General features: G+C 36.6%; 2 protein-coding genes and 1 long non-coding RNA gene across 3 annotated transcripts; all 3 read right to left on the reverse strand.

The window, feature by feature from the left end:
• Positions 1 to 28783: 28783 nt before the first annotated feature.
• On the reverse strand, positions 28784 to 29877 carry LOC114539716. Its single transcript, XR_003688913.1, has 3 exons — positions 29544 to 29877; positions 29182 to 29394; positions 28784 to 29098 (listed from the first exon to the last, which is right to left on the reverse strand). It is a non-coding gene; the product is annotated as an uncharacterized LOC114539716 (long non-coding RNA).
• Positions 29878 to 41898: 12021 nt separating this feature from the next.
• Positions 41899 to 43704, reverse strand: LOC114539712 (ATP-dependent DNA helicase PIF1-like). Its single transcript, XM_028560326.1, has 2 exons — positions 43416 to 43704; positions 41899 to 43196 (listed from the first exon to the last, which is right to left on the reverse strand). The coding sequence occupies exons 1-2, from the start codon at positions 43702 to 43704 to the stop codon at positions 41899 to 41901; spliced, it is 1587 nt and encodes a 528-aa protein (XP_028416127.1).
• Positions 43705 to 58913: 15209 nt separating this feature from the next.
• LOC114539713 (zinc finger MYM-type protein 1-like) lies at positions 58914 to 60614 on the reverse strand. Its single transcript, XM_028560327.1, has one exon. The coding sequence runs from the start codon at positions 60612 to 60614 to the stop codon at positions 58914 to 58916; it is 1701 nt and encodes a 566-aa protein (XP_028416128.1).
• Between the last annotated feature and the right edge of the window lie 2688 nt (positions 60615 to 63302).

A 63302-nucleotide genomic window follows, 5' to 3' on the forward strand; every position in this document is an offset into this window, starting at 1 on the left:
GGTAGGTTACAGTCCGTAATGTAAACAAATGCTTTGTTTTATTTTTTACATTTTGAACTATATTTTTTAAAATATCTGCAGTTACTGCCAGAATGTTTAACACTATTTTTGGTTTGCTATAGTTGTGAAAGTTTATGTTCAGCCGAAAGAGTCAAAATATGCGAAATTTTTAAATCATGTAGTCCTCCTTTGTTATGAGCACAAGCGATGCACAGAAGCAGCTGTAACCTCCTCGCTTTAAAATCCGAATTCATAAAAAGCTAAGGTCATAACTGATAACTGGAAAAGTATTCTAAAGGAAAACCTTATCAGTTATCACTTTAATAGGCCTTGAACTCAGGGTCGTATGTATCCATTAGGGACCAATAGGGGGGGGGGGTGAAATGTCAATATGAGTCTGAACCGTTTCCTAAGATCAAATTTTTCAACACAATCCCCGACCCCCTATGGCGGTATTATTATTAATGCACGCATTGCACAATGCACATGCAGGATTCCGGGTATAAATAATTAAAATTCAATTATTCAATCTGAGAAGTGAGAATCAAACAATCCAAACATGACAATGTGAACTGGAAAAACTGCAATATGTGATGTCTAAAGTCAAAAAGTTGATCACTTAAGTTACGAGTTATAAGTGACCTTTAGTTTGTGTAAAATAATACGACTTACCTTCAGTTTTATTACTCCGCCTGCGTATGCGCAGCGGAGTCTTAAAATGCCTTGGTCTTTTTTCCTTTTCGTCGTTTGGGCGACAGAAGTTAGCATTTCTACAGGTAACCCAAAACATTTTGACCGAGAAGCCCTGGGTTACACGGATGAATTATGTACATCAGTCGGCATTTAGGGAGGTTTAAGGCAATTTTTTTGCAATTGTGCAATGTTTATTTTCTTCGTGTCCTTGTGCCTCGTGTTAGAATCGACGTTCTTCCCTTGTGAAAAATTGAAGAATATGAATGTCAAATTGAAAGAACTTTCAGAACCATGTTCAACAACTACAAAGGTAAGTTGTTAAGATTTAGATTGTATTCGTATGCTGTGGCGGTAATTGCATATTAGTATACCCAAAATTTTCTGTTTTATAGTTGATTTTATAGTGATTCATGTTGATGTAGTGTTTTAATAATACAAACTAGGTATATACAAAGTACTGTTTGCTCTCAGAAATTATACATGCTACAAGTTTAGCGACCCTGCATGTTTTAGAATTCAATATTTCTATTTACTAGAGTCTATTTTAAAGCCTGTTTTATAAAATGCCTCAATTCGGCAATGAATTTTTATATGAAACATGTTTCTTTGCAATTGGTTTCACAGAATCAAAAATGGCCAAGTTGTGTCGTATTTCAGATTACACCCAGATATTCTTTTATCACAAATATAAGTGTATAAAAGATTACAAAGCCTGGTCGAATTGTAATCAGGACCCAACATTTGGACAGTCCAGTCTACTGTCTTCATCAGGGGTGATCTAAAGCTGGAATCGAAGCTTCTTAAATAACCAGGGGATGATGTCACCTGCCAATGAGATGCATATATTCCTTTGGCAAATAGGCACCGTCATCCTTATTCAGAGCATGATTACTCCTATTTATATGCCACGCTTCTAGGTAAAGTCTTTGACCATGTCGATTGTTAATGGTAATTTAGAGTTTTCCCTTGGCAGAGCACCTGTGTGACACCAAACACAAGATTGCATGGGAAAACTCTAAAGCAATTACCACTAACAATCGATACATGGTCAAAGACTTTGCCTAGAAGCGTGGCATATAAATACGAGTAATCATGCTCTGAATAGGGATGACAGTGCTTTTTTGCCAGAGGAATATATGCATCTTATTGGCAGGTGACATCATCCCTTGGGTATGATGTCAGATCACCCCTGATGAAGACAGTAGACTGGACTGTCAAAACGTTAGGTCCTGATTACAATTTGACCAGGCTTTGTGATCATTTATATAAACCAGAGTAGCGAGCGATAACAGGGTTAAAAGGGGTATTAAAACTGTTCCTATTACAGGATTGATTTGCCAAACTTATAAAACCCTATTTTTGTTCTAATTTCCAGGTTTTGGTGCTCATTTGCAGGAAGTTGCAAAAAAAAATTAATGTCCCTGAGTGTGAATTCCATGAATGCACATTTGAATACCAAGTCACATTTGAATGCCAACTTAACTTTGAATGCCAACTTACCTTTGAATGCCAACAATGAAGTTACAATGAATAAAGTTATATTAATTAATGAAGTTATATCAGTAAACAAAGTTAAGCAACTGAATGAAGTTACATCATTAAATAAAGTTACATCAATAAATAAAGATGCATTAATGAATAATTTCATATTAATGAATAAAAAATGTGTAACAAAAAATCCCAAAAGTATGACAGAGCAGACAGACAACAGTTTGACATCCAACAGTACAAAAAGCAAAATCACCTCATTTTGTGACCTTTTGTCACCTTCTGTAGTTTCCTCACCTGCAGGTGGAGTAACGCCTTGAGCAGGCATCTTGTTGTCTTCAGGCTGCAAAACCGTAGACACGCTCTATTGATCAACGATGAATGATAAAATAATTGCGGAAGTGACGTTAGTGGCGGAAATTCCTTGCTTACTTCGCCGAATCGTCGTAAAAATGCTAAAAATGCTGCACGGCAAAAAATAGCGATCATCGATCAATAAAAAAAAACGCATGACACTGTCACACTGAAGACAGTCCGAACTCTGGAGTCAAAGAGATGAAACGTCAAAAACGTAGTAGTCAACTAGTCATACGGTTTGATTACTTGATATTTACTGATATCAGTAATTTCAGCACTAAAACTTTAAACAAAAATTCGTTTCCGCCACTAGACTCCGCCAGCCCGCCAGTTCAGTTGTTGCTTGAAAATATCCGCCAAAAATCCCTGGCGGGACATTTCCAAAGACACTCTCCTGCCACATTTCTCCGGCAGGAGGGCCTACGAATGCAGACTGGAACGTGGAGGAGCGATTCGGGCTGTAAACAAAAGGGACAATCGCCACTTGATGAGATACTCCATTTCTTTAGATTTTTTCGAGTGGGAAGAGTGTTGTTTATATATTGAACAGTAAAATTGAAAATATTCTTCGGGAGTTTTGATTGGGATAAAGACCAGATTGTGTTAAATGTAGACAGAGAGAACTTACAAACACTTGTGAAAAAGGAACCTTGACATGTTAATCGAGTTTTAAGTTTATCTCCTTGAGCTGAAAGGAAACTCTTTAGCACTTCCCTTGTTGAATTGTAATTACTGTATTGGATGTTAGTATGAATATTCATTTTCTTCCACACTTCTTGTATGGGGTCGTTTGGGGAAGATTTTAAAGCATTGTGCATAACTGTTTGACATTGAATAAATTTGACGAAAGGAGTAAAATATTTAGACGAAACTGATTGCAATTGAGATAAACATTGCTAAGCGTCCCTGATATCGGTATTTCAAGCCATTTGCGAATGTAATTGGTTACGGGAGAATCGACGTTTTCAATTATCCAGGTTTTAGGTATATCTGAAACGGTGAAATGCCATGAAAGTTTTGATAAAACATAGCGACTGTAAAGAGTAAGCTTACATTTCGGATGGAGAGGTTTGAGATCGATATTGGTCATCAATTCGTCAAGGAGAGAGAGCAGTTTAGATTTATGTTTTTGATTGGGCATATTAAAGTAAAAAAAATCTTCCCAAATACTCAAACGATTCTCCCATTTTTATGATTGGTATAAGATGACTATTGATCAACAGCTTTGGCAGACACTGGACAGATTTTGTTAAAGCTTTGTTTATACCAAAGGTGCTGCATTTCGCTGCATGTCAGACCATTGACAATAATAATAATAATTGACAATAATAATAATAATAATTAAATAATAATAATAATAATAATGAAAACTTTAATAAATTTTTAGGGTATATACAATTGTAAATCTCACTTATATAAGGTAATTTACAATCGGCTACTTTAATCAATCAATAACTACAATTTAATACTAATACAAACAATACATCATCTATAAAAAATTATAAAATTTAGGTCAAAATGTTAAAAGTTCAGGATTGGACTATTCTTTATTTCGGCAACAAAATATTGTTGTTCGAATTGCAATCGTCGTCATTCATTTAATAAGGTATTCATGGTGGTCCCTTTAAAAGCCAATATCTTTAAGCATTTCTAAGAATGTCAAACATTCTTTTGAAAAGACACCAAGAGAGCTAATCGATAGATTAATAAATTTTACTGATTGGTAATGTTTGCGTTGTTCTCTAATTAATTCTAAGTATTTGCATTTTTTGCGCTTAACATTATCTTCAAGATTCAAAACCAACAGTTAGTTCAATATAGAGACATTCTTTAGAGGTTAATAGAAGCAAGTCAGGACAGTGGGAGTTTCCAGTGATGATTGATCGGCTCTTGTAATTTGGAAGATCGGCAAAGAGAGTCGCGCCGTTGATGGATTGTAAGTTGGCTGCGAGGAGGTTTAAGATGGAGTCATGTCTCCATGTGAACCGTGAATAATGGAAACTTTATTTTCTTTAATACATACTTACAATTGCAAATCTCACTGTTAATCTCACTTGACCATTCTTTATTTCTACAACAAAAAATGTAATACGAAGTTCGTATAGCGATAGATATAATTCTTTTTACACAATATTTTTGGCGTTTTTTATCCAGACCCAAATTGTTTAACATTTCAATGAAAGTAAGGTATTCTTTGTCAAACACACCCAGAGAGCTCATAGACAAATTTATAAACTTTATAGTTGAAAGGTCAGTCCCATTTAGTTTTCTCAACATATCATTGTATTTCTCTTTCTTGCGCTTAACATTATTTGAGAGGTTTGATTCATAACCAACTGTGAGTTCAATCACCTAGAGGTGTTTGTCAGAGGTGGAGAGAAGTAAATCTGGGCGGTATTGATCTTCTGTTATGATTGACAGGCTTTGAAAACCAGGGAGGTCAGCATATAACTCACCAACATTTATAGATTGAAACGTTTTTGCAAGAAAGTTCAGTATAGAGTCATGTCTCCATGTAAATCGTTCTAAATAATGTTGACAACCGGCGACAACGTGGACCAGTCTGCATTCTGTAACTTTTCCCCGCCAGATAATTCCGCCAGCAATTTGAAAGAATTAAAAAGTCCGCCAGTCTTTAAAATCACATTGTTACTTAAGTTTTTTGAAACGGAGTTGGCACACCCACCAGTACTTAATGCAGCGCATGCGCTCGTGAAAATCATTCTGTCATGCGGCCGGCATAACGAGTTTGGACCATTTTAGAAAAAGGCCACTCTGGCAGTTTTCCATTACGTTTGTTTGCCGCAGGCGAAGCGTGAATTGTTTTTCAAAGCCTGCTACAGCAACTATGGAAAACAGCCTTTGGCTTTGCACTTGATGACTTACTAGTTCACGCGCGAAATACCTGGGTGTGTAACGAAAATAAAATAAAAATACCGTAGTCTGTAGGTGACAAATTGTGTAATAATTTATCAAACACAAGAAAATGTAATCGCAAAACATACAACTTTCGTATCTTTCTAGAAATTGTTACATGAGTTGACACTGAGTAGTGCGGATTGCCTCCATCAAAATGAAAGCAAAGTGAAAGTTACACCAGAAATGGTAGTCTTGCATGGGATTTCTCTATTCTGTCAAGCACTTTACTATATCGATATTGATTTCCGTCAGCCAACACTGGTAATACAGGCTTCTTGAGATCCTTGTCTTTGCAACCTTGAATGTAGAGTTCAGAGACTTCTTTGACCATGGTCTCACTCTGTAGTACATTTGGCCAACTCCAATCAAGTTTGCCCTTAAAGACAAGGTTTCGTTTGTTTGCCCTCCAGCTTGTTGCTGGGACTTTACTACAGAGTAGTATGACTCTACCACAGCTTTTGGTCCCCCTTTGGCAAGAGCGATGTCAATAACTAGGCACAACTCTTTACCCAACAGGTTGAAAACATCTTCATCAGCATATATCGATTTAACCACAGCGGATTCATCGAGCTGTACGTGATACTTCTTTTCACTGCCAGAAAAGGTCATGGAAAACTGGACATCAAGCAGCTAACTTGAATTGGGAAGCAAAGTTAATGTCTGCAAAGTTCTAGCAGAGGTTGGCAATTCAAGAGCTAGCAACACAGGTTTCTTTTTAACGACTGAGAACCATTTGACCATCAAATCCTTCTTTTCCCAAACGATTTGCTTTAGGGTCTGCTTTAGTTTCCTATGAAGCACGTGACTTAGATCTGGTTCCAGTTCTAAAATTCCATCTTGAATGGCGGACTGAATGTGATCCTGACGACAAACGTATTCAAGAAATCGTTTGAATCCATCTCTGCCAAATTCTTCCAGCTTCACCTCATTTAGAACTGGCTTGCCGCTCTGGCGACTTCTGCAAAGAAGTGTAATAATTGTTTCAAAATCGAGGCAGAGCAAAGTTGTGCACATATCAGCAACACATGCGTTGTATCGTGCATCAAGCGAGTTGGTCATATTTTCAACAAATACCTTGAAATCTTCCTCCCAGTCGCAAATATCTCTCACAAGCCAAGTGTCAACATTTTCATCACGGGAAATGATTTTCCATCCATCTACTAATGGCTGATCTTTGAACATTGATTTAGTCGTGATATCCTTCATGTGCTTTGTAAGATTCTTCAGTGTACTTGGAGGCATCTTGATGTCTTTATCTTTTAAATTCTCCAAAAAGGACTTGAGTTTGGGCCACCAGGTGCAAATCTTCCAGCACGGTTGTGCAAGACTTTGAACTCAAACCATAAGGTCCAAAATCTTGTGGCACAGTTTCCCTGTGTCATTTTCAACTTGACACCTTTGGATTGGGCAATTGCAATTGCACTGCTGAGCATTTTTCCTCTATTAAACATTGCATGAATGTTTTTTGACCTGTTGACAACATTTCGTAAAAAACTACCCGACTGGCCAATTTTGTCATCTCTGATATCAAGAATGGCAAGGTTTAGCCAGTGGGATGGGTCCCAGATCACAACGGAGAACTTTGGATCTATCTTTACATTCAGTTCTTTGTGAAGGGTCTTTCCAAACTCCTTTGCCTGGTATTGCCCATCACAAGACGTTCCTTGCCATGATGATCGTAAATCAAACTCCATGTTGTCACCAAATGCATTTTTAATACTCAAAATAACTTGTTTGGCAAGCTCATCAGCATTTGCTCCAGAGACCGTCCCTGCTGTTGCCCATCTTCTACGAATACACTTTTGGAGAGTCTACAGGAATGGGAAACTCTTTCGCCATTCACAATTGGAAAATCATAATGGCTTGATTTGTAATATGTTGCGGTGTGCTCTTGTCAGCTGTTATAAAAAAGTGAGGAGGGAAACCAGTAGACTGGAGTGGTTCAGCCAAAAACGAGGCAGACCGTCTATCAACCCATACCGGCATTGCAGCCAAAATTTCGTTGAAGTGATTTCGTGAGTGGCCAAAGTCACCAAGATCACTCCCTGTCGAAACGTGTGCAGCAAAATGCTGTGCAGCGGACTTAGATTTCAGAACTGCAAGGGCAATTCTAATCAAGTTGTTCACAACTTTCTGACCTCTTGCTTCTCTCTTCCTCATCGCCGTCTCGTGCTGCAAGGCCTCAAAATGAAGCTGAGAATGATCTCCAGCACAGATCAAGTGCTGTCTGATATCCCGTTTTGAATGATACCAGAACTGATTTCTACCATTGACAAGAAATGTAGACTTTTCCTGAGATAGAACAAGGCCAGAAGACAATGATCCAGCATATTTTCCAATGCCCTTAAGAGCGACTTTGACTGGGCAATTCGACGTTTTGCCAGATGAACGATGCTGCAAAAGACGGTAGCAGGTTTCACACCTGAGAATAGATGGGGTCATTGTGGCTGCATGACCTGCATCACCAGGGTAGAAGCATATTGATGGAATTTCATGTGTTAAATCAGCTATGTTGTTTATTTTTTTCCAGTCGATATTATCAACATGTTCAGAATCAATAGACTTCAAAGGAGTCAGTAACGGTGTTGAAGAAGCCTCCTTGGACGGTTTGAGTTTCAAAGATTTTATACTGTTTACCAGACCATCAATCTTTGTATTCAAATTGTCAAATTCCTTTTTAAAGATATTTCCAGGGACACCTTCCTTGACAAATTCAATGGATGACTGACTTGTTGAATTTTCCTGACAGTCAAAAGAATTTGGAAGATCATCTTGCTGATTTGTGGTGTGAGGATGAACAGCATTTTGATTGATATTTGACTTTTGACCTTCCTAAGTTAAAAAAAAGCAAGAAAGGTAATCAGTTAGTACATGACTAGACAGAACATGTGGATTGTATACTTGCCAAAGTTTTATATAGTTCAACAAATATTAAATTGTTTGATGTATATAGTAGACACACACTCATATATGTGAATACACACCAAAACATCCATGCAAATACATAAACATGCATCGACATTCTGAACAATGTGAAAACATTATCAATATTCCACAAATACAATAGTTTACCTGTTCATGAGGAACTGTACTCGCAGTAGTATGGCCAGACACTGTGGTAAAAAGTCTTTGTGAAGGGGTCTTCTGGACTACTTTTCTTTTGAGAATAGCTGCCTCGCCTTTACTTTCCTGTGCTTCTATATACTTTTTCTTTGCATCACTTAGATCTTTCCCAAAGCATTCAAAATTGTAAATTTCAATTTCACCCATGGTTAGTCCAGGGTGTCGCCTTTTTAAGTGTCTTTCTTTGGTATGATTATCACGTCTTGACATTACATACACAGTGGGCTCTACTTTATCTTTAAAACATGTGATACAGATGCAACGAGTTTCGCTAAGGGCTTTTGAATCCTGTTTCTTGGAAATTTTACGTTTTGGCTCAGTATTAACAGAAGGGTACCTAATGCAACAGGTAGTTGTTTTTTTCACTGGTGGTTCATCGTCAGTAGACTTAGTACAATTATTACATATGACTTTGGAGCCATACCCTTCCTCCAAACCATTACTGGTGGAACATGTTGAAATTGCATGGGTTACCTTCTTACATAACATACAATGATGAGCACTAGTACTTGGTTCCTTACACACAACAAAATAAATCCGATTCCATCTACAAAAAACAATTTCTAATTTTTGCAAAAAAACCTATGTATGTTGGCATTTCAGACAGTAGGTGATCAATATTTAAAAATAATAAAATTTTGTATCTTAAAACTATGCACTATTGCTGATAAAGTAATCCCACAATACTACCATACCCAACACTTAAGTCACCATGTAACTCTAACATGAAGTACTGTTAGTCATTAAAGGTAGGTTACAGTCCGTAATGTAAACAAATGCTTTGTTTTATTTTTACATTTTGAACTATATTTTTTAAAATATCTGCAGTTACTGCCAGAATGTTTAACACTATTTTTGGTTGCTATAGTTGTGAAAGTTTATGTTCAGCCGAAAGAGTCAAAATATGCGAAATTTTTAAATCATGTAGTCCTCCTTTGTTATGAGCACAAGCGATGCACAGAAGCAGCTGTAACCTCCTCGCTTTAAAATCCGAATTCATAAAAAGCTAAGGTCATAACTGATAACTGGAAAAGTATTCTAAAGGAAAACCTTATCAGTTATCACTTTAATAGGCCTTGAACTCAGGGTCGTATGTATCCATTAGGGACCAATAGGGGGGGGGGTGAAATGTCAATATGAGTCTGAACCGTTTCCTAAGATCAAATTTTTCAACACAATCCCCGACCCCCTATGGCGGTATTATTATTAATGCACGCATTGCACAATGCACATGCAGGATTCCGGGTATAAATAATTAAAATTCAATTATTCAATCTGAGAAGTGAGAATCAAACAATCCAAACATGACAATGTGAACTGGAAAAACTGCAATATGTGATGTCTAAAGTCAAAAAGTTGATCACTTAAGTTACGAGTTATAAGTGACCTTTAGTTTGTGTAAAATAATACGACTTACCTTCAGTTTTATTACTCCGCCTGCGTATGCGCAGCGGAGTCTTAAAATGCCTTGGTCTTTTTTCCTTTTCGTCGTTTGGGCGACAGAAGTTAGCATTTCTACAGGTAACCCAAAACATTTTGACCGAGAAGCCCTGGGTTACACGGATGAATTATGTACATCAGTCGGCATTTAGGGAGGTTTAAGGCAATTTTTTTGCAATTGTGCAATGTTTATTTTCTTCGTGTCCTTGTGCCTCGTGTTAGAATCGACGTTCTTCCCTTGTGAAAAATTGAAGAATATGAATGTCAAATTGAAAGAACTTTCAGAACCATGTTCAACAACTACAAGGTAAGTTGTTAAGATTTAGATTGTATTCGTATGCTGTGGCGGTAATTGCATATTAGTATACCCAAAATTTTCTGTTTTATAGTTGATTTTATAGTGATTCATGTTGATGTAGTGTTTTAATAATACAAACTAGGTATATACAAAGTACTGTTTGCTCTCAGAAATTATACATGCTACAAGTTTAGCGACCCTGCATGTTTTAGAATTCAATATTTCTATTTACTAGAGTCTATTTTAAAGCCTGTTTTATAAAATGCCTCAATTCGGCAATGAATTTTTATATGAAACATGTTTCTTTGCAATTGGTTTCACAGAATCAAAAATGGCCAAGTTGTGTCGTATTTCAGATTACACCAGATATTCTTTTATCACAAATATAAGTGTATAAAAGATTACAAAGCCTGGTCGAATTGTAATCAGGACCCAACATTTGGACAGTCCAGTCTACTGTCTTCATCAGGGGTGATCTAAAGCTGGAATCGAAGCTTCTTAAATAACCAGGGGATGATGTCACCTGCCAATGAGATGCATATATTCCTTTGGCAAATAGCCCGTCATCCTTATTCAGAGCATGATTACTCATTTATATGCCACGCTTCTAGGTAAAGTCTTTGACCATATCGATTGTTAGTGGTAATTTAGAGTTTTCCCTTGGCAGAGCACCTGTGTGACACAAAACAAGATTGCATGGGAAAACTCTAAAGCAATTACCACTAACAATCGATACATGGTCAAGACTTTGCCTAGAAGCGTGGCATATAAATACGAGTAATCATGCTCTGAATAGGGATGACAGTGCTTTGCCAGAGGAATATATGCATCTTATTGGCAGGTGACATCATCCCTTGGGTATGATGTCAGATCACCCCTGATGAAGACAGTAGACTGGACTGTCAAACGTTAGGTCCTGATTACAATTTGACCAGGCTTTGTGATCATTTATATAAACCAGAGTAGCGAGCGATAACAGGGTTAAAAGGGGTATTAAAACTGTTCCTATTACAGGATTGATTTGCCAAACTTATAAAACCCTATTTTTGTTCTAATTTCCAGGTTTTGGTGCTCATTTGCAGGAAGTTGCAAAAAAAAATTAATGTCCCTGAGTGTGAATTCCATGAATGCACATTTGAATACCAAGTCACATTTGAATGCCAACTTAACTTTGAATGCCAACTTACCTTTGAATGCCAACAATGAAGTTACAATGAATAAAGTTATATTAATTAATGAAGTTATATCAGTAAACAAAGTTAAGCAACTGAATGAAGTTACATCATTAAATAAAGTTACATCAATAAATAAAGATGCATTAATGAATAATTTCATATTAATGAATAAAAAATGTGTAACAAAAAATCCCAAAAGTATGACAGAGCAGACAGACAACAGTTTGACATCCAACAGTACAAAAAGCAAAATCACCTCATTTTGTGACCTTTTGTCACCTTCTGTAGTTTCCTCACCTGCAGGTGGAGTAACGCCTTGAGCAGGCATCTTGTTGTCTTCAGGCTGCAAAACCGTAGACACGCTCTATTGATCAACGATGAATGATAAAATAATTGCGGAAGTGACGTTAGTGGCGGAAATTCCTTGCTTACTTCGCCGAATCGTCGTAAAAATGCTAAAAATGCTGCACGGCAAAAAATAGCGATCATCGATCAATAAAAAAAAACGCATGACACTGTCACACTGAAGACAGTCCGAACTCTGGAGTCAAAGAGATGAAACGTCAAAAACGTAGTAGTCAACTAGTCATACGGTTTGATTACTTGATATTTACTGATATCAGTAATTTCAGCACTAAAACTTTAAACAAAAATTCGTTTCCGCCTAGACTCCGCCAGCCCGCCAGTTCAGTTGTTGCTTGAAAATATCCGCCAAAAATCCCTGGCGGGACATTTCCAAAGACACTCTCCTGCCACATTTCTCCGGCAGGAGGGCCTACGAATGCAGACTGGAACGTGGAGGAGCGATTCGGGCTGTAAACAAAAGGGACAATCGCCACTTGATGAGATACTCCATTTCTTTAGATTTTTTCGAGTGGGAAGAGTGTTGTTTATATATTGAACAGTAAAATTGAAAATATTCTTCGGGAGTTTTGATTGGATAAAGACCAGATTGTGTTAAATGTAGACAGAGAGAACTTACAAACACTTGTGAAAAAGGAACCTTGACATGTTAATCGAGTTTTAAGTTTATCTCCTTGAGCTGAAAGGAAACTCTTTAGCACTTCCCTTGTTGAATTGTAATTACTGTATTGGATGTTAGTATGAATATTCATTTTCTTCCACACTTCTTGTATGGGGTCGTTTGGGGAAGATTTTAAAGCATTGTGCATAACTGTTTGACATTGAATAAATTTGACGAAAGGAGTAAAATATTTAGACGAAACTGATTGCAATTGAGATAAACATTGCTAAGCGTCCCTGATATCGGTATTTCAAGCCATTTGCGAATGTAATTGGTTACGGGAGAATCGACGTTTTCAATTATCCAGGTTTTAGGTATATCTGAAACGGTGAAATGCCATGAAAGTTTGATAAAACATAGCGACTGTAAAGGTAAGCTTACATTTCGGATGGAGAGGTTTGAGATCGATATTGGTCATCAATTCGTCAAGGAGAGAGAGCAGTTTAGATTTATGTTTTTGATTGGGCATATTAAAGTAAAAAAAATCTTCCCAAATACTCAAACGATTCTCCCATTTTTATGATTGGTATAAGATGACTATTGATCAACAGCTTTGGCAGACACTGGACAGATTTTGTTAAAGCTTTGTTTATACCAAAGGTGCTGCATTTCGCTGCATGTCAGACCATTGACAATAATAATAATAATTGACAATAATAATAATAATAATTAAATATAATAAAATATAATAATGAAAACTTTAATAAATTTTTAGGGTATATACAATTGTAAATCTCACTTATATAAGGTAATTTACAATCGGCTACTTTAATCAATCAATAACTACAATTTAATACTAATACAAACAATACATCATCTATAAAAAATTATAAAATTTAGGTCAAAATGTTAAAAGTTCAGGATTGGACTATTCTTTATTTCGGCAACAAAATATTGTTGTTCGAATTGCAATCGTCGTCATTCATTTAATAAGGTATTCATGGTGGTCCCTTTAAAAGCCAATATCTTTAAGCATTTCTAAGAATGTCAAACATTCTTTTGAAAAGACACCAAGAGAGCTAATCGATAGATTAATAAATTTTACTGATTGGTAATGTTTGCGTTGTTCTCTAATTAATTCTAAGTATTTGCATTTTTTGCGCTTAACATTATCTTCAAGATTCAAAACCAACAGTTAGTTCAATATAGAGACATTCTTTAGAGGTTAATAGAAGCAAGTCAGGACAGTGGGAGTTTCCAGTGATGATTGATCGGCTCTTGTAATTTGGAAGATCGGCAAAGAGAGTCGCGCCGTTGATGGATTGTAAGTTGGCTGCGAGGAGGTTTAAGATGGAGTCATGTCTCCATGTGAACCGTGAATAATGGAAACTTTATTTTCTTTAATACATACTTACAATTGCAAATCTCACTGTTAAAGGTAATTTACAATTGGCTACTTGATATATAAAAAATTTGATATATAAGAATTTGGTTATACATTATGCATTATAACACCTTACATTTACACAAGTACACAGTATAACAAGCAGATTAAAATTTTAGTAAATCTGGGTTTGTCCAATCCTTGTTTCTACAACAAAAAACGTAATATGTTGACCTTATTGCGATAATGATAACAATAACAACAATAATAACAATAATAACAATAATAACAATAATAACAATAATAACAATAATAACAATAATAACAATAATAACAATAATGAAAACTTTATTTGACTTTTGTTTTTACATAATACAATTGCAAATCTCACTTTATCAAGGTAATTTACAATCGGCTACTTGAACCACAACTAATATCCTAATATTTAACAAAAACAAGAATTTATATCAATATTGACTATATATGTATATATATTACTTTATACAGATAGATTTAGAAGTTCAGATATTTTAAAAAGTTAGTAAGTTTGGATTTTCCCATTCTTTATTTCTGCGGCAGAAAATGTAGTAAGAGGCACAAATAGCTATGCTGGACATTTTTCTTACACAGTGCATTTGGTGATTTTCAGTAATACCGATGTCTTTCAACATATCTAAAACTGAGGAACATTCTTCCCCAAATACACCTAGCGAGCTCATAGAAAGATTTACAAATTTCACTTTTTTGAACTTTTCATTTAGCTGATAAATTAATTGTTCATATTTAGATTTCTTTCTCTTAGCGTTATTCCTTAGGTTGGACTCATACCCGACGGTGAGCTCGACCACATATAGGGAACCATTTGAGCAAGATAATAACAAATCTGGACGATATGTATCACCAGTAATAATGGTAGGACTTTTGAAATTTGGTATATCAGCGTAAAGGGTACAATCATTGATATATTGTATGGTAAAGTTGTAAATATTCTTTGGAAGCTTGGATTGAGCGATAGACCACACCTTGTTTAGCTGTAATAATGATAACTTTGTTACACTGGAGAAAAAGGATCCTTGAATATGAAGCTGGTCTCGGAGTTTAACTTCATGTCCTAAGCGGAAATCTTTAATCACTTCTTTCGAACTGTTATAGGTGTCATATTGAATATTAGTTAATTTCTTCATTAGGAGAGAGTTTTAAGGCTTTCCGAATAACAGTTTGGCATTGAATGAATTTTACAGATGGAGGATAGATACCTTGGCCGAATTTATTAGAAGTTATGAAAACCGAACTAAGTGTTCCCGAGATTGGAATCTCTAGCCATTTACGGATGTATTGATTGACTACGGAATCAATATTTTCGATGACCCATGTTTTCGAGAGTGTAGCGACGGTGAAATGCCATGACAGTTTTGATAGGACATAACGACTATATACACGAAGTTTATTCTTTGGATGGAGTGGTTTTGAGTCAATTTCAGACATTAACTCACTGATAAGGGTAATAAGTTCATACTTGTGGTTCTCATTCGACATGTTGAAGTCAAAGTAACGTCCTAGATAATTAAATGCTTCACCGCTCTTAATTGTTGGTATCATATTATTATGAATGAAGAGTTTGGGCAAGTATTGCACTGATTTTGTGATTGCTTTCTTAATGCCAAAGGTACTACACTTGTCAACACGGATAATCATATTAGCCCATTGGCACCAAATAGCAAAACGATTCAACAGATGTTGGTTTTCAGTTTCTTGGCCAGTAATTACGGCTGCGTCATCAGCAAACTGGAACCAGTGGATAGGATTTAACAATTTAAAGGAGAAGCCAAATTGACGGTACTTTTCAACTTTGATATGTTGAATGAAGGTGTTAAAGCACATGTTGAAAAGGAGAGGGCTCAGGCAGTCACCTTGCAGGATGCCACGGCCAACGGGGATGAATGGAGTGCAGTATTCCGAGGTGGTTATTGAGGTTTGGAAGTCGTATATAAACTATTTATAATTAATTTAATGTGATCGGGAATATGATGATAGTCAAGGACTGATTGAATTAAGTTATGATGGACTTCGCGGAACGCATTTTTTAGATAAAGTAAGGTGATGACAACAGAGCGTTGTCTGATCCGAGCTTTATTGATGATATCAGCCATTTGCGCTGTATGTTCTAGAGTTTCCAGAAAGGTTGGGGGTAAAACCTTTTTGAATCTTGTGTTCGATGAAGTTATTTGATGCTAGGAAGGAGTACACTACATTTCTTAGACAGGACGTGAAGACTTTTAATGGTATAGACTGAAGCGTAATTGGTCGGAAGTTTGAAGGATCAGCGGTGTTGCCTTTCTTATGAATTAAAATTGTACATGCTCGCTTCCATTCAGTTGGGACAGTACCAGAGTGCCAAATTTCATGAATAATTTCGGTAAGGTAACTTCTGAGAAACGAACATCGCTTGAAACAAATAATGGAAAGTTGGTCAAGGGGACAAGGGGAGCCAGATGATTTCATTTTCCGTATAACATTAGTAACTTGTTGGTATGTCGGGGGATTAAGGTTAAATTGAACTTCGGGGTCACATAACTTTGGAATCCAGCTGGGAATAGTGAACAGTTGATTAGGATTAATTTTAGCCAGAGATTTAGAAAAATAAGTGAGGCAATCATTCACGTTGAAGGAAGGTAATATTGAATCCTTCTTATTTATGATATTTTTAATATAGCCCCAAAAGTTCCGGGTGATATACTTGTCGTGATTGAGCGTCTGATTGCAAGAGGCTAGCCCATCGTCGTTGTTGTTGATATTGCGAAGTTTGTTACGCAATATTCGAGAGACGTGTCTAATTTCACTAAGGTTACCTTCGTTACGTTTTAAATTCTGCAACGCTTTCTTTAAATCCTTAACTGTACATTCTTTATATTTAGCAACGATATTTTTATCTGGAATAGACTCATTATGACCAAAATTATCTGCGAAGTAGTTGTAAATAACATCGTTTAATAACTTTATTTTTGAATTTGCATCTGGAGAGCTGATTGGATGATTTATCTGCAGCGCACATTTGAAAAAATCATTAGCCGTTAGCCATTCAGATTCATTTTTAGGTAAAATAATGCCTTTTTTGAGTTCAGGGAGTCGATCATCATAAGTCATATGGTTATCAGCTTGGCAATTTTCAGATTCAGGAGTATTTGTAGTATCATCTGTCCTTATTTGTTCTTCCAGATCAGTAGCAATAATAACAATAATAACAATAATAACAATAATAACAATAATAACAATAATAACAATAATAACAATAATAACAATAATAACAATAATAACAATAATAACAATAATAACAATAATAACAATAATAACAATAATAACAATAATAACAATAATAACAATAATAACATAATAACAATAATAACAATAATAACAATAATAACAATAATAACAATAATAACAATAATAACAATAATAACAATAATAACAATAATAACAATAATAATAATAATAATAATAATAATAATAATAATAATAAATAAATAATAATAATAATAATAATAATGACAATAGTAGTGATAATAATAATAATAATAATGGTAGTGATAATAATAATAATGGAAAATTTATTGATTTTCTTTATAGTATATATACACAATTGTAAATCTCACTAATACTTTTTAGGTAACTTACAATCGGCTACTTGAATCTACTTATATATCAATACTATGTATATATTGAACGAAAAATTAGGATCAAAATTCGATTATACATTTATATAAGCTATTTATAATACATTATTAAACATTAATACACTAAAAGTTCAGGATTTTCCCACTCTTTATTTCTACGGCAAAATATATAATATGTAGTTTGAATCGCAATCGTCGCCATACGTTTCACACAGTAATCCTGTTGTTTCTGGTCTACGCCAAGTTTATCGAGCATTTTAAAAAGGGATCTACTTTCGTCAGCAAAAATACCTAAACAACTCATGGATATATTTACAAATACTACATCTCTATAAATTCTTGTTTGCTCTTTTACAAGTTCAGAATACTTTTGTTTTTTGCAATTGCTGTTGTTTCAAAGGTTAGATTCATAACCGACGGTCAATTCTGCAATATATAATGTGTTGTCTGAAGTAACGAGGAGAATGTCAGGACGATATTGGTCCCCAGTGATTATTGATGGACACTTGTATCCAGGAATATCAACGTACAGGCTGGTATTTTTAACACAATGAAGGGTTTTAGCTAGGAAATTTAAAATTGAGTCATGGCGCCAAGTGAATCTGTCAAGGTAAAACTTGCAACCAGCAACAACGTGTAGCAGGGTTTTGGGTGACAAACAGTTGGAACAACTAGAGATGGAAGATACATTCCACCTTTTAAGATTTTGACCAGTTGGAAGTGAGTTATTGATATATCTGATACTAAAATTGAAGATATTTTTTGGAAGATTTGACTGAGCCACTGACCATAATTCTGTTAGGTGTGATAAGGCGAATTTATCAACACAACTAAAGAAAAGTCCTTGAGTTAGTAGCTTGTTTTGCAGCTTGTCCTCTTGGTTTGTGCGGAAATTTCGGAGAACTTCTTTTGTACAGGTATAAGCGTCATATTGGATATTTTTATTGGTACTCGTGGTTTTCCAAAGTTAATTTATTCCTGTGTTTGGGGAATTTTTTAAGGCGTTTCTCATAACCATTTGGCATTGAACAAATTTAATAGAAATGGGACAAATATCGAGGCCAAATTTATTTCTAGACATGAAAACTGTACTGAGTGTTCCTGAGATTGGTATTTCAACCCATCGACGTATGTAATTGTTAACGATGGAATCAATGTTTTCTTCAACCTATGTTTGAGATATGTTGGACACTGTAAAATGCCAAGATACTTTTGAAAGGACATAGTGACTGTAGAGTATTAGTTTATTTTTTGGATGAAGTGGCTTAGAGTCAATAACTGACATTAGATCTTCGATTAGTGAGGTTAGTTCGAGCTTATGTTCTTTCTCTGACATATGGAAATTAAAATATCGTCCCAAATATTTGAAAGAGTTGCCGGATTTGACTGTGGGAATCAGTTTATTAGTTATAATCAGCTTAGGAAGGTATTGGATAGATTTTGTCAGGGATTTCTTGATGCCAAAGGTACTGCACTTCTCAACACAAATAAACATGTCAGACCATTGGCACCATACAGAGAAGCGATTAAGGAGCTGTTGATTTTCTGATTCTTGAGTAGTAACAACTGCAGCATCGTCTGCAAATTGCAACCAGTGAACAGGGTTAAGTAATTGAAACGAGAATCCAAATTGTTGGTATTTTTCTGCTTTAATGTGCTGGATAAAAGTGTTAAAGGACATATTGAATAGTAGTGGGCTAAGGCAATCACCTTGCAACACACCTCTACCCACTGAGATAAATGGGGTTTGAAAATTTGATGTGATAATTGAGGTTTTAAAATCCGTGTATAGGCTATTAATTATCAATTTAATGTGTTCCGGTATGTGATGATAATCGAGAACAGATGTTATTAAGTTGTGATGAACTTTGCCAAAAGCATTTTTGAGGTCAAGTAATGTTATGATGAGTGAACGTTGTTTGATTCTCGCCTTGTTGATGATGTTGGCCATTTGTGCAGTATGTTGAAGAGTTCCAGATAAGTTGGGAGTAAAACTTTTTTGTATACGTTGTTCTATATAGTTATTAGCGTTGAGAAAACAATACATGGAATTTCGGAGGTATGAGGTAAACACTTTTAAAGGAATACTTTGAAGTGTAATTGGTCGGAAATTAGACGGCTTGTTGGTATCACCTTTCTTGTGAATTAATACTGTACAAGCTTTCTCCCATTCAGATGGGATAGAACCAGATGACCATACGGCACGAATTAGATCAGTAAGGTATGATCGGAGGAAAGAGCAGCGTTTAAAACAAATGATGGAGATTTGGTCTAAAGGACAAGGAGAACCAGAGGCTTTCATTTTACATATGATGTTTGTAATTTGCTGATAGGTCGGAGGCTGAAAGTCAAATTGTATTTCAGGATCAGATAAAGACGGTATCCAACTTGGAATGGTGAAAATTTTGCTTGGATTAAGTGCAGCTAAGGTTTTAGTAAAATATTCAAAACACTGGTTATGATTAAAAGATAGTAGTACCAAGTCACTTCTGTTCAGAACATTTTTTACATAACCCCAGAATTTTCTTTGAATATATTTATCGTGGTTAATATTATTAGATGTGTCACATACGTCTAGACATGCATCGGTTGTTAAGCTGTCGTTTGCTAGGGGATTTGAGTTTTTCCCGCAATATACTTGATGCACAACATACTTGATTTCTTTTGTGTGATTCTTGGCTAATTTAAGTTCCTTTAGAGATTTTTTCAATTCTTTTACGCTGCAGCTTTTGTACTTGTTGACAAACGATGTATCAGGTATATGATTGTTATAACCACAGTTTTCAGCAAAATAGCCATAAACTGTATTGTTAAATCGTTGTATACTAGCATTTAAATCCTGCGTTGTGATTGGTTGTAAGGTAAATTTAAAATATTTGTTGGCCGTTGCCCATTCAAAATCTCTTTTTGGAAGCTGTATACCTTTCTTTAAACTTGAAATTTCATTATTTTTTACAGATATGATATTATTCGCACCATTCTCATTCACCTCGTTAACAACTTCGACATTTGAATCATTTTGCTCTGCCAGATCATGTTGTAATTCTGCATCTAGATCATGAATCAGTCTACAACTCTGTTGATACATCTTTAAACCGCGTTCTCCTTTGCAAATCTTACCACAGCAACATTTCAAACCGCATTTTTTTGGACTTACCAGCTTCGGAGGATTTCATACAGGAGATTGCTGGCCTAGTACACTTGTACTCTCGGCGTGCCTTTCATTCTCTCTATGTATTTGTTGTTTGCAACACCAAGAGTGCTGACCCAAAGATTCAAAATCGTTCTCACAGAATTGGCAAACCACAAAAGCCAAAAGCATAAGCAAAAAACTTGAGCGAAACATTATTCCAAATATTAATACTGCTCATAAACATTGAATATAAAAGATTCAAGTAAGATATTTCAATAAAACATGGGACTATCCGGAATATCCGCATCTTGAGTATAGCGTGAAAGAAGATAAAGCTGCTTGTTTCGTTTGCTGTCTTTTCCCATCTGGAGTTGGAAGAGAAAAATCCTCTCTTGCTTGGGTTAATGGCGTTAAAGGATGGGACAAAATGAAAAGCATCAGAAAGGAAAAAAAAGGAAAATTGGAAGAGCACTTTTCCAGCCAGGCACATAAAGCTCCATTAAGTGATCTTGCCCAGTTTGCACACAGCATGAAGCATGTCGATGTAATGCTCAATAAGCAATTGAGGGCGACCAAAATTCAAGAGGAAGAATGCAACCTATGAAACAAGGAAATAATAAAGATGTTATTTGACATTGCTAAAATGCTAGGAAGACAACAACTAGCATTCAGAGGCACCAATGATGATGTTGATGGAAATTTTCGCCAAACAACAAATTTGGTGGCCTGTCATAATAGTCATTTGAATAATTGGTTGTCAGATGAAAAGATGAAGCCATATTTCCTGAAGTATTTATCTGCCACCTCTCAAAATGAATTCATCAACATCTCCGCTGAAGACGTCAAAGCCCGAATCGTCAATGAAATTGAGTCTGCAGAAATGTATTCAATTATGGCTGACACTTCTCTCGACACAAAAAATACTGACAGGCTTGTCGTGGCAGTGCAGTATGTCAATGAAGAAAATGAGGCAAAAGAATGTATTTCGGAAATGAAGGAAACGACTGATAAGACTGGTGAGGGACAAGCGAAAGAAGTCTTGCGATCTCTCCACTCAAGAATCGGAAGCAAAGATGGATTGGTTTTCCAGTCCTACGATTATACTGCGTCTATGTCGGAAAAGTTCAAAAGAGCTCAAAAATGAAGCTATCAAAGATGTTTTGTTGACCTTGTCAAAGATGGAAGACATTGAACCGTCAGCGCAGGCTAGGGTCGCTTCTCTTCACGGTGAAGTATGAAGTTTGATTTCATATTTGCATTGATGTTCATGTGTTTGATCATGAACATGACCAAAGTCCTTACCATAGAGATGCAGAAGGAAGAACTTAACATTTTAGATGCTCTCGCCTCAATCAACCGAACGGTTTCTTCCTTAGAAATGATAAGAAGCAACGAGTTAGAAATGAATAACCAAGTCAAAGCAAGTGTTTCATTTGCCGAGTCGTTTGATTGTGATCCTGAAGAGGACTTTCGCTGATTTCACTGATTTGTTTCAGCTGGCCTAATGGATTCTGTACAAAATAGTTTTGCTATTTTTAAAACAATTGTTGGAATGCATCGTTAGTATTTGGTAAAATTGTTTTCCTGTTGGAACAGGATGCTGTGTATGTCATGTGAGAACCTCTTCGACATCCATAACTTTGACGGTGATATTATAGCAAATAGTTATTATGCATAAATGTGTTATAGTACAATACTAGTGTAGCAAACTGTATATAATTATGAATTGTAAAAGTAATTTTTGTCGGGCAAATTTTAATTTTCTCAGGCAAATATTGCTGACACCCCCCAAATGCTGATACCCAAGTTACGCCTTTGATGAGGTGCAAGGTCGATCAAAAAAAATAATTTACAAAACATAATTCACAAATCAAGGCTGGTTACTTCAGATCGATATGTTAATTTCCTATTGTATTAAATCTGTGAGATAACATACCTTGGTAGATTATGAGTGAGAATTTTTGAGTTGATTAAGCAAATACAACTTGTTGAATGGACCACCGATAGGAGCACAGGAATTTTTTTGGCTTGCACTTCACAGAAAATCACACCTCTTATACGGCTTGCCCTATTTCATGTCAACCAAATTCCTATAACTCGACTATGGTGCGATTTGATAACCTGTATTCCACCATTACAAAATACCGAGTTAGACCTCTTAGTCTTTACCCATAAGGGATAAAAGTAAAAATAAGACAAGTCCTTCGTGCTGGCGTTCTTGTTTCGTCGCACACATATTTTCGAGACGTTTCTTTCAACATGATCAAAACATGAACAAAACCCCTAAATCTTTCAATACTTTGAGGTACGAAAGACAGACTACTTTTCTTTTTGTATAAATAAATTTCAAACAAAAACATTGTCAGATTTTTCTACAATCCGGATATGAAAATGCTATATTTTGTGTTTTTTACTTCCTTTCATGCTTTGTCCGCGCTTGGAACAGAAGCCTGAAACTAATGTAAAAATCAACCAATCAGACAAATGTTGCCTTTGTCCCTGACACCACTCTTGATGACATATTGTATTATGATCATATGAGAAAAAATCTTAACCGTTGTCTGGTCATCATTCAATTGAAAAATTAAATTTTGGGAGAAATTATCATAAAAATGATTATATTAACTACTTTGTGATAGTTCTAGACCTCTTGGCAAATTACACTGTAGCACATAATGTCTAAAGTTATTTCATAACCTCAAACTGTCTTACAGTTTCAGATCTCCAGTAAATGAAGATATTAATAAGCTCATTTTGCATGACCTGAAAGGTTTGCAAAAGCACGGTAATCACCAAGATCGCCTTATAGAAAGTGAGTGAAATGTAACCTCAACTTTCCCGACATATGGATCAAATGACAATTACCAACTACACTATTGTTGCACCTAAACTTTCCTATTTAAATGTCAAATTATATTACTTTAAGATGCAATATGTGAATCTACTGTTTTCATATTTAAACAGTTGTAATATGTACTATACATAATATATATCCATACGTCTATAGAGGCCATGAAAGCACATTTCAACACCAAACAGCACGAGCAAACAGCAATCAACAATAGCGAACACAAGAAAATAAACAAAGAGAACAAAAGATTTTTAAATCCCTTTCCTTAATAACTTGATAACACCCTATATAGGCAGTTGGTGGGAAATACAGTACATGGTGTATACAAAAAAAGTACCCTTTATTAAAATGAACCTTTAAATACCTTAATTATATCATGCACTGATAAATAGCATAGTAATTAGGTTAAGACATTCATAATGATCAATCGTGACAACGATTTCTCTGGAACCTTTAAGCTAAACAGCGAAACAAAAATAAATAAACATAAATAACATCAATGTGCTACCAAGGATAATATTAAATGCCTTACTTAGGAGGCCTTTTGAGTTTCAAAGTTCAAACAAAAGCACATGCTTGCTACAACTTCATGGTGTGACATGATGGCGCCAACTAATAGACTATAGGAAACATTGAGAATACTTATCTAATTTTGATCCATTACTACTTCATTTCCTTGTACTTTTGTTTTGTTGAAGCTCATATATACTGCATCCTTTTATAAATAACGATTGAACACGCTTGTGCGAAAATTTTTCCCCTGCCAGCTCTTTTTTTAGCCCCCATTGATGGCTCGCCCCCAGTGAAGATCCCTTTTGTTTTGCATCAGATTATAAACAAAAGAATCAATCATATTTTTCTCAACAAATTTTGCTCTGCCGGGATGGTTCGTCAGTACTTTTCACCGAAAAATGCAGGAATTCTCTGTGGGATTTTTACGTATCTCTTCAATTTAAACTGTTAACTCATGGAAGTCTGGCCATTTTAGTCCTAGTTTACCGTTTCCCAATGTTATGATTCAAATATTTATATGATTGTATGGCGGTCATGATGGTCATGGCAGTTTGTTGAGAAGAATATTTTACTTCGTTTTCAACTGACATGGTGTTCAATCAAAGCTTCTTTTAGAGAAAAACCTCGCGATCCTTAATTAACATAACAGTGGTGCAAGTAATATATAATATATATATAATATATATATAATATATATATAATATATATATAATAATATATATATAATATATAAATTATATAATATAATATTATTTATAATATATATATAATAATATTATAATATAATAAATATATATATAATATATATATAATATATATAATTATATATAATATATATACATATATACATATATACATATATAAATATATACATATATACATATATACATATATACATATATACATATATACATATATACATATATACATATATACATATATACAAATATACATATATACATATATATATATATATATATATATATATATATATATATATATATATATATATAATATATATATATATATATATATATATATATATATATATATATATATATATATATATATATATATATATATATATACTATACAGGGTGTATCAAAAAAAATGTCCCAAATGTAAAATTTCCGTTTTTCAGGATATTTTGCAGAATTTGGCAAATTTTTGTGTTCCTAGAGATAGATAAGACTTTTCTGGTATACCTAGGCCAAGTTTGGTTTTTCATTAACAAAATTATGTTACCGGGGGGGTGGTTCCTTTCCACTGATATTGAGAGGGCTTGCGCGCGAAATTGTGAAGCTGAAATTGAGATATTATTTAGCTGTCTAAAAGTAGGAAAGCTTTTTAATAAACTGTCAAAGTTTCAGGAAAAATAATGCATACTGGGAGCAACGCGCGACCCCTAAAGGTGACAAATATTTCATTGCGCGCAGTGGATTAAATGCATCGTTGATTTTAGCGTGACCGATCTAATGTAAGGCTGGACAAATGAATAAATTAAAGCGAGAAATTGAACACAAAAACAAAGCAATTTATTCGTGATGTTAATCCTCAGCATGTCCACCATTTCATTCTAAGCAAAAACAGTGAACAGCGAACCATTTGTCTGTCCATTCGCCTAGATTTGCCGGTGGTAGCGTACGTGATTTGCAAGAAGGAATTTCAAACGAAATGGATAATTTGAGGCAGGACAATTGTAGTTCGCCGTTCAGTGTTTACCATGCTCAGACGAGCCGCAGTTTGCTTAGAAAGAAATGGTGGAAATGTTGAGGATTAACATCAAGAATAAGAATCTTGTTATTAAATCGCTTTGTATTTTTGTTCAACTTCTCGCTTTAATTTATTCATTTGCACAGCCTTGCATGAGATCGGTCACGCAAAAATCAACAATGCATTTAATCCACTGCGCGCAATGAAATATTTGTCACCTTTAGGGGTCGCGCGTTGCTCCCAGTATGCATTATTTTTTCTGAAACTTTGGCAGTTTATTAAAAAGCTTTCCTACTTTTAGACAGCTAAATAATATCTCAATTTGAGCTTCACATTTTCGCACGCAAGCCCTCTCAATATCAGTGGAAAGGAACCACCCCCCTGGTAGCATAATTTTGTTAATGAAAAACCAAACTTGGCCTAGGTATACCAGATAAGTCTTAACTATCTCTAGGAACACAAAAATTTGCCAAATTCTGCAAAATATCCTGAAAAATGAAAATTTTACATTTGGGACATTTTTTTTTATACACCCTGTATATTTGTCCTCCTGTGAAAGCTGATAAAGACTAGCAAAGAAGCACAAGCCAAGCTGGAAAAAGAATGTAAAAAGTGATTGCACAAAGGAAAAAAGCCCAAGCTGCTATTGACAAACACGTTGCAAAGTTTGAACCTGAAAGGGCTTGCAAAAACAAAGAGCTTGCAAAAACAAAGAGCGAGCGCAACGGGAGGCTAAACTTTGAGAAAAAGAAATTAAACAAGAGGCTACAAAAACCCAGAAACTTAGATAAAGAACAGCATAGTCTTACAAAGTTGGAGAAGGATCTACAACTATTGAAAAAAAGACAAAAGAATAATTAACGAAATTCACACACTTCACAAAAGAATAATAATTAAAAACCCAAAAAAGTTGAGAACCGAGTCTTGGTATCACAGCATCAAGGCTCTTGAGGAGAGATTTTAATGGGAGAAAGACATCCAGGTAGAAGGGGAGGGACAAAGACTGAGTCCAACTCTGGTGTCGAATGCAATAAGAAAAAATATTGTAAAATGTTGTATAAACGGTCATGGATTTAAAGACCCAAAAGTGTTCCCAGAAGCCACCACCCAAAACGTGTTTGATCTTATTACAAACACAGACAACTTTGGGAAAAAAGTCTGCACAGTTCTTGGATGCAAAATGGTAAGACCAAACCCATCGACAGGAGAGATGGAGTACTCGCTGGTCGCTTTCAACAGTAGAGCTCATAGTTTTAACTCCGAAGATGACTTTGAAAAATATGATGTAATTAAGGCAAAAATGTTAGAGTCCAGAACTTGGGTAGTGGTTGGAGACTTGACGCTGTGGAGAGTTTAGAAATTTTCATTACAAAATTCACACCTGCCTAAGATAATTAAGGTTAAAAAAGCTGTCATCAATATACAGAATGAAGATGCCTGCAGTTTCAAGTGGGCAATCACAAGGGCCTTAAACCCAGTTGACACACATCATGATTGGATAGACAAGCGACTTGTGAAACACTCTGAAGACTTAGATTGGTCGGGAAAAACATTTCAACACTTTGTTTGGTGATTACTTTCATTTATTAAGACCAGAGTAGCGATAATTACGATGGATTGTATACCTATTTGCTGTGAACTCCTCAAGAGCTACATCGTGCATCATGAGAGTTTAAAGCTCTATGAGAGTTTGGGATTAAAGATTACTAAAATCCACAGATGTATTAAAGTTTACAGAAAGACCCTAGTTGAAAGATTATATCCAGTTGAACAGACACAGAAATAACTGACAAAACAACATCCAGAGTTAAAATGATTCATAGACAATTCAATGTGGTGAATATTAGTATCAATATTTAAATAACTTGCACATTTTACCCAGGTCTGAGGCTTGAGACTTTGAAATATATTATCAATTTATTGTTAGACAGTTCAACATTAACTTTACTTAGTAGTCTTCAAAGTTCAAAATATTTCGGTACTTTCCAAAGTCACATATTAAGTTGTTTTAGAATTATCGATCGACAATTAACTTGCTGGGAAAATCTTTTGGAAGAGATTTTTAACGCGAATTGTGAAACACAATGTTTGGCAAAAATATTGCAAAAAATGACATAACTGACAATGACTTGCACAGTTACCCGAGTTTGTCGCCGCAATGGCTGCGTACCAAAGCCGGTAAGGTTCACTTTTTGTTTTGCGCTATTGCATTACGTATTCTATAAAACATATGGTGACAATTAGCGATAAAGATGCTTTCACTACCCTGTAAGCGTATAGAACTTAATTATGGCCTGTGCCGTGTCATCTAACAACAAGTGGGAAAAATAGATGCGAAGTATCCATTGTTCAAGTCACTACTGCATTCATGATTACAGTGTGACCACTGGCACTGGACACCGTCAATCTGATATGTGAACGCTTGAACAAAAATTAATAAATCAGCATATTGAATTGGTTGATACAGTACAAAGAAATTATCTTGTATAAAGTAGCTGAGTAAAATTATCTATTTTTGACAACTGCACTGTTGGATTGCTTCTGACAACAAGGCTATGTAAGGCGCCTTACGGCATGTGGTTATGCTACTTGTGTCTATGTCCATGCTTGCAGATATGTCCTGAAGTAGCTTGATACTTAGCTTGTTGAGTTTGTTGCAGAACATTCTGCAAAGATTGTACTGGTGATAGTCAGTGGATGCTGTATTCCAATATCCTGGACAAAGAGATCCCTCGTCGTGCTGTAGTTTTTCTCCTCCTCAATTGCCGCCTCGTCATCACTATCTGGCTCATAACCATGTCACAGTTTTGCCGCCTGTCTTGAGAAATAGCCCGGATCTGAGTTTCAGTTAGCCTCTCCGGCCTGAAACATTCTTGTTCCGTCTTTCTTATTGGCGTATCGCATTTCTTTGGCAACAGAAGTGGGATCTACTTTGTGGCCGGTTTCTTGACCAATTGAAAATTTTGCATCCAAGTAGGATCGTTGAGATTCGTTAAAACGCTTCAATTTGCGTGCTTTTGAGTGCCCAGCCTTTCGCCAAAGAATCTCTTGATGGTTTGTGATAAGGACAGATAACTGGTCAAGCCGGTCCAAGACGTCTAGTCTAGCCTCATCTTGTGTGATGCTTCGAAGTTGGTGCGCTTTCCATGACTTCCCATCTTGTGTCGCTTTCTGGCAGATGTATTGAAGATCCACTAACTCATCTTCCGCGATGGCAACGTTATCGTTATTGAAGACATCTCCAATATCGACCAACACTTTGTCGAGGGCTTCACACTGTGGACAGGCGTCATTGTGTGTATGGTCACAAGTGCTACTGAAATGTTCGTCTTTTGCTTCACTCAGTGCAAATGTGCTGCATTCACAAATACCTCTCTAAAAAGAAGAAAATAATTCAGCAACCAGAAAAAACTCATAACTACGCGTCCGTTTGATTCGGATCGCATGTCCTTACTTACTCGATCCTACCGGAATAAGCACATCAGTAAGGTTTAGTAACTTCTCTGATTGTTCCTTTGTTATTGGCCGTTCGGCTTTGGCGCTCCTGTGTTCTGCCCAGCTTGCGGGACAGGCACAACTTCTGCGGTTGCTCCGCCAGCAAATTCCATGGCTATCGCGATGCCGAGGACAAATGGAAATGTTGCTATGATTTTCTTCAGGACCAAAGAGACCTACAAGAACATATGACATATGCATACTGGTTATCTTTCTCAACTAGGAAAATGACAATTCAAATAACAAGCGTTGTATATGAAAATACAATCGAGTATTCTGTAAGGCTATTAAAAGGCAATAAGTGGTTGGTATAATCGACACATACCTGCACGTGCGAGTAATAAACTGGCCTCGGAAGTGATTGATGGATCTCCAAGTTTCAAAAATCTCAAATAATTCCGTATATCTTTACTATACAGTCAGCAATTGTGAGACATTGCCTTGTATGTGGACTGTGCGGACTCTCGCCGCAAGACAAACATACATGGCGTAGCCGCATTCCATGGCGTTTCTGTGCGCACATTGAAAGTTGAAACGCTGATATAGAGCTTAAAAATGCCCACTTTACAAAAGAAACGTGATTGTATGTAGCCTATACTAATTGAACCTCGAGTGATATAAAGAAACTACCCGTGTAAAAAGAACAATGTGACCATGCATGTGTGCGGAAATAGCATGTTTTGACACTGACGAAATATATATAGGCGTAACCTGTCAAAAATTGAGGTTCACATCTATCAAACATGTTACATGTATGTTTCAAATTGCAAACATACAACTCTAAAACGCAATCAAATATGAAAAAATCGCACGCCTATTTGGTAGCTGGCAAACAGCAGTATTGATGCAGTGCGGCATACTGACATTTTCTGTTAGCTGTTAGCTGTCAACTGTCTTCGCATCAACGTGACTGAGATTGCTGTGAAATTATTTTCAATCTGATTTCAATCATATTAAAAGTAAAAAAGTCAGTGCTTTGGTGCGTAGTTTGCAGCGATCAGCTCGGGAAACTGTGCAAGTGATTATAGACATTAGTCATTATACAGTTAGCCTGCAACGCAGACTATATATTGGGGTATATATAGTCTGCTAATCAGCGGCACAAAGCTTGTATGGTCACGTGGGTTTCCCGAGAAATTGTGGGACTTATTTTGATTGGTTAGCTTATAATTATGCAAAATAATCAAAATTTCAGAATATTTATTATTTTCACAAACAACATGGCGTCCTTCATCGAACCGTCTTTGCTTGAAGAAGAGCACTTTTCGGAAGCTATTCGGATTGTATGCTGTTTTTTTCAAGTGGAAAGTCTTCATCGAGAGCAATTCGAGGTACTCAAAGCCTTCTTACTTGGTAAGAATATCTTCTTTAGTGCTGGCACAGGCTACGGGAAGTCTCTAGTCTTCCAAGCGGTTCCTCTCCTCGCTGACCTTCTCGAAGAACAAGTCGTTGGAACCAGCATTGTCATCGTAATATGTCGGCCGCAATGTCGAGAGAACGCTTTCCTTTTACAAGATTTATATCTGACTTCTTTTCCAGCACAGAGAAACACAGCACGCACATCAGCGCGGCCATGTTGTCGCAAATAATTATGCAATTTGCGCGCAAATCATATACATAATCATAATTATAATACCGGAAATAATTCGAACATTCACGTGACCATACAAGCTTTGTGCCGCTGATTAGCAGACTATATATACCCCAATATATAGTCTGCGTTGCAGGCTATTATACAGTATATTGTTTACAATATTTTGCCAAACACTGTGTTTTACAAATCGCACAACAAGTCTCTTCCTAAAGATTTTCCCAGCAAACGAATGGTTGATCGGTAACTAATGACCACATTGAATTGTCTATGAATTATTTTAACTCTGGATGTCGTTTTGTCTGTTATTTCCACCGAGAAAATAAATGTTTAGCTAAATATAGTGTGTTTAACCGCTCTCAGCGGCTCTGTGTCATAGGTCATCTTAGCGCTCAAGTGGTCGTATTTCACCCCGTTTCAACGGCGCAAATTTAGAGTTCCCAAAAAACTTTCGGCGTCATTCTAGAGGCCATGAGTTACTCTTTTTGGAAAATAGAACAACTTTCCAAAAAAACATGTATCATGCTGGATTTGTCGCGCTCGAAAATTGCTTAGATCAGGTGTCACGAAATGTCCGACAGGAAGATTAAATTTCAAAAACCTGTCAAAAATTCTACTTTAATTCGATTGCTTTGAAAATCAGCAGAAAGCGGAAGTATTTCCCAACCTTTAATCTGATATATTTGGTTTGGCGAATAATGCTGTGTTTCCCCGTCACATTGCGCTGAAGCGCAGCCCTATTTTCCTACCTATTTTCTTGGTCTGAGAGCCTCTCCGCAAAGACGAGCTTCCCCCAGCCTCAATACTCGTTCAATCGATCTTAAAATGATTTTTCGTTAATAAGCGACCCATAATGGTTATTCTGAAAAAAATTCAGAATTTTTGATTTTTTTATTTTGCATGACTTCGGTTGATATTTACGCGGAGCCGCTCTTAAATTCTTTGCATTTGCAATTGCCTGTATCATAATGTGGTCGGCTCATGTGCCTAGCCTTGACATATTTTGTAAATAATGTAACCATGATTGCTCAGTATTTGACTCTATGAGATGTTCTGGATTGCATGAGCTCTTATTTGCGCATGACGACTTTCGTCGTCGTAAAGCTGATGGGTTACCATCACCAACAATGTTTACAGGTTTTTGTCCCATTCAAACTAGTCTTGTAGTCAATACTGATAAAATTAACATATTTATGAGACCTGGATTTAACTTTGCATCACCACACACAAAATATAAAGTCCTGTCAACGGTGTACCCTTTTAAAAGAGAACAGCGATGATTCCTTTCTAATTGCTTATGTTCATAAGCTTTCTCCTGTTAAACGTAACAAGAAAAATACCGTGGACCATTCTACACTTGTGCTGCAAACAAAGGACAAAAGAGTTGATGCATAATTGTATTCCTCTGCAAAATTAGATTCCTTTTACGACCATTGCTGCCTATTCAGCTCTTATGTCAATTTTTTAAAAATTTGAACGAGCGGATGACACATCTCGCTTCATCTCGCATCTTTTTTACGCATCTCCCGTCCTCTTAACGTTCACATCCTCAATCTAAGTCTGTCTATTAACTCTGTGGAAAATAAACTACATACAGTGTTAGATACGTACTTGGTCTACATCATTTTTAAATACAGTTTGTGTGGAAGAATTGTTGTGTATTTTTTAATTATCTTCTTGGTGGTGTGCCGTTATTTTCATATAAACTTTTTTAATTTGGTGTTTGTGTTCGTGGGTTTGTTGGTTGTCACGTGCGCAAGCAGCTAACCGTTACGTATCTCATCATCATCGTCTCTTTGTCACATGCGCAATCAAGAAATCAAGAATCCAACGTCAACCTAATTAGAACACTCACTTGGATCAAGAACTATTCTAAAATGCCAATTAGAAACAGAATGAGATGGCATTTTGCGCTGGTTTGTTTCCTTCATCTATTCACTCTGGCTTATTGTCTTACTCGTCAGGAATGCTGTATTTCATGTTCACTGAACTTTGAACTATTGCATGTGGACATCAGCATCTCTTTGCCAGTTAAAATCCGCACGTTTGCACCAAGAAAAAAGATGGTAAAACTACATTCACTACCGCTGAAAGCAAAACTATTGTTTGGTCTCTGGATATATGTTGTTACCTTTACATCTCAGCATTGGTTATTGGCCTGTCAGGTGATATGGAAAATAATCCTGGACCCGATGTCCCATATGGTCAGACATACATCAAACACAATCGTTCAATGAAATCATCAATGAAATGTGGTCTTATGAACGTTAGATCTGTGTGTAATAAACTGGACAGCTTTTACCAACTCGTGTTCTCCAAAAACTTTTATGTTTTTGCGATAACGGAAACATGGCTTGGTCCACACATTCGGGACAGTGAACTTCCGTCATATCTCTCGTACACGTGCTACCGTAATGATAGGCATGCGGGCGAAGAGCCGGTGGGGTTCTTCTAATGGTTAAAAATAGCCTCATATTGTGTTGTCGTTTGGATCTTGAAGTTGAACTTGAAATGGTAGTGGTTGAAATTGAGCTGGCAGATGCGCCAAATGTTCTTCTTGCGACATTTCACAGACCTCCGGAATGTTCATTAAATTTCGTCAGTGGGTTTTCATCCTTTCTGCAGAAAGTGGACATTCTACATTCCAACAAGAAGATCGTAATTCTTGGTGATTTTAACTTTCCAACTATCAACTGGTCGTCGCCTTGTTTTACATCGCCAACGAGTGACGAATCTTTATTTTGATATTTTAAACCTTGATATTTTACCTCCTTATGAGACGCAGTTCTGTACAGATCATTCCTTGTTGGTGTTTGACTTCACTGTGAAACCACAACTTCTTGCAAAAACATCTCGCAAGGTGTACAGCTACAAGAACGCTGACTTCTTGGCTCTTAGGGACACACTGCGGAACACAATTTGCGGAACGTTGGTATGACCTGTTTACGTCAGCGGTCGATCGGCACATTCTGAAAAGAAAAATCTGTGGTGGTAGTCCTCCGTGGATTGATGGTGAAGTCATGCATCTACTCCGCCAAAAGAAGACAGCCAGAAGGAAGGCCTTATCTCGTGGTAAGGACAGCTCATGTTGGGAAAAGTTTTGTCATCTTCGCCGTTTGCTTAAGTCAACCATCAGGAAGAAACACAGTATCTACATCCAGTCTCTACAAACTTCTCTTAAAGATAACCCAAAGCGTTTTTGGTCCTATTTAAAATCCCACACAAGATCTGGCTCTATTCCGAACATTGTGAAACTCAATGAACATTACTACCGCAACACGAAAGAGAAATCAAAGGCATTCAATGATTATTTCTTCTCTTCATTCACCTTCACAAATTCTGATGAACTGTTTCTTCCTGATGTTGATGTAGGTCCCGATTCTTCTTCTACTGGACTAGTACTGGATACGATTGTTCTCACCAGCGAGGAAGTTGCCACCATACTCCACAAGCTTGACACCAACAAAGCTCATGGTCCTGATGGTATTCCTGCCAGATTACTCAAGGAGTGTGCTGATGAAATTACTCCCTCGCTGTGTTCTCTTTTCAACTTGTCTCTTCAAACTGGGTACTTACCTTTGCAATGGAAACTTGCCCACGTTGTTCCCGTGCATAAGAAAGGTAGCAAAGAGATAATCTCCAACTATCGTCCTATATCTCTCTTGTGTATTGTCTCCAAAGTGCTGGAACATTGTGTTTTCTCGAGGCTGATCGCTCACTTGGCTCCACAACTGCACAATGCTCAGCATGGCTTCCTCAGTGGTCGGTCAACAGTTACTCAACTGCTGTGCTTTCTTCACGAACTTGGTTGTGCTCTTGATATAAAGGTCTGCAGACTGACGTTATTTATCTTGATTTCAGCAGAGCCTTTGATAGCGTTAATCATGTTCTCGTCCATAAACTAAAATCGTACGGTGTTGACGGAAGTGTTCTCAGTTGGTTCTCAAGCTATCTATCCAATCGAATACAGAGAACCGTTGTGGATGGACATATTTCCTCTCCTCTTCCCGTACCTTCTGGCGTACCACAAGGTTCCATCTTGGGTCCGTTATTGTTCATGATCTTCGTAAACGATCTTCCTTCTGCCGCCGTTGACGACGCTTCTCTCTACCTCTACGCTGACGATACGAAGTGCTCAAAAACTATTTGTGACACCTTGGATGCCAAATCTCTTCAAGCAGCACTTGATATTCTGTTTCAATGGAGTCAAAAGTGGCATTTGAGATTTCACCAACAGAAATGTGAATCACTCACCATCTCCAGAAAGAGAACCCCGGTGTGCTTTGGGTATAAGGTAGGTAGCCTTTAGCCATATATAACATCCACCACGAGCAAAAAAGACCTCGGTGGCCTGGTGACATCCGACCTCAAATGGAGTCAGCATACATCAGCTGCACTGGGTAAATCGTGCAGGATGCTTGGCCTGTTGAAGCGGCACACAAAATCATTTATTGGGCAGTCTAAGCAATTGCTTTACCTGACTCTTGTGCGTCCCCATATTGACTACGCGAGCGAAGTTTGGTCTGGACAGAGCATCAGCCAAATGAAGGACATTGAGGGAGTACAGCGGCGGGGTACATCTTATATTCTTGGCACACCCAGGTTCTCAGTTCCATATCAAGAACGTTGATCTTGCACAAATCTGCTTCCTCTCTCGTACTGGCATGAAATCAAGGACTTACTCTTTATACATGGATGTGTTTATGGAAAATATGACTTTGATTTACCAAACTATCTGCCAACACTACCACCTAACAACCTCAGAAACTCATGCTCTTCAAATCTGCAAGTTCCAAAATCTCGGACTAAATGCTTTCAAACCAGCTACTTTGTCCACGCTTCAAGACTCTGGAAAACTTTACCTACACTTTACCTTTTAAAGCAATCCTTAAAACTACGTACTCTTCCGCTCTTCAAGATATCTACGACATTGACATCAATTCAACCTGGTGATCGATATGTCTATGTTGCAACACCATCAGAAACCTCTTCCAACCGTCACTTGACTCATCTTGCTGTTAGATGATTAGAATTAGTTCATGTCCGTCTGTCTGTCTTTCCGTCCGTCCGTCTGTCTTTCTGTCTGTTTTCATTTTTAAATAGCGGTGGGTTGCCTTAGCTAGGGTGTTATAGCCCTGTTGTTACCTGCCTATGTATGTGTCATGGTTATTCATGTACATGAAGTTTTGAAATAAATAAATAAATAAATAAATCAAGCAGATGATACACAAGGAGAATCAAGAAGTCGTGAAGATAGTGAAGGAACAAGTATGATGACAGATCAACCCCAGGACGGCCTCATTCCCTGTGGTGAGCCCACAGACAAGCAGGAGGAGGAGGAGCCCGAGGAGAAGCGGGAGGGAGAGCCAGAGGAGGAACCAAATCTCAGGGATAACGCCGAGAGTGAGCCCGAGGATGCTCAAGTTCACGAAGCTGAGCCACAGAGAGAAATTGGTGCACCATATATCAAAATGGCGGTGACTATCGTTAAATGCACCCTCAATTAACTATGTAAGTCAATGAATATATTTGATAAATCTGTTTCCGTTTCGATTGTTACGCGTTTTAATCGTTCTTTCGTTATCTCTTAAAATTTAGGTATCTTAACCAAGAGGGAATATATTACAAATTCTTCACGAAATGAGGAAGACGCACTTAAAGGCAATGAATCGTGACCAATGCCCCAATTGGAGATGAACAAACTGCTTCGGCAAATTTTGGTAACGCCTGGGGGGATAGTCAGCTTTTCTCTTCTATCATAGAAAGAGTTATTCAGGAGAAATGTTCATGGACATTCGGGAAAACCTTGTGCAACATTTAGTTCGAAATATCTTGCCAAATGTCCCCCTTGGAGTGGTTTAACAGAAGGCTACAGCAAACAGAATAATGGTAATTACTACTTATTAATATTAGACTTATGCCCAACTTTTAAGTTTATTATTGAGTGGTGTCCGGCACGTGATTTATCCTTCCTTCAGGGCGCTTGCCGTTTAGATGTGGTGGTCTGCTAAAGGCATCTTTCAGATGTTCCGATCGTCGTGATATCCATCGTTGTTGCTTCAAATGTTTTAGTTTGTAGCTTGATCCTCCCCCACGAACTTGGACGATCTCCCAAGGACCAGTAAAACCTTTCTCGAGTGGCGGTTTATGGGCGTATACGTACTGGCCCACTTTGTATGGGATATAAGGTTTGCTTTGTTTTTTAGCAGACTGTTGATTACGCTTTGCCTTTTCTGCAATTATCCGTTGCCGAATTGTAGTTTGTTGTTCATGTTTAGCTGACATGTCTGGTGGAGCGCCGGATCCGGCGAAATCAACTAGATCAGATGGGTTTCGGGCGTCATCACCAAATGCAGCTTTAAAGGGTGTTAACTTAGTAACTGTGTGAACTGCGTTATTCATGTGGAATAATGCTAATGGCAGTCGATCGTCCCAATCTGTGCCATGTTCGATTAGCGTTGCTTGAAGTTTTGCTTTCAGGGTTTGGTTTGCTCTTTCAGTTGCCCCATTAGCCTGTGGGTGATACGCTGCAGTCTTTGAGTGATGAACGTTGTATCGATTAAGCAGTGCCTGTACAGGATGCTTGGCTCTGTCACATGGTCGATGGGCTGTGCTTACAAATTCTTTACCTCTGTGGGATACTATAGTTCGAGTTTTAAGACCGAAAAGTAACAGTATGCGTTCAAGTGCCCTGGCTACCATCTTTGCTTCTTTGTTCGGCAGTGGCTCGGCTTGTGTGAACTTTGAAAAGTGGCAGTGAGCAACTAGGGCAAACCGATTTCCACGAGAAGATGTGTCAAAGGGGCCTATCAGGTCGATGCCGAGTTTTTCAAAGGGGGCTGCTGGAGTGTCACTTACTTGGACAGGAGGAACGCGGGGATGTAGATTTGGTTTTGTTGTAGCACAAGTTTCGCAGGATCGTACATAGTCGGTGACGTCTTTGCTTAGGTTGGGCCACCAGTACAGGCGTTGAATATTTTCTGCCGTGGAAACTTTGATGAACTTCCTATAATAGCCGAAAAGTCCGTAGATGCACTTTGCTTCCTTCTTGGACGTTGGTGGGCATATGTCTTGAATGGCTTGCCGATTCTTTGCGTTTGGTTTGATCAAACCATTCCCCACAACATGACCCAAAAAGTCAACTTCCGGTTTACCTAATTGTACTTTAGATGTCTTAACTCTTAACCCAGCACTTTCCAAACGGGTGAGGACTGACTCAAATTCCACCCAGTGTTCTTTCCAAGTTTGTGTACCAATTAAAATATCGTCCAAGTAGCAAACTACACAATCCCATTGTAATTCACGCAATACCATGTCCATGAGCCTTTGAAAAACGGCAGGGGCCGTCTTAGCACCAAAGGGCATTACTGTCCATGTGAGTTGGCCTTGGTCAGTCGAAAATGCAAGTTTTTCAGCAGCAGATGATGAACTTGGGATTTGCCAGTAGCCGGCAATCAAGTCGAGGGTTGAAAAAATTTTAGCATCACATAAATTTTCAAGACAATCATTCATGTTTGGAAGGGGATAAGGGTCAGATGTTTTCACACTATTCAGTCCCCGGTAGTCAACACAAAGACGCCAAGTCCCGTCACGTTTTTGCACCATAAGAATTGGGGCGGACCATGGACTGGAAATTGGTTTCATTCGTCCAGATTCTAAACCAGCCTGCAGTTGCTATTTCACTTCATCTCTCAAGAAGTATGGTGTTCGCCGCCAGGGCGTGGCCACTGGAGCAGAGTCTCCAGTATGTATGTCGAATGTAGTAAGATTTGTTAAGCCAAGTTCTGAGGAGTCTAAGGCAAACACATTCTGGAACTGTGAGATGAGATCTTTTGCTTTGGGTTGCTCAGATTTGGGAAGGTCATTCACTCCCATTAAGGATGCGATTTGTGCTAGTCGCTTGGAAGTAGGCTTGAGTGGTTTTTGATGAACATTTAACTTAGCAACCTTTGGCATTGTGTCCTCTGAGGGAGGTTTGACTTCTTCGGCTCGGACAATAACTGAGTTAGCTTTAATTGTCACCTCAACATCATTGGGGTTTAACAGTAATATGGGAAGTTCATCATCATTAGTGGTCATATGATAAAGTGAAGAACCGATGCAGAGTTGGGGTTCAGTATTGGTAACGCTTCTATTGACTAGGAAGGTGGCTGATCTTGGTACTCTCTAATTGATTTGGGTTGCTATTTGTCTCTCTGATCGAGGGGGAACGGTGATATCTTCGAGGGGGAACGGTGACATTGTTTTGCGGATGATCCTAGCTGTAAATAGAACTCCATTGTTACATACGATTTTCTGTACTCTTCATCAGTAGCATAAGCACGGGTAGCAGCTGTGTTGAGGCGATCGAGAAAATCCACATATCGCTCTCCCGGAAAACGACGAATTGCTTTCAGTTCGGCCATGTTTTTCTCCTTTTTCTCCCACGTTGGCGTTTTGTCGTCCAATTTCCTTGTTAAGAATTTCAACAGGCTGTCTGCTGTTTCACACTCAGCGATATCATTGGGCCATAACTTAAGTATTGACCTGTCAATGCTTGCCAAAATCAGTCAACGCTGTGTAACCGCGCGCGCCAATTCTCCCCCAGTTCACTTAATTGCGCACGTCCACAGCTAATTAGACTATTGTCAACCACATCGTTTGCCTAGCCAGAGAAGCACATATAGCAGCTACAAATCAAGGAATACTTTTAAATAGTTAATTTCAATCTCTCCAATTGCACACATCAATTTTGTGTCCAATCTGTTCTCTGGCAGTATAAGCGACAAAGAGATTGTAAGACAAAGTGGCTTTTTGAAAGCATTGGAACCTGGTGATGCTATTATGGCTGACAAGGGATTCCATGTGCAAGATCTATTTGCTCTTTGTGAGACAAAATTGATTGCCCCACCAATAATGAGAAAGGGTGTAGTATCTTCAACAGCCTCCACAATGACCAGAAGAATTGCAGCATCTAGGATTCATGTTGAGAGAGTAATCAGAAAATTGAAATGCTTTGGTATTTTAAGAGGTGTCATGCCATTGACAAAACCTTATGCAAGTCCAATTGTCAAATTGTGTTCAGCTATTGTAAATTTACAACAAAGTGCTATTAAAATTTAGTAATTTTATTCTTCATACTTCATGTGTATTTCATTTTATACTTTTTCAACAATAAAAGAGACTCCAAATGCTTTTTTAACATAGTGCGCTTATCTTCAGCTTCTTCTGGCTCAAACCATCTATGCTGAAGAGAGCAATAGCTTTCTCGCTCAGATTCGTACTCATCCAACTCCCTAATTCAAGGTAATTTTGTTATTGCGAACTTATATTCAGTATATTACAGTTGCAAAAAGTTGCAATATACCTGCAGAAAATACTTTAAGAAAAGTGATATGTAAATGCCACAGTTGTTGCTGTTTAGTGGTTGCTGTGGTACCTGTAAAAATTAGTATGATGCTTTAATATTGATATATTATGTAATTCATCAAAATTACCTCAAACAAAATTGTTCATAACTTGATAGTATAAGAGACTTATTAAGATTTAAATCTTAGTATGCTTTAGTAGAATGCTTTAGTAATAAATAGGATTTAAACAACAGTGTATTGAATGCTAAAACTGATACCTTCAATGCTTTGCAAGAAAGATTCAAATACTTTTGCTTCACACGAAATTTTCTTGAAATGTGTTCCAGGAAGCTTAAAAAAGAATATATACAATTTCCAAAGTTGGCAAATACTTTATTAATTAATAGAAATTCACATGTACATATTTTAAAGGCATGAACTATGCATTATATATGATATGAAGTAACAAACCTAATGATGTTTGTGGACTCAGTATTTCTCAAGTTATCATCCCATGTTAATGTGTCCATGACCAATAGATGCCAAGGCGTAATCACAACTAATAGCCAATGCTTGCTAGGAAAGTTTGATGTACTCATTAAAAATTAAATTATAAATTACATTATAAAATTTAAATTCATTAAATGATACATTACCTTCTATTAATAGGAATAACTAGGTAATCATCAGTGATCAGTCTTGGTGGAAAAAACATCTCTCCTTTTATATTTTGTTCCAATCTAGAAAATTACACAAGAATGTTGCATATATACGTTATGTCAGAATTAATATGTATATACATTTAAATTTGGTCAATGCTCAACAATGCTCGACATTGGCATTACTAACCGTGACAATTGACTATTTCCTTCTTGTTCCCCACATAGAACAGTGTAGAAAAAAGTGCTCATTATTTCAAATTGGCAGCTTAAATCCCTGATGAACAAAATGCTATGTAAGAATTCTATTAAAATCATAATGAAATGGCTCAAGACATAAATTTACTTATTCTAATAAAACCGATGTGGGTTTCTTGGGGGTTTCAAAGTTTCAATGCTAGCTTCACAGACATCAACACCATTACATCGAATTCACTATTATGCTTATCAGTTTCATCATCATTGTTATGTTGGAGGTTGATGGGATTAGTTTGTGGAACAATATTCGTTGCAGGGGCACCATCATTATATGTTGTATTCTCAACATCCATTTCTTCTAAAAAATGTTTAATATAATAAATTTCAATCACTCTAAAAAGGACCATAGAAAAGACAATGATAATCTATTGTAGATTATTTATTCAAATACAAAGTATGGTACCTGTTTGTGGGTGAACATTTGGGAGTTGTTGTTTCACTAAACATGGTAAAACATGGTTTACCCAAAACTTCTCCAGCTTTAGAAGCACATGTTTTGTATAATTTGCATTATATGGCACTCGAAATTAACATGTATTTTTGCATAATTTATGCAAATATATGCATAAATTATGCAAGAGGCATGCGATGAAATTGAAATTGGTATCGTTCGAAAGCGGAAGCTCTCCTCTCTCGAATGACGCCATTTTCGTGGCGGTATGTATTTTCGTTCGTGAGATACTTGAGTACGATTGAACGCACTTGAAATTGTTGAAATTTGATCGGACGGCAATGAGTGTCCTTTCTAACATCTTCAATGTGTTTATGTAGAGATCTTGTATTGAGGTAACAAACTTTTAAATCGGATTGATCCAACATATAAAGTGGTTTGAAACAAAGATTTCATTTATTTTCAGTTCTTAAGATTTCCATTTCCTTAACAACTCTTTCATCGACGGATATCTTGTCTTCACATAGGTTAGTGATGTATAATCCTTCTATTGCTGTTACTCGACTTAAAGCAACGTAATGAATGTGAGGAATAGCCCTGTTACTGTTTAGGTTTACAACAATTTGTGTTTGGGTATCACCTTGTGATCTATGAACAGTCTTTGCTGATGCTGGTCGCAGTGGAAACTGTTTTCTAACAACTTGAGCAGATTTTGTTCTACCAACGGAAAATTGGGTTGTGACAGGTTTAATTGGTGTCCATGTGTTTTGAATTCCTCTAACATAGAGCGTTCTATTTTCTTGACGAGTTTTTCTACCAACATCTTCATAATCAAATTGGACCCAGATAAGACCCGAAGGCTTATTCTCGTCAGTAAGTTGTATTAACTTAATAATATTACTAGCCCCATTTGTAAGACCATCATCAGTGCGCACATTTGTTGCAACTTCAGTACGTTGGCCAACAGCAAGTTTTAGTTTAGACTTTCTTAAGGGAACATAAGGTATTTGCCTCATTATTTTTTCTTTAAGTTTAAGTGACGCTGCTCCAATAACGCTATCTTGAGCTTTAATTGTATATCTATTATCCGTAAATGATTCATATACTTGATTGTTATATTTGTCTACTAAAGCGTTTTGAATAAACAAGCGTGGAGCTTCTCGAGGACAATTCGATTCCTGAACACATCTTTCCTTTAATTTTTTAAGATCACTAGTTGTATGTTTACCTTCTCGTAACCTGTTTAAGATTTCAGCAAACATTTTACTTTCTCTTTCTCGCATTATTTCATCAAGTTCAAACATTTTAAAATATTTTTTCCATAAATTAGGAGTAAGTACACTATAATAATTTAAAGACTGGAGATCAGTGAAAATGTAACTATCCATGACAGGTTTAAGTTGAAATAAGTCACCGATTGTAATGATGCTAACACCACCAAAGTCGTCTTTGCTTCCTTTTAAATCCTTTAAACGATTATTTAACTGAACAGTAAACATGCTGTTTCCAACCATTGATATTTCATCAAGTAAGATCAACTTTAATGCACCAAGCTCACATCGTAAAGTGTTCAACCTACCAGAGTCTAATGGTTTATATATTTTAAGTGACTGGCTTGCTGGAATTGATAAGGCACTATGGATTGTGTTTCCTTTAATTAGGTAAGCTGCTTTTCCTGTTGGAGCAAGCAATAATACGTGAACACGACGAAAGTCTTCGCCAGCTTGTTTATATTGTGCTTTAAAGCAGCCTGATAAATTGACTTAATCAAGTGAGATTTACCAACCCCTCCGCTTCCACTTAAAAAGGCATAAAATGGATTAGATGTCTTCATTAAATGTAGAATATGATAAAAAAATTCCCTTTGTTTCTTGTTTAGCATTTGAACCAAACGTCGGTAGTCATCATCTTCCATTTCATTTAAAATGAGTGGTTCATTATTAGGTAACCTTTTACCTTGATGGGATACCCAAGTCTTCAGAGACATCATATCTTTCATTGAAATCAGGATGGGTATCTATATTACCTTCGTTCTGATCTTGACGTTCAGTGTCTTGTGTAACTGGTGCTATCGTGTCATACGCATCATCATCACATTCTTGTAGGTGATGTTGAATTTCACTTAAGTCTTCAATACAAACTGCGTATTGTTGCATTTGTTCACCGATCTTATCACGACGAGCTTCGTAATGTTCTTCAAAGGAAGAGTAACCTCCAATTAAATCAACTTGTTCATTTCTCCATGGAGTGAAAAGCATGATCAACTCGCGATAATGTTTTTCTGGTTGAGATTCTTCGTTAAACCAAACACTGCGGATAATTCGCGCATGTGATCTTTTTTTTTATCGCCTTTTTAGATGAATCACAAGTTTCGCTGTTTTCAACACCTAGGTCATCATCATTATTTCCATCTTCATCTTCCAAAGGGAGGTTGTCAATATCTGATTTATTAGCAGAATTTTTATACTTTGTCTGACCAGATGAATCGTACCAAGCTGCCCAGTCAGCTAATGTAATATTTTTTAAACTGTCTGGTCGTTCTACATATCGTTTCAGAAGTCCACCAGAGTGAAATTCTTCACACTCATCTGACATTTTCTCAATCTCACAGAGAGGTTTCAATAGTTCAACACGATCATTTGGAGGAGATGTGTTAATGAATACAACATTTCGAGAAGACTTTCTCATCGGTAGTTGGAGAATGATATACACTGCTTCTTGTGCACTTATTTCAACTGAGTTTAAAAACTTGTTACCAATGTCACGAACCTGCTGTTTGATGATGGAATTACCTTCCCTGGCTTCAGCACAAGCGTTACGTAACAAGTCACTCATTCCTTTTTGAGCTTTAGAAATATAAGAAACAATGTACATAGCACAGGCATATACATCCAACACAAATTGAATATCCATGTTAGCTCTCCATGCTTTAAGGCAAGCAGCGTTATAATTATTAATCCTTAATTCATTAGGACTTCGTTTTAGAAATATTGTTGGACAATTTAGTGATGATCGAATTGCCAGAATATACTGATGTTCTGAAACATTTAGTTCTTTCAGTAGTTGATCGAATGTTACGTCCTCTCCTTCTTTTAAATCATCTAGTTTATTCTTAATATTCTTCCACAACTATTTTCTGGCTCTTATGACAGTTTCAGAAGCATTATCATCAAGTGGGTAAAGTATTTGTGTTGTTCTCATAGGTGGCTGAGGATAGTTAAATCTACAAACTTTTTTGGTGTTCTTTCGGCATGTGTGAGAATGTCTATGAGTTTGTCTGTTTACAAGATCAAATAATTCACTGTCATTATTAGGCTTTCTACAAGTTATTATTTGGTCAATGAAATTCACTACATCTTTATCAACACCAAATACAGGTGCATTTTCAAGCCATATCAGCATATGAATGTGAGGTGACCCTCTCTGTTGATATTCAACCCTGTAAAACCAATCTTTCAATTTCCCTAATGGGGCAATTTCACTCATTAAAAAGTCTTTTAAGAAAGTGTTAAATTGGTAATCAAAATGCCTTGCACAAGTTACTGGGTCACTTTGAATTAATCTACATTTTTCATCCCAATTTAAATTTTCTAACTCCTCATCACTATAATCCTTGTGATCAACAAGCTTTCCAAGGATTCTTAGTAAATGAATCCATTTTGTTTCAGCAGATGAAAAACTACAAAATAACAATGCAGGTCCTAACTGCCGAATCATAGCAAAAAAGTCTTTTTTTGCTTTTTCAAAGTAAGGTGGGGAACCTCTCAAAGCTCTTAAAAATTTGTATCCCTCGTCATGACAAATAAGATTTGTTAAACCTTCCGGTGTTTTTAAGTCTCCAGCAGTAAGTGTTCTGTTTCCCATTTTACATTTGTGAATAGCAAGCTGAGATTGCCCTAGCAATAATTTCATTTGCATTTTTTTAGCCTTAAAAAATATGTTCTCAATGCACATTGCAGCTCTTCTATCAGAACGTCTTAGTTCAGATTTGCATATTTCACTGTACAAGACACGAGTCAATCTTTGCTTCTCATCTGGCCGCTTTTGACCTAGGAATATTCCTGGATAAGCTAGTTCCTCAGAATACTGATGTCGAAATATGCTGAGTGGTCTACTACCTTCACCTGGTGCAACATTGTATATATGTTGTCTTTCAGTATCATCTACAAAATCAGTAGGTGTGAGCATACTGTCTGTTACACCAGCAGGAATTTCTGCTTCATCTTCACTCCATTCATCTTCTGAAGATTCCAAATTAGTTTGATCAACTGAAGTATTTTCAATGTTACTATTACGTGTTGTAACATCAAAGTATGATAACCAATGCTGATCAAAACTTATTCCTTGTTCTCGATATAGTTCACTATTATTTACCAACCAAGCTGCAGCTTATATCACTTTATTAGGTCTGACATTTAAAGCCAACGCCGAACTCTTATATTGCAGTCGACATTTTAATTGAACTTTAATAGTCCCAGTATCTTGTGGTAACCTAGGTAACATGTTAACAGTATTACATACATCTGCTGGTACATTCACAACATTACCATTAATTTTAAGTTGACCTCCTCTAGGAGCTTGCATTATTTTTTGAAATGCTAATCTTGGAGCTATAAGCCTGCATTCTAATTCATTTAAATCAAAAAAGTCAGGGTTTTTTGGAAACTTCAAGCCATTTGAAATTGCACATGGTGGAACTTTATCCTTTTTAAGATGTTTGTCACATGTTAAACACAGGCATTCAATATTATCCACACTTTTAATACCTTGTAGATGTTTAGTAGAATTTGGATTGGACAGTCGAAGTTTCTCAGCAGGACAAACACTATGTTTATACCATAATTGATCACAACATGAGCATATATACAGAGGACTTGTTGATACAGATTTATGGAACTTATCTGTCAATTGTGATACACTATTATGTGATGTAATGTTACCATTATTGAGATTAATTTCAGAATATCTTTTTTTATTTTTCTGATAACGACTTCTTCCTTTTGCTAATCGCTGCTCCCTTTGCTTGCTAGTTTCATTTTGCCTTTGCAACCTAACCTAACCCAACGCACTTTCGATCTCTCACAGCTAATTACAGAACCTACTCGTGTATCGGATACTTCACGCACTTTAATTGATGTTATTTTGGTAAACAATGAGCATCGCATCGCCGATTCCGGTGTAGTCCCTGTTTCGTTGAGTGATCACTTTCTTGTCTATTGTATCATAAAAGCAGGTGTCAAGAAAGCACCGCCTAGAACTATTGAATATCGCTCATATAAGAATTTTGACACTGATGCTTTTAAAAACGATCTAAACCGTGTTCCATGGCATATTTTAGAAAATGAGGCAAACATCGATGATGCATTATATACCTGGAATAAATTATTCTGTGACATTGCAAATTTGCATGCACCGATGAAAAGACGCAGAGTACGGGGTGTGCCATTACCATGGATGAATACAAAGATAAATGAATTAATGAGAGATCGTGATTATTATCACCGCAAGGCTATGAAATCAAATTCGCCTCATCATTGGGCTGAATATAAAAGACTTAGAAATTTAACAAATCGTAAATCTACGCAAGCAAAATCGGAATACTATTGTAATATGATCAAAGAAGCTAAAGGTGATGCTTCAAAAGTATGGCAAGCTGTAAATGAAGTTTCCTCTCGTAAGGCTAAAACATCGGGTCCACAGTGTATTATTGCTGATGGGATCAGTTATGTGACTCCCTCATCGATTGCATCTGCATTGAACTATTATTTTGCTTCAATAGGGAAGATTCTTGCTGATAAAATAACACCCGTTCCCGCTTATTTATCCTTAAATAAACACTTGGAAATATTCGAATTGAAAGAAATTGATGAATCAATTACTCTTCAACATCTAACGAGCCTAAAGACCAATAAAGCTATTGGTCTAGATAAGATCAGTGCAAGGTTATTGAAATGTGGTGCACCAATAATCAGTTCCTCTATTACGAAACTCATTAATTTGTCGATTCGTTCTGGTGAATTTCCAGAGATTTGGAAATGCTCTAAGGTTACAGCTTTGTTCAAGAAGGGTGACCGAACAAATGCAAATAATTATCGACCTATCTCAATATTACCCACCCTTAGCAAGATCATGGAGAAAGTAGTCTATGCTCAATTATATGAGTATCTGATTTCGAACAATTTGCTCTCCAACAAGCAATTTGGATTTCGCTCTAAAAAGTCAACAACCACAGCTTTGTCTGCATTTGCAGATGAAGTGCTAATGAATATGGAAAAGGGGAACATTTGTGGTGCCGTATTTCTGGATCTGACCAAGGCATTCGACACTGTCGATCATGGAATTTTGATATCAAAACTGTCCTCTATGGGCGTTTCCATAAAAGCTCTTGGCTGGTTCAAATCGTATCTTACCAATCGAAAACAACGAACTTCATGTGAGGGTGAACTGTCTGATACTCGTCCTGTTGCTTTTGGAGTCCCACATGGCAGTATTTTAGGCCCATTACTGTTTTTGGTGTACATCAATAGATTATCCGATGTTGTTAAACACTCAGAAATCTCACTGTACGCTGATGATACAGTTATGTACTGTTTTTCAGATGATCCACATGAACTGGAAAATTGTCTAAATGAGGATCTCTGCAATGTAGCCGTTTGGCTTAGAGAGAATAGACTTACATTAAACCTAGAGAAGTCGAAATCCATTTTAATTGGAAGTAATAGAAAATTAACGAATATTTCTTCATTGACCCTATCTATACATGACAGTAACCTGAACTCAGTAAAAAATTTTAAGTATCTCGGGATCACGTTATCTTCGGATTTTTCATGGACTAGTCATGTTGAACATGTAATATCAAAAGCAAATCAGCGACTTGGCCTCTTATGGAGAATTAAGCATTTTCTGCCTTACCAGGCGCGTTTGTTATTTTATAACAGTTTAGTGCTCCCACTTTTTGATTACGCTGACATCATATGGGGAGATAAGAATAATATAGTTATAATGAATGATCTTCAAATCTTACAAAATAAAGCAGCAAAGCTTATTTTAGATAAACCATTACACTCTTCTGCTACTGAGGCTCTTGTAAAACTGAAGTGGCCGAATTTGAAAGAACGCAGATTTTATCATCGATGCGCGTTCGTTTATAAATGTAAAAACGAATTAACAGATCATAATTTAAATCTGTTAACTAATGGAGACGTGCACCATTATAATACTAGAAACAGTGACCTTTTTAGACTTCCACATGTTAGTAGAAATTGGGGAAAACAAAGAGTATGCTACCAAACCATCTATGACTGGAATTCCCTAGATAGAGAAACTAGAAATGCCGCCAGCCTTCAAATTTTTAAGCGTAGAATATTTAGAAACTTCCTAAAATAATTTTTACTATAATGTATTTTAGATTTTGTATTATTTGTATTTAGTTATATATAGATTATTTAATCTCTTAGGACCTTTTTGAAAAACATTGTAAAATGAAAAAGTATCCTAATAAAAGATTATTATTATTATTAACCTTCGTGCTTCTCGCTGACTTTGAAGCCTATCTGCTCTCTCTGAAACAGTTTCATGTTGTTTTGCCAGTTTCCTTTTCTCTCTAAGCTTTGCAAGTCTATTTGTCCTCTCCAAAACAGTTTCTTGTTTTCTTTTCTCTTTTTGGTTTTGAAGTCTATTTTCCCTCTCTAAAACAGTTTCTTGTTTTCGTTTCTCTTTTTGTTTTGTAAGTCTATTTTCCCTCTCTAAAACAGTTTCTTGTTTTCGTTTCTCCTTTCGCTTTGTAAGTCTATTTTCCCTCTCCGAAACAGTTTCCTGTTTTCTTTTCTCTCTTTGCTTTGCAAGTCTATTCTCTCTCATCGCAACTGACTCTTTTTCTTTTGCTTGTTTTCTTTTCTCTCTTTGCTTGTCTCTTAGCTTTGCAAGTGTATTTTTTCTTTTTATTACTGACTCTTGATGTCTTGTTTGTTGTTCATGGTTATTTGATATTGTGTCATCATTCACTGTGCTATCCAAACTGTTTGACAATGAATTGTTTCGACAACATTTAACACCCTTCAATTCAAATATACTATTTTCACTATTTTGTCCAAGATAATTGCAAAGGTTATGAAAAAAACTTACAAGATTTTGAATTCCTTCAATAGAAACTAAAACACTATAACCCATTGCCACTGGCATTCCATGCATATCTCGTGAACGAGAATCAAAAACTTTAAAGACATCTGGAAAAGGCATTAAAACTGCAACAGTGTTTGCTCCAATAGTGAGTAAACATGTTTTATAATTACCAACATCAAATACTTCATGAAAGGCATGTTCAAGTGTAACATATGGTTCACTGTTCTGATCCATCCATAAAGCTCCAGAAAATGAGTCACTGTACTCCAAATTAAAAGTATGATTGTCAATAGACAAGACTTCAGGAACATCAGTAAGCAACAAGAATTCTTTTTGAATGTGCTGACTAATTATGCCATGAAGATTGTTTGCATTAACTAGAAGCATGTTCATAAGTGGTGTATCCCAAATATTAACAGATTTTATTTCATTGTATACAATAGCATAAATTGACATGGCAACACATTGCTTTCCAGCATTTAATCCAAACATCGATTTATTACCTTGGTTGGTGTCTGCTCGAACCGCGAAACTGCGATCAACAATATCATATATATTAATTGGGCCTGGATTTTCCTCAACATCATTTGCAAGTCTCAATAGCAATGGTAAATAAACATGATAAGATATCATTTGTGTATATCATTAAACCATTGTGACTAGATTTTTCAAGCATGGTAAATAAAATACTTCTAAGTAAAACATTACTAACACAAAATTCCAAAATTTACCTTTCATTCGATTCATTGACTGTCGTCCTTGCACAAAGTTGTTATGTGAACCAATTCTTACTCTGTATATCTCAATTGACACACCCATTTTTGTATATTCTCACAGCTTTTGACAATATTTATTTGGTTCCTTTGAGTTTGAATTTAGTTTCTTTGACTTTTTATTTCGTTTCTTTGAATTTCTATTTAGTTTCTTTCAGTTTGTAATTCTTTTATAATTGCACAATGGCAAAGTCTCAAAAATCCCAGCACAATGGCAATGGGCTACTCTAGTTTTTACCTGCACAATGGCAAGGTTAATTTGTATAAATTGTAATTTGTTTTTTCGAACTTGTATTTTGATTTCTTTCAGTTTCTATCTAGTTTCTTTGAAATTCTCTTTGGTTTCTTTGAGTTTCTATTTGTAATTCTTTTACTGTAAAATGCAATGGCAATTAAGGTCTAAATATAAATCCCAGTACAAAAAATTGGCAGTGCAGGGACGTTCGATATCAGTGCGAGCACAACGGCTCCAAAATAACAACAGAATGCAGTATTTGAGACAAATAAAAAAACAGCAAAGCCTTTACCTACCTTCGAAAGCGCTCGGTTTTGTAAAATTGTCCTTAGCAATCGACGTTTTCGACAATATAAATTTCAATGTGTCTTTACAGTATATAAAATCACCACCACCGCCACGACACAAAATTTAAGCTATGTGAAAGCATTAATGGCATGCAACAAAAATAAAACTAAATATAGTCAGTTGGACTCCGAAAACAAGTGAGTACTTATAGGACGTTTTGTCTGTAAATTGTGGTATATCTATTTAATATAGTTCTAACTGGTATGTATCTGTTCCATGGCCATATATAAATATACCAATTATTTATTAAACAGATTCCTGCGAAGTATCTCGTACAGAGAATTCACTCGGTTGGTGTATGGTGTACTTGGAAATAAAAGAATACCATTGCCATCTTGTTGTTACACATTAATAAGAGAAACATTCCCAGTTGAAAAGAATGAGGAGGTCACAGGATATGCTGACTTGGAGTGACAGGTATTTAGAGTATATATGTATTTAGAATGTATGTATATAGTATTTCTAAATTTTCAGTTGCCACATTTCCCTGCGTGTTATTTCGTGGACAGTCAGTAACATATTTGTGGCCTTTATTACCTGAACAATGTGGTGGCCTAATTATTACCTGAACAAGGTCGAAGTGTATGATTTTTCCAAAGGTGCAGCAAAATATTGTGTAAGCACAGTATTTTGCTGAATGTCCCATGCTATCATGACGACCATCCCCAGAGATCACAACACCATCCTTTATTTCCTTGGCCTTTTTAAGCAATTCCTTTTGGTATTTTTCCCAGTGCAACTCAATATACAGAAATAACAACCTTTACAAAGAATATTTTTATGAACTAAGTTAGATTCATCATGTTTTCATAGAAGATATCAGACTGCTATTAATAAATTGTTTATACGCTTGGCATGAAACTAATAAGCATGCAAGTCAAAGACATTACTTACTCTCTGATAACGGAATAAGTATGTAAGGAAATGCATGAAAGACTCGTGTGGGAAAATATTTGTTGTAATTTAGTCATTGAAGCACCACTAAATAGAGTTGCCATGGACAAAAGGAAGTTGCCGCAGAAATTCTCATGTTTGGCATGTCCGGTTGACTTTCCCAAGTGGAGACCTTCTGCTTGCATATTGGATTACTGCATGTGGTCCTTACAACAATCTTTGTACCAATTTGACGCGTCTCAATCAAAGGGTCATTAGACTTGCAGGAGTGACAAAATTTAAATAAGAATAAGAGTTTTGTCCAGAAAACAATGAACTTGGGTTTTGTTCGAATTTTGCCATCTATTGTAAAGCCTTTTGGAAACCTGTTAATCACAAAAATTATAATATTAATGTTGACTGCAATTCAGAAAGGAAATGTCAACAGAAACCACGAATCATACTGAGTTTCTTGTTCATCTTTTAGTTCTTCCTCATCATCTGAAACAGAGTTGTCGGACTCCATGATATATTGTTCATTGTCTGTCTCATCATCAACACCAACATAAACATCATCAGCAGCAACAGTATTTTTGAAGATAAGTTCCCGTCGTTTTGTGCTCTTAGAGTCTGCTAATTTTTTGTGTAGCTGTTCTTCAAGATGTATTATTAAATATTTGTTAAATGCCGTAAAAACAAGGTTATTTCGCAGTGCACACTCCTAGTTGACTCATACCTACGAAGTACTGGCTCATGTGTCAAAACTACCATTTTGTGTACCCATCCTAATAGTGCGTTTATATCATCCTTGTGTTTGTTATAAGGTGAACAGATGCAGAATATACCTTTACGTTTCAGACTTTTTATTTTTATTCTATTCTTTTTCTTGCTGCCTTCAAGTGATATAACTTTGTTTTTCAGCCGTCTGTTTGCTTCAATCAAGCTTGCATTGTCATTAGGTTCACCACTAATTTCCAAAGGCATAGATTGTTTCATGATATTGGTATCGGGAAACTATTTATGATAAAAAAATATGATAAATTGTTAGAAAATTTGATAATGAATTGGGGGTATGTCTTAATTATGCCTGACTGGTTTGTTGAATGCAATTGTGCACACCCCAATTACCATAATACTTACAATTTCCTCACACTGTGTTATTTCTTCAACAGGTGTGAGTATCTCCTCACTGGTATTTAATGTTGGATGATGTTCTGACGGAGTCGGTGCCTGTTGGCACTTTTTTGTCCTTGGTTCATCAAATTCATCATCTGGCAGGCCTTTTTCAAGTGAATTTCTTATAACCTTGTAAATAGAGTAACGGAAAAGGGAAGAGCGTTCGATATCCTGAAGGGCTTTCGTGGTAATAAGTAAGTACGCAAATACGATATGATAAAATTAATGCCGCTTTTACGGTTCTATGTCATGTTTTATCGATGACAGCAGACGGTCTCTACATGTACAGTGTAGAGTGTCACAGAGAACTTTTGCATGTACTGTTGCAAACAAACACAGTATAATATGTTCTGTTTTCATTTAGGAAAACCCCTATTGAAATATTACATACCATACTTCTTGGACCTTGAAGTATATGCTGTTCGATACAATGAAATCCTTATCCCAGGGAAGGAAGGAGCAGCTGCATGCAAATATACAAGCACTTGACATGAGCGCATTTCCAGCCACATACGAGGGAACATCACAAGGAACTATGGTTTGTATGTTGGAAAAGACTTCAAGTTGTGGATGCAGGTTGCTGTATTTATCCTGGAAGATATCATCCCTCATGAACTCTTTGTCTGGGAATTGTTAAGTGAGGTAATTATATACTCTAAACAATTAAATATTGCATTCATATATTAATTATACTGTCTAATATGAAATATTATAGATTATGTTATGTTTTCAATGTATATTCTGACAGATATTTGCATTCAAAAGAAATTCAGAAGGGGCGAAGCAGTTGTTCAAGACATTTATAGATGCAGTGACAAGAATTTACCCAAAGTTTTTGAAAAAAGCAGACTCCATCTTCTTCATCCTGTTGATGATATTGAAAATCTGGGGCCGCAAATGGATTCTCATCTGAAAGATAAAACTGTAGATAAATAAGGACAGTTTTAGTGACAATTAAGTGACGGGCATTTGTAATATCTACTTGGAAACTCTCATTAGGCATCTCAAAGACATACTTAGTCTAGCTAACCTTTAACACCACATTTGATTTGCTATTTTAGATATGAAGCCTTCAACCACTTCATCCGAGGTCTGAATGTCAACAGCAACAGACATGCATCAAGCTTGGATATTTGCACAAAATTTGCAAAGTTGGAAAAGCCTTGTTTTGTTCTAAGTGGAGGCAAATGGGGAAAGCATAATGAGTGAGTAACACTGACTGATATAGTTAGTTATCATAATTTCAGTTCAGTTTTAATACTAACTTTGTATTATGTTAAAGAGCTAGATTTTCTATTATATCCTCAGATTACAAGCATCAGAATCCATTATAACTTTGGCAAAAGATCCAACCTAGCAATAGTTTCTGAAAAACACTCCAAAGAAAGAAAGTATGGAAGATAAGGATATTAACCAGCCTGGATGTCTAAGAAAAGTAAACAAATTTTCATCACAAACATATATGCAGTAGAACTATTTTCATGTGTCCTTAAAACAAATTTCTATCATATATTCCATACACTGAATTTTTTCCTTTGTTTAAGAGAAATTATCGCGAAGGAAAGCTGATGACCCAGCCTTTAAGTGAGTGCTTGGAAGGAGCCACAGTTAAAGCTGCTGGTCTTCTTGGCCATATGAAAGCTACGCCATTCAGAGCTGTCATAACAGAAAAGCAGACATTAAGGCCGGTTTACATGAGCAACTTTTATTTGTCAATTACTATATGTGACAATTTTTTTGCTCGTGTAGACAAGCGAAATTGGACAATTTTTGTGTGGCAAATACATTTGCTGAAAAGCTGGAGTGTTAGCTTTTTTATGACAAATGTGGCGTCGGCCCATTCGGTCGCCGCATGTCAAGCCACATGATGCTGATCATCCACATATACAATTGGTGAGTCTGAATTCACTAAAGGCCGGTTTACACGAGCAATTTTTCTGTGGCAATTTTCTGTGACAAATGTATTTGATCGTGTAGATGAGATAACAATTAATTTTCGATCGCTGTTTGAGATGCATATGTTGTGGCCTCCATCTTTGCCTTATTTCGAGTTCATAGCAGAGGCCTGGAAAGTCGAAATCAGGTATACAGTATTATGCAAATATGTCATTCTTTTCTGGATATTTGAGTCTTGAGAGTGTATATAGTATGTCCTGAATGTCTTCTAGTCTTTCATAATTCTAAAAAAATAACACAGGAGAAAACTTAAAAGTATGTCAGTGGTAAATAGTAAACTATCCAGTAATAGTTTTTTTATTAATTAACCTCAACTATTTATGAAGAAACATACTATCCATCAAAAACTAATTCTCACACACCAGACCTGTCAAGTCTCACAGTTTTGCCATGAGACTCACGATTTTGACTGTAATCTCACGCTCTCACGATTTTGAACACAAATCTCATGACACGACAAATCTTAATAAAAGTAACCATGACTTCAGCTTTGATTACTTTTTTTGAAAGACTGATTTCTTCATTTGATGCAAACGACAGAGTCTTCTGTCGCTTCCAAGATCCTAATTTTTTTTGTGTGCTTCTCTGCTGCCGTGTGATTTTACATCGCCCAAGCCTTGGTGGTGACATGATACATCTTTTCCACAAGGAATGCAGCGAAATTTGTACTTATCGTTTGGCACAGCTTGAACTGGAAATTGTTTTCCCCACTCTACCTTGTAAGAGACTTTATAAACAGCAGCCCCTTACATTTCCGAGTTTCTTTCCATTTAACTGAGTTTTGACAGCTTGTGCCACCTGACTCAGTCTGAGAATCTGTTTCTTTGTCTTCGTCACTTGATGAATTATTAATATCTTCTGCATAACGTTTTGAATTCGATGTTGAAGTCGCCATGTTAATTGGAATTTTGTAACACTGATCTCAAAATATTTCGTAAAATAACTAGTAAAAGTGCAGGCAGTAGCCTGCGCCCAGGCGTAGAGCATGTATAGATATATTCTCTGTATCACATACTACCAGTAATATACGTAAATATAACATTACAAAACAAATATAACATAACATAACAAAACAAAACAAAACATTAACAACACAATACATTGCTTTGAATGAAAAAAAAGAAAGTGAAGGATTACAAATTTTCTTGTGCAACACAATTTGCCCATAGTAACTGCTGATCATCTTGGACCACTTTTTAAAGAGATATTTCAAGACAGTGCTATTGCCTCATCGTATTCATGTGCTAAAACAAAGACTTTTGCTGTTCTTAACGAAGCTCTTGCCCCTCACTGTCACAATTACATTGTAAAACACATCCCATACAGTGTTGGGACAGATGGTTCAAATGATACTGGAGTGGAAAAGATGAATTCTGTAAGCATTAGAATTTTTGATATTAATAGATCAAAAACTGTCACAGAACATTTTTTTGGTATGTGCTTGACATAAAGAGAGCATGGAGCCAAAGCATTTAAAATATTTGAATCTATTGAAGAGAAGTTTGGTCAGGATGCTATGCCTTGGTTAAACTGCGTTAGTCTAAGCATTGACAACACAAACACGATGATTGGGGTCAATGACTCAGTAGCTTCACGTTTTCTAGAAAAGAATCCTGAGATATTCATTGCTGGTTACCCATGTCATCTTGCACACATTGCTGCAAGCCATGCCAATGATGCTTTCAGTGATATTTTGGGACTGAATGTTGAAGATATTTGCATTGATTGCTTTTACTGGTTTGATAAAAGCTCAAAGCGAAAAGGCAAGCTCCTTGAATACTTTAAATTTTGTAACCAAGAATATCTAGGTGTTTTGAAACATCTTTCTGTGCAATGGTTGTCTTGGCAGCGCTGTTTGGAAAGAATTCCTAAAAAGTTCCCTAGTTTAAAGTCATATTTTTTAAGTGAAAATTTCACAGACCAACGCTTTCAGAGGTTTTGTGGCTGGTTTGCTAATCCATTATTGGAGCCTGCTTTGCTCTTTCAATCTGCTGTAAATTCATTGTTCACCAACTTCAATCTTTTGCTACAAAGAGATGAACCGACTGTACACCTCATAAAACCAGCAATAAAAAGTCTGGGCAGAAAACTTGCTAATCGAATTGTTCTTGCAAGTGTGATGAAAAATGTTAAATCAATAATGGAACTAGACCTTGAAGATGAAAGTATCTTCATGCAGCCAAGTTCATACTACAGGTACTACAAAATTTATGCTCAACAGGTTATTAAATGATGGCACCATCTGTGTAGCCACCTACAATAAGATATACCTTGCTGCTCACCACTATTTTAGAAGTTCTTTGAAATACATTTTGGAGAAATTTCCAGTTGATAATGCTGTCTTCTGCAATGCTGTTTGGATAAATGTATTACGCCGTTATGAAGCAACATGGCAACAGTTTGAATTTTTCCTTGAGAAATTTAGCTCCCTTGATTTGTTAGAGATAATCAATATTGATGAGCTGTATGAAGAGTTTGTAGATTATCAAACCATTGATGATGACTCTATTGGAAAACAAGCCTGGGAAGAAGCCAAAGTTGTTGAAGGCAAGGATGAAAATGATGATAAGGTTGTTCATCACAGAATTGATATTCTGTGCTTGCACATTTAAAAGTACCAGAAACATCCCAAAATCAAACATCTACCAAGGGTTGCAGAAGTTGTTCTAGTCATACCCCATCAAGGGCGTCAATCCATCCCAAAAAGTGGGGGGGACGGACTCCAAATTAGGAAGGTCCAGAGGTATGCTACCCGAAATTCTTTTATAATTTTGGTACACTGAAACGGCATTTCCAGCGTTTTGGAGGCATTTGTAAAGTACAATGTGCATGAACTTAAATCCATTTTCAGCCATATGAGAACTCCGCTAAAAACAAGGTTGTGCAAGTGCGATAAAGCACGTCAGAAGTTGTTAATCAGTTAATGTTATATTAACTGGATTAGTGCGAGCTTGAATATGTATTATTTTTAATAAAACAATAAACATTTCATTTCAATCGCAAAATGAAATGATTTCTGTAAAAATTATATCAATCGGTACATACAATGATCGATAAAAAACGAAAGCTAATGTGAATAGTAAGTTTATAACAGATGATCAATGTGTATGAGGCACAATGTTGCGATCATCGACTTGGGCCTGTTTGTTGCCTTTACAATTAGGTTTTCATTCCCACAACTATTCGAAGGTTCCGAATAGATTTCTTCTAATTTCAGACTTTTGAGCAAATAATTTTGCTAGTTCATGTACATTGACGTTGTCTAACTGTTCCTGGTGTACATGGCAGATGGAAATATGGTTAAGTCTACGCTGGGTCATAGTGGTTCGGAGCCACGTTTTCAGTCGTCGCAATGCAGAAAAGCTGCGTTCACACTCGCATGACGAAACTGGACACACTAGTAGAAGTTTCAGTAGAACCAGCACTTGGGGAAACAATAAGCGCACTGCATGTTCCATGCTCCGATAAATAACTTTTGCCTCATGCAACGATTCCGCTTTGTATGTTTGCTTGAACATTTCTAGCTGAATTGGCAAAGTAAGACTATCAAGTTCAGGATACTTTGACACCACATCTTCATCAACTTTCCCAGATGTCAACATCATCTCTAGCTTCAAGTACTGTGCTAGACCAGATTTGTCAGGGTCATACCTGTCTGACAAACCAGTGACTATGACGTCGATGAACTTGAAATACTGCTTCCTGTAGTATTCTTCAGAGCTGTCAGGCCGATATTCCTCTGCTTCACCTGTGTATCTTCTTGGGGGGACTCGTATCCGAGGCACTTCCAGTGGATCCAGTTGGTATTCTTCACATTTTTCTTCAGCAGCAGAGAATAACTCATGGAATGCCTCATCTGTGCGCTGAGCGCTAATATGTGTTGATGATGTCTTAACAGCTTCTACCATCCCAGAGACATTTGCTGACTTTGCTTGAAGTGCGCTATTCAACTGTTCCAGGATCGCGACTGGCTTAGCTGCCATCTTCAACCCAAGAAAGACCTTTCCCTTCTGAAACCGATCAAGTAGACCATTTGCTTTGGTTGCAGTGTCCGTTTCACCACGTGCCATTTCTTCCAAACTTTGGAGAATAGCAGGGTACGATCCAATGCTGACTCTATGGCTGCTAGTCTGCATAACCACCTGGTGGCACAAAGGGGCTTGATCGCTGTGGGATGCAGATTGTCATCTTCGGTTGATTCGCAAATTGCCAGGAATATCGCTTTGTACTTGCCAGATCTCTTCATAAGCACACCTAGCTCATTCAGCCACTGCAGGGAATCTCGAATTAATTGACAGGATGTTACAGCATGTTGCATCACAAGATTGGAAGCATGTGATCCGCAGTGGAAAAAAAGTGCTAGTGGTTGTCGTTCTTGCACTATGGCCTTGCATCCAGAGTAACAACCACTCATGTTAGCGGCACCATCGTATGTTTGAGCACGCATATTACTTATGGATAATCCACTCCGAGCCAGGACATCAAAGAGCGTACGAGCAAGAATGTCACCGGTAGTACTGGGAACTTCATACAGACCGATAAAATCTTCGTGTACATATAAATCTGAGTCTACGTGCCTCAGACAGAAGGACTCTTGCTCTTGACCGCTTATGTCCTGTGTTCCATCAGCAGTTACAGCGTAAAATTCATTCTGTTGAATATCACTGACAATCTTCCGTAAAATTTGGTGACTGAACATTTCTATCATCTCGTTCTGCGCACAAGGCGAAGTAAAATTTGTTGTATTTCTCAAATACATCTGCAGATCAGGAACATCTTCCGTTCTAAGCTTTAGGAGCTGTGAATAACTTCCATCATTTTCGTTGTGACCACGAAATGCTGAGCCTTGTCGCAACAAATATCTTATCGAAGTAAACAATTTCAAAAGGGAGGTTCTTGCTATTGCTTGTTCCTTTTGTTTCTGCGTGTGTATTTGCGCACTTACCGATGGCCTTTTTACTGCTGCGATTTGATTGACGGACAAAACGTGTGTATGAGATGTCTGATGCAACTTAAACTTTTCAATTGCCTTCTTCCAGTTGTTGAATCCTTCTGAAATGAATGCTGGATCTTTATAATGGGCTAAATCGTTTATCCCCATGGCACTAGCTTTTGAACAGTGGAAACACAGAATTTTTTTCAAATCGGGATCATAATGAATCCATTCGTAATCTTCATACCACTTTGATTGAAAATAAAGTGTTCGCGTTGATAATTTCTGAGCAGGGATAACAGACACTTTTGGATGATTAGGCTTGTCCAAATTCATGATATTGTTCGATTTTGCAGTCAATGGACTCAAAGCCGAAACTGTTGCAGGTGAGCATCTGTTACTTGTGAGAAAATCGCTAGAGCCGGATGCTTCAGAGGAAGGTGGTTGTTCATTGGGCAGCGAGGGTCGAGATATAGCCGCACAAGATATCCCTTGGCTTTCCGCTTCGTCATTTTCTACGAACTCTGCCAAAGAAGTTGGAGGATTGTCGACATGAATTACGTTACATTGCCGCTCATTTACAATTGGCGTCAATGGCGTGGAAGGTAGATCGTTACCAGAATCAGACGATGCCGTCGATGCGTGACTTGCTAAGGTACTGGTTTGCTCAACTTGCTGTGGATCCTTAAAAAATCGTCTGATTCCTGATAGTTTGGCACGTTTAGCAGGTTTCGGAGCATTTTTTCGAGGCATGTTCGTTGTATAAATTGCCGGTATTTGCCACTGATTTGGGAATGATTGTAAGTCTATCTCTACATCATTTGGTTAGATTGCAATGCTATGTCTACAACTTTTAATTGGCGCCAGGCAGGAAACTACAAAAATGGAATGTTTAGGCATAATATTTTACCATATTTGAACTTTTGAAAATGGTAAAATAAATTTATCTAGTCTTAATTCTTATTACTCGAGCTAAAGCGAGAGTCGCAGAATTGAACACCAATATGGTTCCAATTACCTATATCAAAATTCAAATAAATATTGCGCATCCTAGACCAATTTTTCCCAAAATTTGGCGCGCTCAATTTTCGAATTTATTTTGTCCAAAATTAGCAAATTGCGCAAGCTAGATCTAGGTTGCGCGATACAAACTTTCCAGTCGAGCGTCTTGTTTAATTTATTTTGTCGTTAAAATTAGTAACTTACGATTTATATGTCGATTAGCAAAACAAATTATTGTCTCATTCAGTGCAGCTTGCCAGTTAGTACAGGAAGTGAATACGACCAACAGTGCCTTTATGTAAATGTTTATAAAAATTACAATACAAATTTGAATTCAATTTTGAATATTTTTTAATGTCAGCGGCTACAGAAAGGTCATACGTTGTACTTCATCTTATTAAATGTCTTCGTTCCAACCACAATTCTGGATAAATAGCATAGCAGGCATTCGGTTTTTAGATTACCCAGAAACAAAATTTCATTAAACATGATAAAAATTGGGGGGGATAATTGGATATTCGTCCCCCCCACTCCAAAAACTGGGGGGGACGCGTCCCCCCCATCCCCCCCAGGATTGACGCCCTTGTTAACCCCATAGTAATGCTGAACAAGAAAGACTGTTCAGCATTGTAAGGAAGAATAAAACAGATGGCCGTTCCAGCCTTAAACTTGATGGTACCTTATCAAGCATTCTGGCTATGAAGCCGCAATACCTAGAAACGTCTGCACCATGTCACAAATGGAAGCCTGGGGATGAACTGCTCAAAGAAGCTAAGAAAGCAACCATGGCTTATAATAGAAAGCATAAAACTGATTGACTGACAGACTGCAGATTAAATGTAATAGAGCCTGTTTGCCTTAATTAAGGCTTAAGAAATGCTAACAGCGTAAGCTAACTATAAAGAAAATATGCATTATGTTGATTGTCTTGTGTATAAAAATTTTTTCCTTTTCTCACTATTTTTGCATTTTTCTCATGATTTTTTGGAAGGAAAATATTGTATCTCACTATATTCACTCCTTCAAGGTTGACAGGTCTGCACACATTAATATTTCAGCATCACCTTGGTATCTTCAAAAAAGGTCTTAAGATAGAAAATAGAGAACTGGTTGCAGTAGAGACAATCAACTTCTGCAAGAATGATGCAAACAACCAAGTCTTTAGAAGTTTTCAATGCCCAAAGGTTGAAAGAACAGGCAGTACTACAATCTTATCTCCAGACCACATAATTGACCAAGCCTGCCTCATTCACGATTGCTCTAATGGAAACTGCTCCCTTCAGGGCAACAAAAACAACAGTTACTGTTGAAAGAGAAGCATTGAAAAAAGTATTGTACAACTTAATACATAATGAAAATCAACAATACTACTTGGTGAACAAGTTTTATCTTGGAGAAACTCTCAAATATTTTAATTTTGACTAATACAATTGTTCATTATTAAACGGTAGTATCTCAAAAATATGCAAAGCTAGAAAAACTGCTTGAGATTGACAGTGCAATCAATCATATTAAAAAACTTAAGATCAATATTTTTTTAAATATTGATTTAAATGTTCTCTAAAAATACGTGATTTAGTCTCGCAACATAATTTTTATATTTGTCCTATTTTAAAAAAATGCCATACATTCTAGTATGGGCATATTGATTTATATTGTTCGCAGTTTTGAGTCCGAAACTTGTCAAAACCTTGAGACGAAAGTTTACATTTTTTCAGAGTAGTTTATTTAGCTTTGTTTCATATAATAAACTTTTTGATACTCTATTCTATTTGAGGAAACTTTTGCTGTAAATAGTAAATCATAATAATCATTGTATTTACCTTTGTATTCACTTAAAAGGAACATTACAGAGATGAACAGTTATTTGCTTTCTTCGTTTCTTTTCATTGTGACATGGTCGCATGGAGCTCCAGAAAATGGCTTAAATATTTATTTCAAAACCCCCCCCCCTGGAAAATAACGAAAGAACAATGTTGTAGCAAGAACATTGTTTTGAGTTGTTAAAACAGCATTGAACATGCTTGTTGAGTTGTCATTGTTCCCATGTGTTGACATCCAAAATCACGAATGATATCAGGTTGATTTGGGCTGTTGCAACAACTTGTTCCAGCCTTGTTAGTTCATCAACCGTAAACAACATTGTTCGAACAAGCGCGAACAATATTGTTAACAAGCCTTGTTGACAGGGTGCAGCACAACATTGCTGCAACCTGTTTTGAACAACTTTGAACAAGTTCATATCAACTTGCATCAACCTGAGCGTTTTTACGCCTGTAGATCAGTTTCAAAACTTAAATATTTTATCGTGTACTCTACTGATCAACAGAATAGTTAACATAATAGCAGCATATACATATATTCAATTTAGTTTCAAGTGAGATTTGTTTAGACGTTGCTTCAACAACAATTTAACCTTTGGTAGATAACTGTTTGTCA

This window comes from Dendronephthya gigantea, unplaced genomic scaffold, assembly GCF_004324835.1.
Source record: "Dendronephthya gigantea isolate DGI-Jeju-01 unplaced genomic scaffold, DenGig_1.0 000214F, whole genome shotgun sequence".
Lineage (NCBI taxonomy): Eukaryota > Metazoa > Cnidaria > Anthozoa > Malacalcyonacea > Nephtheidae > Dendronephthya > Dendronephthya gigantea.

Bases quoted from the DNA above. Each gene is read 5' to 3' on its own strand.
- LOC114539712 (XM_028560326.1), bottom strand. From the start codon at position 43,704: ATGCTTTTCACTCCATGGAGAAATGAACAAGTTGATTTAATTGGAGGT. The intron at 43,197-43,415 runs GTATCCCATCAA...TCAATTTATCAG, and splicing joins TGATGTCTCTGAAGACTTGG to GCTGCTTTAAAGCACAATAT.
- LOC114539713 (XM_028560327.1), bottom strand. From the start codon at position 60,614: ATGCCTCGAAAAAATGCTCCGAAACCTGCTAAACGTGCCAAACTATCA.